The sequence below is a fragment of the Lathyrus oleraceus genome, chromosome 3 (assembly GCF_024323335.1).
Source record: "Lathyrus oleraceus cultivar Zhongwan6 chromosome 3, CAAS_Psat_ZW6_1.0, whole genome shotgun sequence".
Lineage (NCBI taxonomy): Eukaryota > Viridiplantae > Streptophyta > Magnoliopsida > Fabales > Fabaceae > Lathyrus > Lathyrus oleraceus.
Window position 1 is genome coordinate 525,854,272 of NC_066581.1, and position 72,089 is coordinate 525,926,360.

A 72,089-nucleotide genomic window follows, 5' to 3' on the forward strand; every position below is an offset into this window, starting at 1 on the left:
CTCTCTAATCATGACATGGATGAGCTCCTCTACTTCCAACCAGACATTTCCTATTGCAGGTAGCCATGAAACCCTAATTTCTGATTAAATCCAGATGAACACTCTGATAGCTTTGAATCCTTCACTGATGAACTGAGGACCATAATAAGATACTTGGACCCCCCTGAGACCCTTGAGACTTGTATACTTAGAAAATGAAGTTCAATTCTCAATCTTGCTTTGTGTGGGCTCCTTCTGTTAATGAGTGATCGATCAAAACCTGATCTCCATGTCACTAATGCAGTATGCAATGAGTATGACCTAATATGATGCTAATGAAGTGTAAAACATAATCCCATGCTTCCAGGAAAAATAAAGGGTAAATTTTGGGGTATTACAGCTGTCCCTATTCAATCAACTGGAAACCCGAAAGGAAGATAGCAATGGCTTTCGCACTTTCGAGGTATCAAGTGATTGAATACGATAAAAGCCCGAAAATTTACACTGAAGTGAAAAAATGAAGTAACAATGCCTGTCAGAATCGGCCAAGAGGTGGTCTTAAAAAAGAATTTGTCTGGTACGGTGAGAGTCGGTCTGAACACCGAAACGAGGAATGTTAGCCTGAATACCGAAATAAATGGTAACACATAAATAACCATGGCCTGAATGCCGCTCATCAATCTGAATACTGGAAATGACTTCGATCTGAGCATCGGACGATACTTAATTATCAAACATCGGTCTGAACACCGGGAAACTGGCCTGAATGCCACTTCGGTCTGAATACCGGAAAACTGGCCTGAATGCCACAAGTTGCATCGACCTGAATGTCGGAAACTTCTTCGATCTGAACATCGGAAGATATTAGATTATCAAACATCGGTCTGAACACCGGGAAACTGGCTTGAATGCCACTTCGGTCTGAATACCAGAAAACTGGCCTGAATGCCACAAGTTGCATCAACCTGAATGTCGGAAACTTCTTCGATCTGAACATCAGAAGATATTAGATTATCAAACATCGGTCTAAACACCGGGAAATTGGCCTGAGTGCCACTTTGGTCTGAATACCGGAAAACTGGCCTGAATGCCACAAGTTGCATCGACTTGAATGTCGGAAACTTCTTCAATCTGAACATCGGAAAACTGGCCTGATAGCCACTTCGGTCTGAATACCGGAAACTTGGCCTGAATGCCACAAGTTGCGTCGACCTGAACGTCGGAAACTTCTTCGATCTGAACATCAGAAAACTGGCCTGAATGCCACTTCGGTCTGAATACCGGAAACTTTCATGCCTGTCAGCATCGGTAGAAATAGGGAAAATGATAATTGAGGCGGCGCGTGGGCCAACGACCCCTGTTGGGAATAATAAAGATAAGTCATGAATAATCTTCAGTCTGAGTACTGGAAACAACTTCTGGCTTATCACTTGGGATAGCGAGAATGCTTTATGCTTTACATGCGTATGTTTGAATTTTTCAATGGCGTAATGCTCCATGAAAATGGAAATTCTACGCAATTTGGGAGGATGCAATGCAATATGATTCTACATGCAGGGATGCGAAATGCTTGATTAGAGAGAATGTCAAGCTGAGGCAAGGAATTCTGCTGGGGAAATGATCACCATCTTCTGGACCCTGGCAGGGCTGTTGGAGGTGCACAGCACAAAGAACCCTGTGGGGAAATGACCCGCCACACGGTGTTCTGGAAAATAACAAAATACCGAGGCTCTGACTGGGGAGAGAATAGCACTGAAAACTTGCTGCTGAGGAAAGCGACAATGGTTCTGACAACCATAATCTGCGAGAGAGACGACTCAGTAGGGGAAGCAAACACCGATACAGTACCGAGATTCTGCTTCAAGGAAAGAGACCATGGGTCTAACGTCGAGATCATCGATCTGGCATCGAACTCTGAGGAGCAGCCGCTTCTGCTGGGAAGATACAGTCTGGCACTATCAATTCTGTTAGGGATATACAGTCAGACACTGTCGACTCTATTGGTGAATGTATAATCTAAAACAAATGCTTGGGGAAGTACAGCAGTGAGAGCATGCTGGGGATTGAAGAATCCAACGCTCGGACCAGTTCTACAGGGATAAGATACCAAATTCCAACTGTTGAGGAAAAACATCCGCGATCATTTGATGGGGACCTTAAGGAAACGCCCCGAGCGTACCTGTTCTGAATAGACGATCCAAAGCACTTAAAATTTACAGCAATTTTCAATGTTTATTAAGCACGTACCTGTAAAGCTCTTATGTTTTATGATGCAATGTTTATCCAAAAATTGGACGTCATTTTTGCAAACAAAACAGTAAAATGAAAATGAACAAAGAGATGTACTGAATAACATGATTTTATTGATTGAGTGGCCTCTAAATAGGTATTTACATCAGGAAGCAATCCCTGGAAAGAGGTAATTGCACAACAGATAAAAACAGAAATTAATCTAATGGCAATGTGAAATGGATTTCTATCGGGTTTCAATTCTGCTATGATTCGCTCGTCTTCAAGATCCTCCAGATGATCAGCTTTCCGAAAAAGGTGATTGGATTGTTTCCTATCCTTCGGAAGTTTCCGGTTATCGAGACGAGATGATATTCAGAACTACTCAGAACGCAGCCATTCGCTTAATCCCTAACTTTTGCCTGGATCGCCCTTTCGGGTTTTCAATCCACCAGGATACCCATTTTTGCCTAAGTTGCCCATTCAGGTTTTCAACTTACCGGGTGTACAATCTTTTCATTTTTTAATCCCTAACTTTTGCCCAAACCTTTTTCATTTTCTTGGTTCGCCGGGATGCCCATTTTTTTTTGCTTGGACTATTCTTTTTATCGTCCAGCGGGTCTATTTTATGCGAAGTATTTTTTAACTACGTCTGAGTTCACAGGGGAAGTGAAGTCTTCACCATCCATAGTTGCAAGCATTAAGGCTCCACCATCAAAAACCTTGGTGATAATATACGGTCCATCATAGTTAGGAGTCCACTTGCCCCTGTGATCTGTCTGAGGAGGAAGGATCCTTTTCAACACCAAATCTCCGACTTGGAAGCATCGAGGACACACTTACTGATCAAAGGCTCTCTTCATCCGACTCTGATACAATTGCCCATGACAAATGGCTTCCATTCGCTTCTCTTTGATAAGACTCAACTCATTGAACCTTGTCTGAATCCATTCAGCTTCGTCTAACTTGACATCCAACATGACTCTTAGAGAAGGAATCTCCACTTCAACAGGTAGGACTGCTTCCATACCATACACAAGGGAATAAGGGGTTGCCCCGGTCGATGTACGTACTGAAGTACGGTACCCATGCAAGGGGAAGGGTAGCATCTCATGCCAATCTCTGTACATAACGACCATCTTCTGCACAATCTTCTTTATGTTCTTATTTGCCGCCTCAACAACACCGTTCATCTTAGGGCGGTAAGGGGAAGAATTGTGATGCTGAATGTTGAAGTTCTGGCACAACTCCTTCATCATTTTGTTGTTGAGATTAGAACCATTATCAGTAATGATTCTTTCGGGAATTCCATAACGACAAATGATTTCTTTCTTGATGAATCGGGCAACCACATGTCTGGTGACCTTCGCAAATGACGCTGCTTCGACCCACTTGGTGAAATAGTCAATGGTAACAAGGATGAAGCGATGCCTATTGGAAGCAGTCGGCTCAATCTTTCCAATCATATCAATGCCCCACATAGCAAACGGCCACGGCGAAGACATCACATTCAGAGGATTTGGCGGCACATGCACCTTATCAGCATAAATCTGGCATTTATGACACTTCCGAGCATATTTGAAACAATCAGATTCCATGGTCATCCAGTAATAACCCGCTCTCAACAATTTCTTAGCCATTGCACGTCCGCCGGCATGAGTACCGAAGGAGCCTTCATGAACTTCCTGCATTAACATGTCTGTTTCGTGTCTATCCACGCATCTGAGCAAAACCATGTTGAAGTTCCTCTTATACATCACATCATCTTTGTTCAAGAAGAAACTGCTTGCCAATCTTCTCAAAGTCTTTCTATCATTGTTGGATGCCCATGCAGGGTACTCTTGATTCTTCAGAAAGCACTTGATGTCGTGGTACCAAGGCTTGTCATCAACTACCAGTTCAGCAGCAAACACATACGCAGCCCTATTAAGGAGCATAACATCGATCCTGGGAGCATAGTTCCACCAAATCACCTTGATCATGGAGGACAGAGTAGCAAGAGCATCTGCCATCTGGTTTTCATCACGAGGTATATGATACAGCCTTACTATTGTGAAGAAAGTCAACAGTCTTCTCGTGTAATCTCTATAGGGGACCAGATTAGGCTGGAGAGTATTATAATCACCATTCACTTGATTGATCATTAGAGTTGAATCTCTGAAGATGTCCAGAGTCTTGATTCTCAAATCAATGGCTTGCTCGATACCCAAGATACAGGCTTCATACTCAACTTCATTATTGGTGCACTCAAAAGTCAGACGAGCGGTGAAAGGCATGTGGGCACCTTTCGGAGTGGTAATGACAGCACCAATTCCACTTCCTTTGGCATTGACGACCCCATCAAACATTAAAGTCCACTTTTCATCTGGATCAGGTCCCTCCTCAACAACTGGCTCTTCACAGTCTTTCATCTTGAGGAACATGATGTCTTCATCCGGAAAATCAAACTTCATCGGCTCACAATCATCAATCGGTTGCTGAGCAAGATAGTCTGACAGAATACTCCCTTTGATGGCTTTCTGGGATGTATACTGGATGTCGTACTCTGCCAGTACCATTTGCCAACGAGCTACCCTTCCGGTGAGAGCTGGCTTCTCAAATATATACTTGACTGGATCCATTTTGGATATCAGTAAGGTCGTGTGAGCTAGCATGTATTGTCTCAATCGCTTAGCAGCCCATGCAAGTGCACAACATGTCTTTTCAAGCATTGAGTATCTCGACTCGCAATATGTGAATTTTTTACTCAGGTAGTAGATGGCATGCTCTTTCCTACCTGTCTCGTCGTGTTGAGCGAGAACACAACCCATGGAATTATCAAGTACTGTCAAATACATAATCAGCGGTCTCCTTGGGACTGGAGGCATAAGGATTGGAGGATTCTGCAAATACTCTTTTATTTTCTCGAAAGCTCTTTGGCAATCATCATTCCACCTGATAGCCTGATCTTTTCTCAACAATTTGAATATTGGCTCACACGTGGCTGTTAGGTGAGAGATGAACCTTACAATGTAGTTCAACCTTCCTAAGAAACCACAGACTTATTTTTCTGTTCTTGGCTCAGGCATTTCTTGTATCGCTTTCACTTTGGCCGGATCCAACTCAATCCTTTTTTCACTAACAATAAAACCCATCAGTTTTCCAGATCTCACCCTGAAAGTACACTTGTTCGGATTAAGCCTCAACTTGAATTTCCTCAAACGCTCAAACAGTTTCTGCAAATTCACCAGATTTTCTTCTTCCGTCTGAGATTTGGCAATCATATCATCAACATAAACCCCGATTTCATGATGAATCATATCATGGAAAAGAGTTACCATAGCTCGTTGATATGTTGCCCCAGCATTTTTCAGACCAAACGGCATCACCTTGTAGCAGAAGGTGCCCCATGGGGTTATGAAAGTTGTCTTCTCCATGTCTTCTGGTGCCATCTTAATTTGATTATAGCCAGAAAAGCCATCCATAAAGGAGAATATCGAGAACTGAGCCGTGTTATCCACCAAAACATCGATGTGAGGTAATGGGAAATCATCTTTAGGGCTAGCTCTGTTCAGATCCCGGTAGTCGACACACATCCGTACCTTTCCATCCTTTTTAGGTACTGGAACGATATTTACAATCCATGGCGGATAATTTGTAATCGCTAGAAACCCTGCATCCAACTGTTTTTGCACTTCTTCCTTTATCTTGACAGCCATCTCTGGTCTTGTTCTTCTGAGCTTCTGCTTGACCGGAGGACAATCCTCTTTGAAAGGCAAACGGTGTACCACAATGTCGGTGTCAAGCTCTGGCATGTCCTGATAAGACCAAGCGAAGATGTCAACATACTCTTGCAGCAATTCAATCAGCCCCTTCTTCACATTATCTTCCAAAGCAGCCCCTATCTTGATTTCTCTCTTGGCGTCCTCGGTGCCGAGATTAATCACTTCAACAGACTCTTGATGCGGTTGAATGACCCTCTCCTCCTGTTTTAATAACCTGGCAAGTTCTTCAGGGAGTTCACAGTCTTCATCACCCTCTTCTTCAGCTTGAAAGATTGGATTTTCAAAGTCGAAGCTAGCCATAGCAGAACTGTTATCAATAGGATCCGGTGACGTGCATCTGCATGAGTGATGGTATGTGCTTATGAGTGTGAACAAGAAGTGGAAACTAAATAAAACATTGCCAAATGTATATATTTTTTTTTATATATTTTTGATTTTTGAAAACTGCAAAAATAGAAAGACAGTGAACAAAATATTTGAATGCAAAAAGACGTCCTTTATTTATGATAAAAAAAATGCAGGTATCCACATAGATGAGCCCTACAATGAGTCATCACGCCCTGGGCAGAACGTAAGACTTGGATATGCATGAATAAACAAAGAAAATTACTCTTTAAGAAGAGTGACTTGGATAATCTCTTCAGAAGACCAGTTGCGGAGAACTTCACCCGGGACCCTTGGATGCACCCAGTTATCAATGTCGCAATCACTATCCCCATCTTCTTTGTTGATTGCGGAGACCTGGCCGTACTGAATGATGCCAGCACTGGAGAAAGTAATCGGCCCCTGACGAGTCTGAGGCGTTGAAGTTGTAGAAGTCAATGTCGGTTGATACCCAATCCCAAACATGTCTTTCTTTACAAGTAAATCCACCAGAAGTCCCCAACCGGGAGCAACACCTGAATTTACCAAGGCCCGTGCCTGCTTGAAGGACGACAAAGATGCACCTGCTTCAACCTCTTCCACTGGAGCTGCATCCTTGACTTGAACTGCCTCAAAGGCTTGACACAGGGTCTCATGAATCTCAACTTCTACCTCTACATACTTGAATGTAGACAGGTTACTGACCAGAATATCCTCCTCACCACATACAGTGATAATTCTTCCGTTGACCGGGAACTTGATCTTCTGATGCAAGGTCGAGGAGATTGCCCCAGCATTGTGGATCCAAGGATGACCCAGCAAGCAGCTATACGAAGGACTGATATCCATCACATAGAATACGGTGTTAAAGGTTTGTGATCCAATCTGAATTGGCAATTCTACCTCTCCGAACACCGACCTCTTAGAACCATCGAAGGCTCTTACCACAAGATCGGAAGGCTTCAAGATCAAACCTTCTACATCTAACCTTGACAGGGCTCTCTTGGGTAGCACATTGAGATAGGAACTTGTATCCACCAGAACATGGGATAGCACAGTGTCTTTACACTCTATCGAGATGTGCAAAGCCTTGTTATGATCGCGTCCAGCTGGCGTCAAGTCAGAATCAGTAAAACCCAACCCGTTGCTTATATGAACATTTGCAACGATCCCTTCTAGTTGGTTCACTGAGATCTCCTGAGGCACATATGCAGCATTAAGGACCTTCAGGAGTGCCTCCATGTGTGCCTCCGAACACAGCAAGAGTGAGAGAATAGATATCTTGGATGGCGTCTGAATCAACTGATCGACTACCTTGTTATCTCTTTTCTTTATAATTCTCAAAAGTTCGTCCATATCCTTCGCAAAAGCAGGCTCAGAGCCAGCCTATGGTGCAGAGGTACCCTCATTCACAACTTGCTTGCCTTTGGCCTTCGCCATGGCGTCAACACTATCAGGTTGGGTAACCGGTGGTGAGAACAGTCTACCACTTCTGGTGAATCGCCCGATTCCACCAACATTGTCCACTGCGGGATCTTTTATCTCAATTCTAGGTTCAGACTTCTGATCCTGCACCTCTTCTACTTTCAGTGGTTGCTCCACTCCATGATCATGCGTGTACACACTCCCCCCGTAATGCCAAGGAATGGCCCTTTCGCTGGTGAAAGGTAAAGAACCAGGGGTCATGATGGTCATAGTGGATTGATGTGGTCGCACTGGTGGTACCGATTGCGCTACTGGCGCACTTATCTGAGCGGTCGGGTAGAAAATTATGATAGTGGCAACGTCACAGTCATACTCAGAAATCTTATTTATTGAAGTACAAACATCCGAAACATCGGAATCAAGTTCAGCAAGTACATCAGAATCAAACACCATGTTTGGAATATCAACAACAGCATCAAAAAATTTAATTACATCTTTGGGGATTACAAAATCAGCAGGAACAACATCTGTAAATTCTTCAGCATCTTCAGGAAAGAGAGGATCAACATCTGCATTCTCAACAACCCCTTCAACAGACCTTTGGGCAGATAAGTCTTCAGCTTGGAGGATACCACCGTCAAGCAAGGCCTGGATACCCTGCTGCAGCTTCACACAACCCCCACTCTATGCAACACAACCCAAACAATCGCTCCCACAGCAGGGAAAAACATCTGCCTTTAGCAAGTATTCTTTGATTTCTAACAACGGAGTCTTCAGCTTCAACACCTCCTTGACTAATTTGACTTCTCCTTCAACCATGTTGACATTTGCTCTACCATGCTGCGGCATAGGATTGTTGACGACATTAGGAGCCGGCGCAAAGTTAATGGCCTTTAAGTCAATAAGGTCCTGAACTACGTGCTTAAAAGCTTTGCAGTTCTCAATAGTGGGGCCAGGTGCCCCAGAGTGGAAATTACACCTAGCATTGGCGTCATAACCCACTGGAAGCCTGCCAATGGGAGGAGCCAAAGTACGTAACTGCACAAGTTGCAAATGTTGAAGGTTGGGAAGCAACTGGGCATACGACATCGGAAGAGTGTCGAAACGCCTATCCATCATCCTCTGTCTCTGTTGATAAGCAGGTCTGTTACCCTGTTGTTGTTGGTATTGATTTTGTTGACGTTGAGGTTGTTTTTGTTGCACTGGTGTTGCAGCCGAAATGGTCACTGCTGCAACATAAGGTTGTTGATGGTAATTCTGAAAGTTATTCCTCCGGTTACCCCTGTTCTGATAAGAAGATACGACATTTTCATCCCCTTCTCTCCTCTTCTGTCCTCCTAAGAACGGCTTCTTTGACCCCGAAGATGATCCAACCCCATTTTGGATCTTACATGTCTTCAAGTAGTTCTCCACCCTCTCACCGGTAGAGACCACATCAGCAAAATTCAAGGCATTGCAACCCACCAGACGCTCCAAATAAGATCCAGGCAGTGTGTTCATAAACATGTTGGCCATCTCTTTTTCCAACATCGGAGGCTGAACACGGGAAGCCAACTCTCTCCAGCGTTGAGCATACTCTTTGAAGCACTCGTTACTCTTGAGAGACAGATTCTGGAGTTGAGTTCTGTCAGGTGCCATATCCGCATTGTACTGATATTGCTTCACAAAGGCCTCAGCCAAGTCTCTCCAGCAGCGAATATGGGCTCTGTCCAGCCTCATATACCACTCCAAGGATGCCCCAGCTAGGCTGTCCTGGAAGAAGTACATGAGCAGTTTCTCATCATCAGAATACGTGATCATCTTGCGGAAGTAAGCTTGTACATGAGTCTTCGGGAAAGAGTTGCCATTGTACTTATCAAACACGGGGAGTTGAATTTTGGCGGAACTCTCACGCCTGGGACCAGCCCCAAGTCAACAACATCCACACCAAAGCATTCTGCCCTTCCACAGCTTTCAACCTCTCTTCCAGTCTCCGAAACATAGGGTCCATACCATGGCCCATGCCAAAGTCCTCCTGAAGCAGGGGGAATTGATCCTCCTGATCATCATGGATGGGTTGTTGACCAAGGTTTCCATGTGGGATTGGGATAGGCCCTGGTCCATTGGGTCCATTAGCCTCTCCAGCGGGAGGATCAGCCACAACCTCCGGTTGAGTAGTAGGGGGATTCCCCTGTACCAACAATTTAATCTCCGGTTGTCCCTGAGCCACTCCTTGGACCACTTCCATGAACTGATTCATGTGAATCCTCATCTCATCGAGCTCTGCTTGTAAACCTTCCATTGCTCTCTGTTGATTCCTTCGGGTACCGTATCGGTGAATGCCTGAGTCAGCTATCCTAATAATGGAATACCAAACAAGATGAGAACACTGCGGCAGTACCTGTTATGCAAGACATGCTAATGAATATGCAAATGCAATGACATGTTTATCAATTTCAAAGGGTATTCTACCCCTTGGTTCCAGTTTCACATTAGATACACAGTGTAAGAAAACCCCGACTAGAATCAAGAAGAAGATATAAACCCCTAGGAATAGATAAACATGTGCATGCAATGCTTATGATTTAATTTTTATATCAGAGGAACTTTAGAGTCTTATTTGCAAATTTTGGAAATATTAAACGTTTATCACATACGAAAATATCACGTCAATTAATATTTGGAAATGTTTTTACGCCAAAGAAGTACAGTCTTGGTAACCAAGTACAATACAAGAGAGAAGGAAAATGAACATCCTATGGATCCCTAGAAGCAATCGTCCAAAGCCCTTGAGACCGGAAGATAAGTTGCACGAAGCCTCTTCACCTCCCTCTCATAGGCTGCCTCCATATCTGCCTTCTCTTTGGCGAGTCGATCATACTTCCTCTTCCAAAACTTGGAAGACTGAGGAAGTAGAGAAGTCAATGCATCATCAGGATCATCAATAACCCGGTGCTCAAGGAACTCTATCAAAGCATCCTTCTCTCTGATCTGCTGAAGCAACTCCTCTCGTTCACGGATCCAAGCACGCGAACGGTCTTCGTCTCTCAACTCCTCTACTCCTTGGCTAGGGAGGGTTGAAGGCCCAGCCACAACCAAAGGTGTGGGTCTTGGATACTCATAAGGCATGAGGTACTCGGAAGCTCTCCTCCTAACCCAAGCGGTATATGGTTCCAAAGCGATACAGTTCTTTGGACCTAGCTCCTTCCTTCCTTTCTTATGGATCTTGCGCCAAGCGCGGACCATCCTGCCCTTCAAGCCTTGGGGATCTTTACCCTCCTGAAAGAACACACCCTCTAACAGAATGTTATTGGGTTTACCCTTTAGGGGGAACCCAAGCTGACGACGTGCCAAAATAGGGTTGTAGTTAATTCCACCGCATGTACCAAGAAGAGGTACATTAGAGAATTCACCACAAGAGTCAATAATCTGCACACCATCATATACACGGTTGTACCAAAAGATATCATCATTAGTGAGAGACATAAGTCTTGTGGACCACCGTAGACATCCTTTGTTCTCCTTGAAGGCGAGCATCTGAGGCAAGTGCGAAATAAACCACTTGTACAACAAAGGCAAACAACACACAATGATACCACCGCCCTTTGCATTCCTCATATGCAAAGAGAAATAAGTGTCACCCAACAGAGTAGGAACGGAACTAAGAGTAGAGAAAATCCTAATGGCGTTCACATCCACAAACTTGTCGATGTTGGGGAATAACACTAGCCCATAAATGAGAAGTACAAATATCGCATCAAAGGCGTCCTCACTCATGGCCTTCCCAAACATAGTAGCTTGATCAATGAGGAAATCAGACGGAAGACCTTGAATTCCATCTCTGGTAGTCATATGAGCACCAATAAGAGATTCATCTATACGCAACAGATCAGCAATCTCTTGAGAAGAAGGAACTCTCTCCAAGCCACTGAATGGCAACTGGTCTAGGATAGGTATGCCCACAAGATAGGCATACTCCTCAAGCGTGGGCAAAAGCTAGAAATCCGGAAAAGTGAAGCAACGGTACAAGAGATCATAGAACTGCACCAACACACTCATTAGACCTTCATCCACTTGAGTAGCCAGAATAGACAGAAGCTTCCCATGAGGAGCCTTGAATTTCAAGGGATCTAATACATAGGATGTCAAACTCCTTAACTCTTTCAAGTCGGGTTGTCTGAAACTGTACTTCTTCGTATTCCTTCTTTGCTTATCCATGTCTGAAAATTTGCAAACAGACCTCTTAAGTTCCTTGAAAGTTTTCTCATTGTTGATGATATGGATGTGTATGAATGCATGAATGCATGGATGCAACAATCACACTCAAGGATCAAGCAAGTCACACCACACAAAGGTCATGGGATGGATCAAGTCATCCTTAATATCAATCATCCATTTTGGTGGATTATGGTTTACACATTATCAACACCCAAGTTCCATTGATATTAAGGATACACAAGAACAGATCAACCACGAATCAAGGGTTTGTTGCGAGTCGCGAGCATGGACTCTTGGTTAAGAACCACCCAAAGGGAGTGTACTATGGTTAAACCTGACAATCATGTTCTACAAGAGGTTCCCATAGTCATCATCCCATCTTTCGGATATTATCAGATAAACGACTACTCGTATTCCAAAAATATTCTCAAGAGAGACTATTATGAGTGTAGTATCGCGTAACAATCGTATCAAATCTTACACTTGAACGATCTTCGCACTACGTCCTAAAAATAGGCCAAGATGGGCGTGGTAAACTAAGGTCCTTGGCTTCTAAGGTATATATTGGAAAGAGTAATGCCTAACCACGACTACTCGTGTGACATTATTGATCCCAACATAACCTCCACCAAGTGAATGGGCTTAGCAAGTCAACTTGCTAAGGAATAACTCCACACAAGTCAGCAAGACTATGCCATTCTCCTATCCTAAGTGCACTCGAGTTCGGGTATAGAACTCATCTCACGAAGATCACCAAGCATACAAGGAATTAATATTCAAACAATTCAATCATTACATACAATACAGTAATCCCCAATTGCACAAAAATATGTCACAAAGCAATATACCATACAATACAACAAATATGAAAAGTAGGCAAAACCCACTAGGCAAATGATAGTCCCCAGCAGAGTCGCCACTTTTCTGTAGCGGGGTATTCGTTACCATTAGAGATATTGACTAAATCCAAGGTAAACCATACAAGTCGAGTCTCCATCGCACTTCTATTTATCCAAAGGAATGGTTAGAAAGCGAACAAAAACCTAAAAGTTTTATCGAATCAAAAACTAGTAAAAATGTCAGAGATCTGGGTAAGGGGGTTGGTTATGCAATGGGAAGGTTTTAAGCATCCAAAACATCCTAGGTACTCCTAGGGAGCCCTTTTCATAAGTGTTGTTCTAGTCTAAAGAGTGTAGGTATATCTAAAGTACTATTTACTAAAAGGAAGGTTAAAAGAAAATGACTCGCAAGGATGTCGCATCCACTGCCTACGTATCTCATCTGAGTATGAGAATTAGAGTCTTCGTAGCTCGGCTACCTATGGGTTAAAGAGAAGTGTGCTCGGTAAGACGTCACGTCTTATGCCTACGTATCTCATGTGGAATGAGAATCAGAGCAAAACGTAGTTCGGCTAACTAGGTGTTAAGGATTGCCATTTGAACATGGACTTACAAAAGAGGACACCAGCTGTGTCAAAGGAGGGTGGGCAGTGTGTTCAACGTCCTAGCAGTAGGTGTCGCAGCTCGCTGAATCGAGTCTTAGGCAGTTATCTCTTTGCAATAGAACGGACTGACATGCCACAAGATCGGAGACGCGCGGAAGGTCTAAAGGTGGGGAAGCTCTGCTCTAGAGTTGTCATGCAATATGGACCTATGTGTTAGGATTTACAAAGGGGAACATCTACCTAATGTTAGCATGCAAAGAATAAGGGAATTCTACCTATGTTATCATACAAAGGGTTCTACCTAATGGGTGCTACCTAAACAGAACAAGAGTCGACGGGTGGAGCACGGAGAGGAGTTACAGATAAGGGTAGATGGAGATGCCGGAGGCAATCGACTTACAGGTAGATGGTGATGCCTGAGGCAATTGACTTACAAGAGGATGGATGAATGCGTGTTGGTTCTGTTAAGTTTTGAAAATGATTACTCGACGTTGGATCGAGCTTTTGATCTTATTTTGAAATGGTTATCGGATGTTCGTTTTAATTCTTGTATTAACAGGTGACTAAAGAAATAAAGAAATAAATATTATACACTTTATGGGAGAGGGTACATTTGTTATGAATGGGGATTGTTCATGGCAAACAAACAATAAGAATATATGCCTCATACATCATACAAGTAGGCAACAGTTATCAATCAGATCGGATAAAATATATAATCAAACCAAAGAATCAAATAATGGAGCATTTAAACAATGCATGGGAGTATGAACATGTTAAATAATCAAGCAATAGAAAGCATGAACAAGCAATAGAAAGTATGAACGTGAATTAATTAAAATAAAACAGAAGTCAAATTAAAAGTCAACCAACCAAACTAGGTCAAAAATAAATCCAAAATAAATTGAAAATGCGAAATAAAATTCCAAGGAAAGGTCATATTGACCATGAGACAGTGGTCAACCTTCATCCCAAAAATCAAATGCTAACAATAATTTTAAGTCATAAAAATAAAATCAATAAAAAAAGTGTGTTAAAAGGACCATTTAGAATAAATAATTAAAATAAAATATTAATATTAAAAAAATACAAAAATAAAAATTATATAAAATTAAATAAAACGTTAAGAAAAGTGAAAAATATTTTTGGATAATTTTATGGACGAAGAAAATATTTTAAATAAGAAAAAGAAATATGAAAATGGAAGGATTAATGGTGATGAACATGGTAAGCAAGCGTAGATATATCAAAACATGGTCATGGAAGAGATGATTACCTAATGGAAAATAGAAGTGGAATGGAATCTGATATGTGATGAAGCTTTTCCTCCTTGCCACGAAATTCGAATGCTCTTTTAGGGTTAGGGTTTCAGCTTCTTAAATAGGGTGGATTAGGTGTTCTCATGGGCTTTTTAATAAGTGATTTATCCATAAGAATAAAAGTGTGAAGTGAGGTGTACAATGTTGTTATTTTGGGCCAAACTTAAGTGAATGGATGTCCAATGCATGGCCAAAAGAGGTAAAAAAACGTGACTGATTTGTGCAACATGCTTAGAAAATCTGATTGGGCCAGCCAGGCCCAAAATCTGCCTAGAAAATCAAGTCATGGTGCCCACTTTAAATGAATGTATCTCTCAAACCATGGATCCAAATGAGATGATTCCAAAAGGATGTGAAAGAGGACATGCCAAGGTACAGTTGTTGTGAAGAAAGTATTTTCAAATAATGCCTTGAAGTGCAAGAAAACTGGCCAAGAAGTCTTGACAAATTTTGAAGATTTTGGACTTAGAAATTTTTCTAAGTGTCCTAAAAAAATGTCTCACTTTGACTAAGCATAACTTTCTCAATTCTAATCCAAATGGAGCAAACTTTATATCTATAGAAATCTTGGAACAATAGGAACAACTTTCATGTTGGAGAAATGTTCAAATGGAGCTTTTATCTTGATGCAAAATGGGCTTAAAGTGAGTGCAACGATCATGAAAACTTGCCCTAAATGAAAAGTCAACCATTTCCAAATTAAGTAACTTTTCCAATTCCTGATTAAATGATGAATCCATGATCTAACCTTGATCAAATTTCACATGTAGGATCCCCTAGGCATGGATTTTGAGATTCCACTCTCAAAATGTCAGGAGTTGACTTTTCTGGCCTCATAGTTGACTTTTCCCAAACTGTCTGATTCCCGATTCCATTGATCAATTGAAGCACTTCTAGCTCAAATAAAGAGATGATTTTTTATATGTAGACCCTTGTGGACATACGGAGGGCCATGGAAAATAGTTTCACCTAAAGAATCAGAAATAAACTGATTTTATACCAAACCCTAGTTTTAGGGCAAAATGATCAGGAACTGATTGCACTGATTGCCAATGGATCTTTCTGAGATAATTGTGAATCTTCCTAGGCCAAGATGCCTCTCTAATCATGACATGGATGAGCTCCTCTACTTCCAACCAAACATTTCCAGTTGCAGGTAGCCATGAAACCCTAATTTCTGATTAAATCCAGATGAACACTTTGATAACTTTGAATCCGTCATTGATGAACTGAGGACCATAATAAGATACTTGGACCCCCCTGAGACCCTTGAGACTTGTATACTTAGAAAACGAAATGCAATTCTCAATCTTGCTTTGTGTGGGCTCCTTCTGTTAAGGAGTGATCGATCAAAACCTGATCTCCATGTCACTAATGCAGTATGCAATGAGTATGACCTAATATGATGCTAATGAAGTGTAAAACATAATCCCATGCTTCCAGGAAAAATGAAGGGTGAATTTTGGGGTATTACACATGGATGCATGGGCAATGATTTGGGTCTTAGGAATAATGGAATACACTTCCAATTCGTGTGCAAAGTGTATTGAATCCATCACGTGGAAGCATGCAAAAGAATTTGATCACTTGAAATCCAATCTTGCCAAAACACTTCCCATAATGAAGCCATATGCAAGTACCTCAATTTTGATCCAAATGAGATGATCTTGGACTTTTTGGAAAATTGAGATCAAGGGAAACAACTTTCATGTTGAACATATTTTCATTTTAATCTTGGATCCTGATGCATTTTGAGGTGGAAGTTTGGGAAATCAAACATATTTAAAAAAATTCTAAGTCCCAAGTCAAATGTTCACTTCTTCCACCTTGAATAACTTTTTTTATGGACTTCAAATGAGAAATGTTACTTCACAAAAGTTGTAGATCTTTAAAATATATTAAATTTGGTCACAAATTTGACCTTATTTGGATTTGACATGAAGGATTTATGCATTTTAAAAGTTGAGGAAAATCATTTGTTCAATGGTATTGGCCCAAAATGACCTATAATGTTTCCTCTTGGCACATGCATTTTCAAGTTGAATTTGTACTTCCTCTAAACATAAAAGATGAAGTAGACATCTTTAATTTTATCATTAAATTTTAATGGATTTCATCTCATAAAAATTGAGCAAGTTGTGGTCTTAGGAAGTTGACCTCCAAACTAGGGTTCAGACAAAATGACCTATAATCGTTCACTATGAAAAATGACTTTCCAAGTAAAACTAGCTCTTTAATTCAACATTAAAGTTGTTTGGAATGTCATTTAGAGTAAATTTTCTCTTGGAATCATTTTCATATAACAAAACTTGTAGGAGATAGGGTCTAGGGAATCCCAGTTTTGATCAGTTGACTTTCTCTAGTCAACCACCATGAACCAACTTGCTAGCTTGACACTCTCTTGATTTTTAGGACTCATGGAGGATCATATATGCATAACATGATGTAATGTGGAGTATCCCTTTAAATATTTGATCAATTGTTGAAGAAACTTGTTGAAGAAGTCACACAAGATACCTAGATGAATTAAGGTCTCCAACGCAAACCAACTCCAAACTCTTAATGATTTCTTGATCAAAATAACATGTGAAGATAATGAGGATACATATATGATACTTAGAGCCAATATGGATCATTTCTGGATTGAGCTCATTGCATTGAGGGTCTTAAACCCTAGACATGAGCTTGATAGAGCATAGGTGAGCACACACACTACCTACAAAAGCAACAAACTATACATTGACATATTTTTGGTATTTTGGTTAGTAAATAATAGAAAATGAAGTATGATACAATCAAATGTGTTTGGTGATCTCTCCCAATTCAAACCCAATGAATGAGGGGTAAGGAGGATGCCAAGTTGTGACCCCCAATGCTAATGCCTATGATGAGATAACATGAGGGATCTTAGGGTCAAAATTGGGGTCTTACAACCTCGACAAATTTTCTTCATATATTTGCATTTTGTTCGACTTGAAAGTTTCTTTCATAAATGAAATGAGACTTGTATGTCTAATTGATTTATCGTTAATTTCCAACATTTATATTGAAACTTCCTTTTTTAAATTGTCAAGATAATACATGAAATATTCAGTTGTCGATGTTTATAACAGATTCTTAATAAAACTAAAAATGAATGTTAACAAATTGGCACTCCAAATTGAAGTTGTTTGAGAATCTTGTACATTTCAAACTTGTAAGATTCAAATACTACAAGAATCAATTACATGCAATTAACAAGTGGTATTTCAATTTAAGATAATGACACACTTAATAAAACACCATTAACGTTGTTCCAAGAAAATACTATGTTCAAGATGAGGTTATACTTGTAACTAGAACCATAAAAAGGGGACTATCCACCCCTATATTTCCATAAATAATAAAGGCATAACAAACAAAATAGGAATTTAAAACCAAAGATGAGAAGATTGACACTACATTAGTAGCCAATGCATCACGTAGAGTAAAAAAAGTCACATGTATAGTAGAAACGAATAAAACTAAATAACAAACTCTTATAAGTAATGTTATCACAGTTTTGTTCTAACGAAACAATAGAAAATATGAAAATACAAAAAAAAAATATAGTAAAAAACACTTGAGAAACTATTAACAATCTAGAGTCATATAAAGAAAGGCGTAAATCTATTATAAGCTTTATCAATTAGAAAATGACACAATCTACAATAATAAGAACACAATCAAAATATAGGGTTCCTCTAATATGTACAATATAAAAAACTCATTCGATTTAAGTTCAATATCTCCCATTAGAATCTCAATTTAAAAAATCCAAAATCATAAGACAGTCTTAGAAGTAACCGAGAAGGAAAACTCGCTAAAGAAAGGATCGGAAAGAGAAAGAAGAACATAACAATGATGAAGATGAAATTTTTAGAACTTCTTAGCCTGATCATTGGAGAAATATATATTTTATAGGCATAGGCCATATAACTATTGTATCATTGAATGACAAGGTTATGTCTCATTGCAATGTTTTGACTTATTGGATAAAAGTGTTTTCATTTTCACACTAAAAAAAGTGTTATGTATTTCTTATTTTCCCATTGATTATAATTATAGTGTTTTTTTGCATGTTTTCTAATTTAGAAAGTAAAAATTTTGTAAAGCAATACATCTTTAAGCTCTTTCCATATTTTAGTTTTCAAATACTCATATGAAAATTTCTTTTGGAAATTACTCTTCAAAATTTCACGATTCATACTTGTTTTTTATTTTTATACTTCTAAAAATTAAAAAATAAATAAATAAAGTTGTCAACTTGTTCAAACAAGCTCATAGAATTCAACATATGAAATTTGAAGCTGGAGTTTGTATTGTCAAGTAGCAATGAACTCTAAGTGCCAAACCACTTTTGTTGCTAATATACAAATGGTGGATGGCGTGTTGATTTTGAATGAGTTAGTGTATTTTGCTAAAATGGTTAAGAGGAAGTGTATGTTGGTCAAAGTGGATTTTGAAAAAGCGTACAATTTTGTTTCGAGGGATTTCCTTCAAAGCATGTTAAGAAGGATGGATTTTGGAGCTAGGTGGTGTGGTTGGTTAGAAGCATTGGTGTTTAGTAGTTTTATGCCTATTCTTATTAATGGGAGCCCTACGGTGTATTTTAAAGTTTCTAGAGATCATAGACAAGGGGATCTCATTTCCCTTTTTCTTTTTCTTTTGGTTGCGAAAGGTTTTGCCGGTTTATTACACCAAGCGGTCTCTTTACGGGACTTTGAAGATTTTCACATTAAGGATAATATGCATTTTGAATCGCTTCAATTTGTAGATGAATATTATCTTGATTGGAAAGAGTTCATGGAATAATCTTTGGACCATTAAAGCTTTACTTAAAGGCTTTGAGTTTTTTTAGGGCTTCAGGTGAATTTATCCAAAAGTTGTTTATTTTGTTTTAACCTTGATTCCAATTTTTTGCAGGCGACCGCTTCTTTCTTGTCTCGTGGTTTTGGTTTGATCTCTTTTGTATTTCTTGGAATTCCAATAGGGATTAATCCTAGAAGAAAAGAGGTTTGGGCACCGATTGTTGGCAAGTTGAAAAGAAGGTTAACGGTGTGGCATAAATAGATTTTTATCTATTGGCGGTAGAGTGGTCCTTATAAATTTTGTCTTATCCAATATCTCAATCTTCTTCTTCTCTTTCTATAAGGCTCTCAAGATAATAATATATGATATAATCAATATTCAAATATCTTTTTTGTGGGGAGGGGGTGATGAGGTGAAGAAGGTTTTTTGGGTGAGTTGGGACACCATTTGTTTGCCAAAGGCGGAAGGGAGTCTTGGGGTTAAACATTGTGGTATGTTCAATATGTAATTACTTACTAAGTGGAAATGGAGGATCTTAAATGATGAACCTTTCTCGTGGGGCGATTTGCTTGCGTCTCAGTATGGCGATATTAAGTGTGCGGTTCTAGGGGATTTGACATCTTTAGAGAAAGCTTTTGCAGTTGAGGGATTTATGTGCTTTAGAGGATCCAATTGATAATGTTTCCCATTCAAATTGGTTATCTTCTTCTATTTCTTGTAAGCTTGGTAGGGGTAAGACTTTGGACTTTTTGAGACATCATTCGTGTGGTTCATCCTTCTTTATAGGTTTATTTCCTTCTTTACATAGGATGTGTCATTTGACTTGGTCCAAAGTGGTCGAGGCTGGGTATTGGATTAATGACTCTAGGGTGTGGGACTTTGATTTCAATGGGATGATTTTGGGTGATGATGGGGTGTTGTTGTTAGACGAGTTGGTTTCGATTTTAAAAGGGGTGAAGACATAAAGATGGTTTTTTGGTTAAAGATTTCTACAAGAGGATTTGTGAGTCTTATTTGGTGGAGTATACTTTGGACCCGGTCAATTATGGAAGAACGAAATTCCTAGGAAAATTCTTATTTTTGGTTGGCGGTTAATTCTCAACAAGTTGTCTGCGAGAATGGAATTGACAAAGAGGGACATTATTGGAGGAGCTCATAATGTGGTTTGTGATTTGTGTTTTTTGGAATACGAAAATTTGGAGCATTTGTTTTGTCTTTGTTCCTTTTCCAACATCTTATGAAATACGTTTTGCTTATGGATCAGGGTTGACTCTTTGACTTTAGGTGGTACGCTTTTAGATAGACTTCTTAGTCTTAATTATTCTCCTTATTTTTGTTTTTTTGGTCTTGTATTTTATTGGTCCATAAAAATAGTGTTCTTGCAAAGTTAAAGGGGTTGAGTTTTATGAGGAATTATCTTGAGATTGAATTATTGCTTTTCATAGAAAAGGGAGAAATAGTTTTTGGTCTGATTGGTGTCCGGTATGTCTTGGGTGCAGTTGTTTTAGAGTTCGTTGTCGGTGTTTTTTTGGCTTACATTAATCCGGAGATTACCTCATAAAACTCAACACCTCTAAGAACCACTTCTTACATTAATCCGTTCTTGACCAAATGGATGCTATTCTACATACTTCACCATATTTTCAACATTTGCCACTCCATCCAGATATTGTCGGAGATTACCTCCTGCAGCTGACAAAACAAGTACACCCTTCATACACCAGACACGTGTCGGATAAACAATATAATTAAGTACGTATAGAATATACGTTCATATGCATGAGTCATCTTGAACAATTTATGAAAGTAAACGAAAAACAACTAACGAATATTCCATAGTAAATTGTTTAACTTGTTTTCATAAGCTCTTTCAAATAGTTTCACAAATGTTTCTACGTCAACAGATAATTTATCAAAACATTAAACATAAGTTAGTTGAAGATGAGAATGAAAATGTGAGACAACAAAAAAACGAAAAAAGTCGGTTTATTTACCGGATTAAGCAATGTGTTTGAGTCATTGTAATATCCCTTATCCCAAGGAAGATTAGGATCATATTTGTCCCAAATTTTCCGTAAATCCTTAAAAACAAGTGGTTTGTGTCTGTTTTCAAGTGTTCTGAAACATGTTTCAGTACAATGTGACAAATCCTGTCAAGAACAATAACATGTGGAGTAGAATGAGATGAATGTAAACCAATGTAAAAATCAATGCAGACATATCTCAAAGGTTTTTAATAACGGTCACGGTCGCAGTCGCATAAAGACTTTCACGATTTCAGTTAGTGGTCGCATTGTGGTTGCGTAAAGGCTTTCGCGATTTCGGTTGGTAATGATGATGTGTAACTAATTGCGGTCATCGTGGTGTGAATCATTCATAATGTTATTTCGTCTACAAATTTTTTCTCAGCATTAAAATGATGAATAACAGTAACGACGCCTTTTGATACCGTTTTCTCGCGGCTGTTTTAGTAGTAATATACCGCTATTTGAAACTCTTAAGCTTTAGTTAAACATATAAAATAGATGAAGAAGTGCTTAGTTCTTACCCAACAGAAAATCAACTTTTGTTTCATGTCTCCCATCAAATAATTGTAGCACCTCAAATTTGCACCTACATTTTGTACATACATTTTCATCATTAGTTCATTAACATAATATAGTCCACTGCATAACATTGCATTGTCCATTTGCCCAAGTGCAAGGTCATTCAGAAGATTTAGGTCAAACTAGTCAGGAGATCAGTCAGTCAAGCAAGCAAGTGTGTTTTTCATTGAGCCAAGGCCCTAGGGTTGGTCCAACATGTTCACATGACTTGGGGATCCATTTGAAGTGTTTAAGTCAAAGATTGGGTGCTCAGAAGTCATCAGGCAATGCACAATCAGTCAGAAACCCTAAAAAGTCAAACTTGGTCAACTGTGACTGATTTTATGGTTTTGATGGATGGATTTGGTTTGAGAGAGCTTATTCATGTCCAAATAGGCCTCATATATCATGGCAAACATCATCATTGAAGAATTTGAAGCCAAATCAGAAATTTCCAAAAATAGAAACTGGACCTGTAATTTTAACTGCCAAAAATGGAAACTTCTTGATCCCAAACTTACATCATTATACAAGCTTCAAATGAATTTTTGCCCAACATGAAAGTTGAAGATCTTGTTCTCCCATTTCCAAAAAGTCCAAGAACTCTCAATTCCCATGTATGGTTTGCAAGATATGATCAATTCATTTTCAAAAATTCTTGAACTTCAAAAGGCCATATCTCTCAAACCATTTGGCCAAATTTGGTGAGGTTTTTTCCAACAAGTCATATTTGATCCCCTCTTTCCAAAAATGTCATCATCATTCATCAAAACATCACCATTCAAAATGGCCTTTTTGGACTTGCTTGAATTAATTTCAAGTGTAGTGGAAATTTGAGTTTTTGAATTAAGCATTTCTAACATTTTTGGCCATTTGGAATAGTTCAGAAATGTTGTTTATGACTTGTTTGCAATCCCAATTCGTGCAGTACACACCCCATTTGCCAAGTTGGTGAAATTTAGCAAAATGACCAAAATGATTCATTTGAGATAATGGTGATTAACACTTACTTAGCCAATACTAAACAGCAAATAAATAGCACATTTTCTGTCAATTGCAACCCTAGCAGCCATAACACTCACTCAGAAAATCACTTGCTCTCAAAAACACACATTTCCTTCATCTTGAAATTCTGCAAGAACTTTCAAAGAAGCACGAATTTGCTTGCTTGCTTCATCATCCAACATCTTCTTGGAAGCCATTTGGAGCTTTGTTTCTCAATTGTAACACCATTTTCATCAGCTGCTACTTCAATACTCTTCCATGGCAATGTTCGATTTAAGCATTTTCAAGCATCACTGAGCTAAACTTCTTCAAGTATCCATCAATACCAACTACAAGCTTCATCTGTTTCGAGCTTACCACACCAAACAACAACTGTTTCTCAAATTTCTTCATAACCAAGTAAGAATTCGATTCTCTTTTTTCTCTAATCCATGCTATACACTTTATAGATCTCCTTTCCCTGGTCACACTGAGCTTTGAATGATTAAAAATGGTTGATTATTTCTGAAGATATGCTGTTTTTAAGTTTGATGTATGAACTTGTTCTTGCTCGATTCACTTTGTTTGAGATGATTTGGTGAAAATGATGCTTGGATCCTTGATGTGTGTGGTTTGCTGAGTTTAATAGTGTGCTTAATTTCATGTTTCTGTGCAATTTCATTTTCACGATTTGAACAACGTGATGAAGTTGCTACTGTAGCTCACAAACCCTAAAAATGCATTTCCCAGAAACACTGTTCACGTGGTTGCATGAGTCGGTCACTGTTCCATTGAAACCGACCAATCACAACATTTCATTGTCCTGGCCAATACGCTGCGTTTGGTTAAGTTAGCCCAATTATTACCAAAATGCCATCCCCGGTTTTATTAATTCAATTAAAATCATTTCATTTCAATTTTTATTTCACTTTGTTACACAATCTTACAAAAATCATAACATCTTCATTTTAAATCCAAATTTCATGGGAATTTTTGCATTGTGTTCATCTTGATGTCTAGTATTTTATCATGATTTTTCCAGAATTTTTGCATGAGTGAATTTTAAATGGTATTAGGGTTTTGCACATGTGACAATATTTTGTACCCTTTGCCAAATCTATTGTGAAATGATGATGCATTGTCCAATGGCCCTGAAATTTTTTGTGCTTAAACTAGACACATTCATGGTGATTTTGATGTAGAGTTTGTGAATTTATCTTCTCTGGTCATTGAGTTATGATTTTTTGAAGTAGGGTGTGACAATTTGTGTCACACCATTGATGTGCAACTTCATGATTTTCTTTACCATGCTTCTTGACCTCCAATTGATCTGAATTTTTGCATGCACCTACTTGTGTATGTCTAGTTTACATGTGATTTTTCTTGGAATTAATTGTGGCATTTCCTAATTGTTTGAGATTTTCTCCCCTGTTTGACCAAAATATTGATTTGTGTGATACATGTTGCCATTTCATTTGTGAAATTCTCATACCTAATTGGATGAACATGAAATTTTACATGTGATTAGTAGACATCTCAAGCTTTGCCATGGTGTTGATCCCATTCATTTCTCATATGTTATCACTGACTTATGGTTCTTTCAAGTTGACACATGTTTGGTTGACTTCTTTGAGCATGCTTAAACTTGCTTTGACTTTCTGATTTTCATTGACCATCTTCCCATGATCCAAATGAGCTTAAATTTTATATGCATGTCATGTTATGGATTATGTTTGATCATGATTTATTTGATGATTTTTGGAATTGATTATGATTGGTTTTGAGCTAAGTCTTGCTGTTGACTTCTATGAGCTTTCATTTGCCATGCTTTGACTTCTTTTGCTTATGAAATGATGATGATGCATGATATGAATGTGGGACCAATTGAGTTTGCTTCTTGATTGTTTAAACTTGATTTTGGTTGAATTTCATTTGCTGTTTTGACTTTCTCATCCCCTTTTGACCCTAGGCTTGTCCTAGTGGTCTTGTTGCTTATGTTTGAGTTCATGTTTTCAGGTTGACCAACAAATGGCCAATGAGACCAATTCTTTTTGATTGAACTTGCTTGTTTATCATGACTAACATGTTTTTTTTTTGTAGGTTGCTTGGCTCACATGCCTTGAGCCTTGTGTCTTGCACATTCACTTGCTTATGATTAACTGTTGATGTCTGTTTCCTTTTGCTTTGTTTTGAAGTTGTATACTAATGTCTGCTTGACTATTTCAGGTGCTTTTAGTTGCTCAGTTCCTTGTGAACTTTTGCTTTGCTTTGCTTGTATAAGCAATTTGCATTGAGGTATATTTCTAATCTTCATGTAGTCTGGAAGACCTGGCCTGTTACTTGGCCAGGCAACTGTCTGAAGTCCTCCTTAAGAGGCAATGTTTGTGACTGTTTACATTTGTCCTTGTATAGAGTCAAAGACCTCCTAAGCGAAGAGGCAATTGGCAGAACCCAAGGGATATGCAACCTATCCCCTGCTATTCTGTGTGTCATCTTTTTGCTCACACCACTGTGTTGATGCATTGCAGATACAAACCCAAGATCTTGTACAATTGTACAGTTGAGTCAGTTTTAAATGTGTAGAAGGGTTCCCACTTTCTGAACCCACACATTCTTGTCTTAAGCTCTCCCAGGCCAGGGATAAGAGCTGTGAAGTCCTATCTTCACTCACCTTTCATCTGCTTCACCTTAGCCCCTCAATGGCAAGGTTAAGAGCTAACATTACCCAGTTCCAGTGGTTTGTTTGTTGAGGTTGATATGACCCCTCGACTAAAACCTAACCTTGATTGAGCCCATTGTTTGCATATAGTGTGTGCTACTTGTGCTTGTGTGTTTGTTTGACTTGCTTCCTGTGCAAGTTAGGTTTAGTATAGCTTGCTTCCTGTGCAAGTTAGGTTTAGTTTGGCTTGCTTCCTGTGCAAGTCAGGGTTAGGATAGGCTTGCTTCCTGTGCAAGTTAGCTAGAAACCTTAACTTAGGGATGATTTGCATGATAACATCTAGGCTCGAGTCGTAGTCTCCCTAGTTGTGTCTCCCTCTGTTATCTGGTTAGGCTAGTCTTTCTCCCCTCTGTAGGGGAACTACTGATCGGAAAAATAGCAAGTGTACTATTTTCACCGATGTAGTAATAGGGAGTTTATTTCCCAGTATCGATCTCGAGGATTGCGTAGGAATTACTTATTTCAATTCGATTCTATTCAAACAAAAAGATAATGGTTGGTTTGTTTTGGAATTTAGAATAGTAAACACAAAATTGATAACAAGAATAGATTAAGATAAAGGATGCTAGGGTAAGTGGTTGAGTTACCCGGTTATGAATTCCGTTCCAATTTCCTTACTGCCTATGAAGCCTTCAATCACCTAACCTCAGAATGCTCTTACTTAAGTCCTTAAGGAAGAAACTATTAAACTACCAATTATTACTTAAATGTCCATTTAATTAATCGTTGGTTTTAATCATACAAAATATCAAGGTTTACGGTGATTTACGAAAGTTACTAGTCCTAGATGATGCATTCATAAACCTAATTGTGTGAAAACCCTACCAATCACAGTCCTGTTATTGGAAGTCATAGATTAATTTGTATTTGTCCGATACAAAAGCATAATAACATCACACAATTAAATTGAAATACTTAACATAGAAATCAGGAAATTATCGGTTCAGATTCATACATACGATAACATCAGGACCACCCCCCTAGCATCAGGGGGTTTAGCCTCTCATAGTACTTAAAGAACTCATAAAGTAAAGATTAGACATTACAAAGAATTAGGAGAGTTTGATCTTCAATGGTGGCTACCCTTGAATCTCGCCGTCTTCGAATCCGTTGTATTCGCTATCTTCTCCACTGTAATGCTTTCGTTCGTCTGTCAAAAGGTTCCTTTTTCTTTCTCTTCCAAGCCTTCTTATAGTTTCAGATGCCTCCTCCCCAAGCAAAAGGTCCATACTGCCCTTAATGAGAAGAATCGGTTCACAATGCAAAATTAGGTTTTCCAGGCTGCGTGCAATCAACACGGCCGTGTGTGTACACACGGGCGCCCGTGTTTTTTCTCCTGCATTAATTAATTTCAGCATTTGTTACAGTAGCAACAACACGGGCCGTGTCCCTACACACGGGTGCCCGTGTAGATGCACTGTTTTAATCAACACGGCCGTGTGTGTACACACGGGTGCCCGTGTTGATCCCTGTTTTCTGCTTCGTCTTTTTCTCTGCTTGACCAACAACACGGCCGTGTGGTGGCACACGGGTGGCCGTGTTGACCTGCTGTTCTGTCATATTTTCGTCCTTCAGAGTGTCCCGAACTTCACCATTCTTGCTTTTGAACCTGGAACAATGACACTACCCAAACGAAGCATAAACGAGGTCTTTTTGACTTAAACTCGTAATCGAATGTAATGTAATACCAAACCCACAAAACTTGATACTTGACTCAAATGCAACTAAAAACAAACATAAATCTTACCAGAGTGATGAAAATACGTCGGATTAACGGCGGGAATTCAATGGAAATGGTGACCGATCACAACCCCAAACTTGTCTCATTGCTTGTCCTCAAGTGATGTATTGAGTCCAAACAAAGGTCACCTCCGAATTCGTTTTCCACAATGCAACCTAGTCTTTCACCATTTGTGTTCTTCCTTTCCAATCGAGTTTCAGGTCTCTCCAATTCAGGCAGTTTACCATATTTCCACATCAGAAACATCTTCACCTGCAAGCTTTTCACTCACTCACAATATCTCTCGGGGTTAGGTGTGTACACTCACAGCACAGTATACAGTATCAGACTCTTAACTTTGAACACATTCTAATGTCATTACCACAGCAGATTTCACACACTTTTTGAGGTCTTTTTAGGTTGTAACGGGGCTTGGGTACGGTGGGATAAACAAAAAAATGGGTACAAAGGGTTTTGAACTCGGTAATCATATTGTGTACTTTTTCTTCTTTTCCTGTGCATCACATATATTTTTGGGGTAAAAACTCTTTTGACTCTTTTTCTACTCAACTTTCCGAGCATTTCATATCTCTCTAAGGTCTCGGCAAGTGCATTTTTTCTTTTCTTATTTTCTTTTTTTTTTCTCTTTCCGAGCCTTTCATATCTCTAAGGTCTCGGCAAGTGCATTTTTTTTCTTTTCTTATTTTTTTTTCTTATAAAGGACATACATACTGTTTTTCTTTTTGTATGATCTCATCTTATGCACTTGCCTTCCCTTTCAAAATTTTCACCCCAAACTTATTTTCATTGCACATCTTGCAATTCACACAATCATACCGAGTTATGACACAAAAGGGAATGGATAATTAAAAGTTAACATGGATTTATGAGGAATAATGCTTGACGTTAGCATGGGGTTTACAATGAACAAATGGCTAAGGCTCAACGGGGTTTTACGAAGGGAAACATACATATAGGGATGGCTAGAAAGGCCCTGGCTAAACAAACAACTTGCCTCAGTGTGTGTTGTCATGCTGTGACGTGTCAACAGAACATACGCAAAATCAGAGTGATAAAGTTATACCTGGCTGAACTCTCATGTTGATATTTCGTGTTTGGCCTTTTGTGATCTCACCATGTTGGTTAGCTTGCAAGCTCTGAAGTCTCTTCGTATTATGTGGTTCTTTCCTGACTTGGTCTTTCCATACCGCTCTCTTGGTCTAGTGTCACCAAATTGTGTCCGACTTTACCTTCTCATGGTTGCATCAACTTCCGGGGTGCCATATCAGAATAAGTATGAGGGGTGTCATTCATCCACTACCATTGATCCCGGATTCGTCCAACCATTTCTCATCACTCTGTACACACAAGTAAACAACGAAAACAAACAAAAACAAAAGCGATGGAAATAAAACATGAAAGGAAAACCCCCCCACACCTGAACTAAACATTGACCTCAATGTTTAAATCCAGATACTAAGGGGACTCACAGCGACTACTGTTGGTTTAATGCACTTGTGTAATTTCCTTCCACTTGGAGGTGTTTGTGACTTTGCCCTTTTAATTCTCCTCCTCCCCTACACAAAATTTTAGCACACACCAAAAATATAAAAACGAAATAAATTAGAAATCAAACGCGTGGGTTGCCTCCCACGAAGCGCTTCGTTTAACGTCGCATGGCTCGACGGTTCATTTCCCTTATCATGGGGGATATTTCCGGTTCAAAACCTTTTTGCACCTCTTGTCTACAACACGGAAATTGTCTCTTTTATCAGTGTGGACTCCTTTGTACCACGATTCCTTTTTAACTATCCTTTCAGTGTTAGGAATCTTTCCATTTCGGGTGGCTACTGGCAGTGGTGAGCCTTTGATAGTATTCAATGTCTTGATTAAGCCTACTTGATACTGAGATTTTGTATTTTCTTCCATCTCCTGATTTTCAATAGCATTCAATGTTATTTCCTTGTTGTGAACTTTCAAGGTTAGCGTGCACTCATCCATGTCGAGCTTGCATCGACTCGTCTTCATGAAAGGTCGACCCAGAATAATGGTTGCCTCATTGTCTTCAGGTATGTCTAGGATTACAAAATCAACTGGGAAAGTCAAGTCCGCTATTGTTACCAGCACATCTGCAGCTATACCATATGCATCTTTCCTTGAGTGATCCGCAAACTTCAGATTGGTCTTTATATCACTAATATTTTTAATACCCAACCTGTGATAGACCGATAATGGCATCAGGTTCACACTGGCTCCCGAATCTATTAGTACCTTTTTGAAGGTTCTTTCTTTGATTGTGCACGGTACTGTGACGGTTCCTGGATCCTTTTGTTTGTTAGGAATGTTATGCTCCAGGGAGTTTGCATTATATTGTTCCTTACCAGATACCTGTTCTTCAGTGGTTGGTTTCTTTTCAGCCATTACCTCTTCCACGAATTTCTTGTACATGGGCATCCTTTCAAGTGCTTCAAACAAAGTCATATGACCCTCAATCCTTTTAAACATTTTTATGAATTTCTCGAAGTCTGACTCACTAGGTTCCTTCTTTGTCACTCTCTGAGGGTAGGGCAACTTAATCACCGGTTTAGTTCCTTTTGTAGTTTCTTCTTTAGTCGGCTCGCTCGGTGATATAATTTTTTTCTTCTTAGCAACCTCTTTCTCTGTCGTCGTGACAATGTTAACATTCTCCTGACCTCTCGGATTTTGCACTGTTTCACTTGGTAGGGAACCTGGTGTTCTAGAACTTGACAGTTGTTGTGCTATCTGCCCCAGCTGAACTTCGAGATTCCTTAGGGAGGCTGTGGTGTTTTTCTGATTGTTTCTAGTCTCTTCTTCAAATTGCATATTTTGAGCTGCCATCTTTTCAATTGCAATCTCCCAATCTGCCTTCTGAGGTACCTGTTGCTGATCTTTCCAAGAGAAATTAGGATGATTTTTCCACCCCGGATTATATGTATTTGAATAGGGATTATTCTGCCTCAGGTAATTTATAGCTTGCACTTGTTCTGCGGTTGCAACACAATGCATGGCAAAGTGTGGTCCACTACAAATTTCACAAATCATGGTCGGAACCGGCTGAACTTGAGCAACAGTCTGGGTACCTAAATTCATAGCTTTCAATCTCCTTTCAACCTCAGCAGCAATCTGGTCTTCCATTTTCACTACCTGATTTGCTAATTTCAAGTCAATTTTTCCCTCCGGCTGATTTACAGTACGGTCATACAATTCCAAATGCTCATTTGCTGCAATAGCTTCGATGATTTTTTTGATACCGGTTGCTGTAGAAAAATTAGACGAGCCACCAGCAGCTGTATCAATGAGTTGCTTAGTTCTCATCTTCAGCCCATTCACAAAATTCTGCATTTGTTCAGTTTCATCCAGATTATGTGTAGGACATGCAACTAAACATCTTTTGAATCTTTTGTAGGCATCTCCAAGTGTCTCTCCTTCTTTCTGTTTAAAGTTCACAATGTCATACCTCTTACGGATATACACAGAAGCAGGAAAATACTCATCCAAGAATGCTGTTTCCATTTGTTGCCATGTAGTAATGCTTCCTGCAGGTAGGGAATAAAACCATTCCTCAGCGTCCTCAGATAACGTGAATGGAAACATGACCAATCTCTTTGCTTCCTCAGAATGCCCATCAATTTTCAATGATGTAGTCATAGTCAGAAACCTCTGCAGATGCTTGTTTGCATCCTCATTGATCTTTCCTGCAAAAGGTTTGCTTTCTAACTGGCGGATAGTAGACGGGTGCAACTGGAAGTGAGCAACATTAACAGGTTGATTCACAATGGTCAACCGCACTGCTGGATTATTCTGTCTGCCATAGTCACCTAAAAGTCTTTCCGGTGGAGGTGGGTCTGCAGCCATATTAACAGTGTCTGGATGGGAATCTGTGTTTGACTCAGATTTTTCGGAGTGAACAGAAGCTGGTGTTCTCGGTGTGGCCGGTTCTTCGCTGTCAGAGTTTGCCAGTTTCTTTCTTCTAGCTTCTCTGAGCTTTGCCCGCAATGTTCTCTCTGGTTCTGCGTCAAAATGAAAATCAGCTGAGGACTTACCTCGCATAAACAAGTTAGACAAAGATTAAAATTGAATAACAAAATTGTCACAGATAAAATTTTGGTTGGCGAGCAACAAAATTTCGATAGAATGAAAATTAAAATATGTAGTTTGGCAATCCCCGGCAACGGCGCCAAAAACTTGATCGGAAAAATAGCAAGTGTACTATTTTCACCGATGTAGTAATAGGGAGTTTATTTCCCAGTATCGATCTCGAGGATTGCGTAGGAATTACTTATTTCAATTCGATTCTATTCAAACAAAAAGATAATGGTTGGTTTGTTTTGGAATTTAGAATAGTAAACACAAAATTGATAACAAGAATAGATTAAGATAAAGGATGCTAGGGTAAGTGGTTGAGTTACCCGGTTATGAATTCCGTTCCAATTTCCTTACTGCCTATGAAGCCTTCAATCACCTAACCTCAGAATGCTCTTACTTAAGTCCTTAAGGAAGAAACTATTAAACTATCAATTATTACTTAAATGTCCATTTAATTAATCGTTGGTTTTAATCATACAAAATATCAAGGTTTACGGTGATTTACGAAAGTTACTAGTCCTAGATGATGCATTCATAAACCTAATTGTGTGAAAACCCTACCAATCACATTCCTGTTATTGGAAGTCATAGATTAATTTGTATTTGTCCGATACAAAAGCATAATAACATCACACAATTAAATTGAAATACTTAACATAGAAATCAGGAAATTATCGGTTCAGATTCATACATACGATAACATCAGGACCACCCCCCTAGCATCAGGGGGTTTAGCCTCTCATAGTACTTAAAGAACTCATAAAGTAAAGATTAGACATTACAAAGAATTAGGAGAGTTTGATCTTCAATGGTGGCTACCCTTGAATCTCGCCGTCTTCGAATCCGTTGTATTCGCTATCTTCTCCACTGTAATGCTTTCGTTCGTCTGTCAAAAGGTTCCTTTTTCTTTCTCTTCCAAGCCTTCTTATAGTTTCAGATGCCTCCTCCCCAAGCAAAAGGTCCATACTGCCCTTAATGAGAAGAATCGGTTCACAATGCAAAATTAGGTTTTCCAGGCTGCGTGCAATCAACACGGCCGTGTGTGTACACACGGGCGCCCGTGTTTTTTCTCCTGCATTAATTAATTTCAGCATTTGTTACAGTAGCAACAACACGGGCCGTGTCCCTACACACGGGTGCCCGTGTAGATGCACTGTTTTAATCAACACGGCCGTGTGTGTACACACGGGTGCCCGTGTTGATCCCTGTTTTCTGCTTCGTCTTTTTCTCTGCTTGACCAACAACACGGCCGTGTGGTGGCACACGGGTGGCCGTGTTGACCTGCTGTTCTGTCATATTTTCGTCCTTCAGAGTGTCCCGAACTTCACCATTCTTGCTTTTGAACCTGGAACAATGACACTACCCAAACGAAGCATAAACGAGGTCTTTTTGACTTAAACTCGTAATCGAATGTAATGTAATACCAAACCCACAAAACTTGATACTTGACTCAAATGCAACTAAAAACAAACATAAATCTTACCAGAGTGATGAAAATACGTCGGATTAACGGCGGGAATTCAATGGAAATGGTGACCGATCAACTACATCGCCCTGATCCTCGTTCCAGACGAGGTATGTAGGCAGGAGACCGTGCGAGGTCTCTCCGGGCACCTTTTTTTTTCTTTTTGTGTGTGTTGTTTGACGATTGCTAGGCTCGAGTTCCCGACTCCTTAGCAATTTGTTGTCTGTTTGTTCTTGTTGTGTGCTTGGAAGCCAGTATAAGTCCATCGAGTGGCATCTGGGTTCCAGTGTGCGTGTGTTGGTTTGGATGCTGATGTAAGTCCAGTGATTGGCATTCGGGCTCCACGTTTGCCTTTGCCTGTTTTTGTGTGCGTGTCAGCCGAGCTACGAATGCTCTGATTCTCCTTTGTCCAAGGAGATACGTATGCATAGGACGTGATATCCTAGCGAGCATGTGTCGTTTCCCCAGTTCGAACTACTTTGACTCTGATGTCTATGCCTGATAGACTAAGTAGGCCCAGGATGCGATATCCTGCCGAGTCAGTTTCAGTCTTGTTTGTTTTCTTGTGTCTCTTTCAGCCAGTGTGTGTGTGTGTGTGTGGTGTTTGTTTTAGCAACCTTTTCTTTCTTAGAGCGTGGATCCCGTCGAGTACGACGGACGTGAGGGGTGCTAATACCTTCCCCTTGCGTAACCGACTCCCTTACCCTTTCTCTTTGGTCGCGAGACCATGTCTTTTCCAGGTTTACTCTGAGCGTTTCCTTTCCCTCTTTTGGGATAAATAACGCACGGTGGCGGCTCTGTTGTCCTGTTTTCCCGCCGGTTTTTCGCGTAATGCGACAATAATCAACAACCCTGTCAACATATTTTCTGCAAAATAATCAAGATCAATAAGCGATAACTAATTAATTCAATGACATTTTATAGAACATAAAGATTAAGTTGAAGAATACTTCAATCTTGAAGACCACACAGCCACGTCAAATCTCTCAAAGCAGAAGTTCAGAAACTCAAGATAAAAAGGTCTCTTGAATACTGCAAAATCAATCCAATCATAAAAAAAAAAATAATTCATATACACCGTTGTCAACGAGCATAGAAATATTACATTGTCACTCAATTGTAATGTGTCTGCTCCGGGCACGACACAGACACGGATACATGTGATTATATCAATTGTACTTGTCACATCATTAGAAACATATTTAAAATCAACACTTCAAATTAAAGATGTGTTTGGTCTGGCACAACACAGATATATGTGATTACTTCTCACCTGCTTTTCTCGAAATGGTTGTATCTCGAGTAACATTCTTTGGAGGTGGAGAAACAATGTCAGCAAGAAGTCCATTAATATCAAGAACAAGAAGCTTCTTCCTCGAACTTCCAATTGAAGAAATGCACAAATTGATTACCTCCTCTTGTTTTTCATCATCAACTGATAATTTTGTTACAATTTCTTCACTACAAGTATTCTTCACCATTGCTACACCAAAAACCATTTTCTTCCTTTTATCTATCTATATTAAACTGAATTCTGTAAACAAAAACATCACAATCACAAATTAAACAAAAAATTATGAACACAATAACTCTAATAAGTGTGTGATAAGAATAAGAGCTAATAAAAAAGAGAATTGAAGAAATTAGAGAGTAACATACCGAAGAAGTGTGTGATTTGTGACTTGAGCGCAAAGAAAATAAACAGACAAGAGAAAAGTTAAATTAAATAAAGATATAGCATTGACCTTTTTATGGAATAATTTCTTTGGTAATCATATGACTTTATAGTTTTTTTTTAGTTTATATTTATTGAAATTGAAATAGTTTATAGCTTAAATTTTATTGTTTTTTTACTTTTTATATTTGTTTGCCTGATGAATAAATAAATATTGTTCAAATATATTTTTTTTAAATCATTTTATATTTATAAATTAATTCGACGGTTAATTTTATCAAATATTACAAATTCAATCAATTAAACTATATGTTATAAACAGTCAAATATTTAATGTAAAATCGTCTATTATGGTCTAACTTGTCATATAATTATTTATTTACACATACTTTTACTATTCATTGGTGTTACAATTGCTATTAGCCATCATACCACCTCTTAATCATTTTTTAATGGCGTCACGTGCTTGATAAAAACAATTGTGAATTAAAAGTGTTGAAAATCAAGTGTGGGATAAAAGTTTTATATTGATTAAAAAAATGAAGATTAGTGAGAGAATCTATACATAAATCACTTTAAATTTTTTGGTGAATATCAAAGAACAATAAAGGAAAAAGAAAATGAAAGAAGAAGTTGAAGGATGATATTGATGTTGGTAAGGTTTCAAGAAGTCAGGGTGAAACCAACAAGAATGGTGCAAATCAGAATCATAAAGTCAAGAAGAAGGTTGATATGAAGGAGGTCCAATGTTATTGTTGTCAGAAGTTTGATCACTATGCTCGAGATTGTTACTTAAACAAAGATAATGGTAAATATGTGGTGTTCTCTCACATGGTGTGTTGCTCATAAAGAAATGCTCTAATGTATGTAGATGTTCCCTCATGTTGGCCCTCAAAATTGATGGTCCAACATTGGCATCAGAAGTCGTTGGTTCGAGTGAGGAACAAGCTTTCTTGTATCGAAAGTCTTCCCTATATGGTGGTGGGGAGGAGGCATGTCCAGTTGAAAAAAAGTGTCAATGGCGGTACAAGTGTATGTGGATGAAATAACTTATGTTTGAGGGGAGGCGTTGTGGATAAACTCACACTTGAAGGAGAGTGTTGAGAAAAACAAGTATGAGTTGGAAGTGTTAAGAATCAAGTGTGAGATAGAAGTTCAATATTAATTAGAAAAGTGAAGATTGAGCATTTTATAAGTGAGAATCCATACACTTATCACCTTAAGGTTTTGAGTGAATATATGATGTGTGACTCACAATGTATGTTGCTCATAAAGAAATACCACAATATATGTATATGTTCCCATGTGTTGACCCCCAAAATTTATGACCCAACATCGTGTTGGTGGTCTCTATTTGTTTATGAAATTTGTGACATTATCATTTTCAAATATCGACATTGCTTGCTTGCTTTTTTGAAATCTATTTAGGTCATTCTCCAATATCATTGGTGGTTCTTAAAGTGGATCTTCTATGTTCTTGGTGTTCGCGTTCAGGTAGGTTGTGTTTTCTCTAGATCAGATTCTTTCTGGTATGTCAAATTAATTTCCGCATTCATGATGTCGTTGTGCTTCTATCACTATTAAAGATGAGAATAGGTTTGGTCGAGTTAGACTTTGACAAGTCTGAGTATGATTTGATAAAAAATTCAAAGCCTAAGTTTAGCATGTAACTTGTCATAGATTTTTTTAAAGCTTGAGTGTGGCATTTTTAAAAGTCCAATTAGTATGTTGGTCTACTTAAAAGTTTGTTACATTTGAACATATATAAATAAAAAGTTCAGTTAATACTTGAATAGACTAACTAACTGAAATGAAGAGTTTGACATTTTCATAAAATTTTACTAAGAAAAAATATTATATTTTAATTCGAATTTATAATAATACGCTTAAATGTTCAAAAAATTGACGTAGATTAATAAGTTTAAATTATTGAAAAGTTGATAAATTTATATTTTAATTTAAAATACATAATATAATATAATAATAATAATAATAACAATATTATTCATATTTATTTAAATAGCCTGACTGATAGATTTAAAAGACTTTTTTTATAGTTTGTTTCCTAGTCTTTTTAATTAAATAAGTTTATAAAAAGTTTGGGCATTTTCTATTTAAAAAAGCCTAATTTGATCTAGTGTGTATGCTAGGTCGTAGGCCCCTGTTATTTGATCTGGGATATTCTCATCTCAGACGTCGTGTCAGTTGGGGTGTTGATTCTGATTAGTAATTTGCTTTTTGTACTTTGGTTTATGGGTTCAATTCCTGATTTATTAAGTTCTGCAGATTTTAAAGTTTTCAGTTGTGTACTTCGCGTCGAAGCATTTGGAGATGTCCTTAAATCTCTCTCAATCCTTCATGGTTGAATTTGCGTTGATTAGCTAGAAATGGTTGAGTTTGTTGTTGGTATCACAAGGAATTGTTGGTGCGCAGACTCATTACTTTGTTGGTGATCGTGTTCATTTGTCGTTTTCAACATATGTGCTCATGCTCATTAGCTCACACACTTGCTTTTTTTTCAATTTAGTTTTGCGCCTCTAATGTGGATTCGAGATTGGGATTGTGCAAGTGTGAAGTTGTTTTCTATAGATTAAAATTTATAGTTACTTTGTCTTTTAAGATTTTTTTATAAGCAAATGCATTGTATTCAAATTGAGCACAAGGCATAATCAATCCAATACAACAGAAGATTAACTAATACATCAAATCGGATCCAAAACTCAACCTTTGCTATCGCAACTCAAACGACCTTTTTAGATTTGAACAAATCCCAGGAAAGCCAATAAAACAATTTCACTATCTCTTTTATGACCACCCTTAAAAAGAGTTGCATTCCTAATTAACCAAATTAACTTACAAACTAGAGCCCAAATCAAAAACCTAAGCTTCTTTTTACTCCTTCCTTTTAGAGAGACTACAAAAACCATTTTCCATACATGATTTCCCGTCTGCAAATCCTTGATGAAGATCAGAGACCTAAACATTTGAATGATTTACAAATAACATTGTTAGATAGAGGTAAAACTATGTCAGCATACATAGTTAAGTTAAAAACCTCCTAAGGAAGAGTTAGAAAACACACCATTCATTCATAACATTATGGATAATGGTGAAACAGTGAGAAAAACATTAATAAAAAATATGATGTAGACATAGATTTGCTGTTGTTAAACACAGTTGGAGATAATATTAGGTTGATTATTGAATTACAATATTGTTCAAATGGCTTTGTAAAAAGTTTAAAAAGGAAGGGCAATAAAGCAAACATGCTAGTTTGTTTCATGGTAGTTAGATAATTGATATACCATTTTCAATTTCTATTTTAAACTTTAATATATCTTTCTTACAAACGAACCACAGTTATATCATTATTATCTTTTATACTATTATCTTTACTACTATTTTACAAGTAATTTTAAAATAATAATACAATTTATATTTTTTGCGCATGAACATTTGAAAATGCTAGCAGATGAATATTAGTATAATATAAAATGTAAAATAGTATAAAATAGTATAACGATATTTTATGTTATCATCAATAAAAATAATATATCATTCTATAATGATATATAAATAATTTAAAAAAATTATGTCTAACTTAATAGGATAAATGGTTTCAAAAAAATTCCTAAAATTATTTAGTTTTCAAAATAATTCCCAAACTACTCCGGTTTAAAAAAAATATAGGGCATAGACGCCAGACCAATTGGCGTTTACCCTAAAACATTAAGTGGAGGCACCAATTGAATTGGTTACGGCACATGGTGCTGTCAATTCAATTGGCGCCTATGTGTTATTTGGAAGGGGAGGCGCTAATTGACATGACGTCTCAGTGTAATGTGCAATTTTTTGTGTTATAAATAGAGGTGTTGTGTGAATTATTTTTCCACATCTCATTTTGTCATATTGTAAACATGTTTGGTGTTCGTCGCCGCTATGGGAAAATGATTTATTCGAGAGACAAACCTCCGATGTTGATGCTCTTCTGAAACATCTATAGTTTCGATCAACTGAAGAGGGAGTTGGTTCGTTGGTTAGATGGAAAAATACCATTAGGGGGGAAAATTAGAAGTATTGAGAGACTTGATAGTATATTTGGTTGGGTGCGAGTCAAAACTGATAAGGATGTTAGGTAAATGATGTTTGGACGGGATGACATCAGTTTGATTGTTGTAATCAGTTAGAAATGTTATCTTTTAAGTTTGCTTATGATGTAGTGATGTTTGTTGTTAACCTTGTGAAGCTAGCAGAAATATACCCGAACGCATCGCACGCTCGAACATACAACAGAGTCGCCATCAAACTTTATTTATCCCCAAAGGGAAGGGAAAACATCGATAAAACCCGGGGGAAAGAGATATAATGGGTAAGGAAGTCGGTTATGCAAGGGGAAGGTATTAGCACCCTAAACATCCATGGTACTCCATGGGAACCATTTTGATTGTTCTCGCTTGAATGGGTGTTAACTAGAGATTAATCGCAAATGAATGAAGAAAAAGAAAAGAATAGATAAAGTGCTCGGTGAGGATTGGGGCCCTCATGCCTACGTATCCTCATAGTGCAATGAGGAATTCAGAGCTTCGTATTTCAAGGAACTAGAGGCAGGAGGTGGAAAGAAGTGTGATAGAAGGTATGATTTGAGCCAAAGAATAGTGTGATTTGAGCTCCAAACGAGGGTAAAAACATGAATCCAAGAGTAAACAGGTATGAACCGACAAGCGAGGGCGTATAGCACTTGTATCACTGTACTGGGACAATCGAAAAGAGAGGAATTAGGGGGTTGGGGTAAGGGTCAAACAACTCTTGGTTCACAAGGAGGTACAAGATGGAGCACAAAGGTATAATGTATTTGACTCAAAGATAAAGGTATATCACGTGGAGTGAAGGAAGGTAGATTATGAATGTATCATGGAGATGAATGGTATGAAGTGACCGAAGTCACAAAATTGGGTATCTGGTGATAAGTGACTAAAGAAATATTGTTTGAAATCGAAAGGTGAAAGTGTATTGAAATCCATAAGAGGAGTGAGATTTCTACCATAGAGAGAAACAACGTTAACCGATACGTGGACTAGTAGGCCGCCACTGTAGGGTTTTGGCTAAAAAAGGAAGGAATTAAATGTTTGGGATAAGAGCCAAACAACTCTAGGTATGAAATGCGGACTATTCGTTAGGCGTCCTAAAAGGGTGTATATGGAATTCCAAAGAAAGTGTATTTCGATGTCAAAAGAGACAGATATGTCATTGGATGAACGGTTTATGATTGAAGGTAGGTAATGGATTGTGAAAGATATGAGTGATGCCCTAAGGAGGAAGAAGGAATAATTAGAAGTATGCTCGCCAAGGATTCGCATCCTCGTGCCTACGTATTCTCATTATGCAATGAGAAAGTCAGAGCAATCGTAGTTCAGAACTACGAGAATAGAAAGAGAGATATTTGTCTAAGCAATAGGGACTCACAAGACAAACACTAAGCCAAGGAAGGATTGTAGTACTGGAGTGCAAGGAGTAGTGTATCACTTGCTGGGGAATTGACGATTCGAGATCAACTCGGGATAGTATCTTGGATCCAAGAGAAGGATAAACTCTTAATCGAAAAGCAAAGTGGCGTGTTAGCCGAAAAAGAATGAATTAAATGCTTGGGATGAGAGCCAAACAACTCTCGATTGAAGAGATGGATTGTCATCAGGACGCCCTAAAAGGATGGAAAAGGAGTCCAAGGAGAAGTATGATTGAACTCAAAAAGATGGTATTGGTTGAGTGAATGGAGAGTAATCCATGGGATAAAGAAGGTGGATTGATAGATAAGATAGATAAGATAGAGCTCGCGAAGAAACCGGGTTCTCTTGCCTACGTACCCTCATAGTGCAATGAGAAAATCAGAGCTTTCGTAGTTCAGCCCACTAGGGCTGAAAAGAAATTGATTGGAGGCAAGAAGAAATGGATGATTGAGATTGAATTGATTAGAATGGAATTGAGAGTGAAGTGATAAGAGACTTGACAATCGATCGATAGGAATCACACTAAAGTCTATGAATAAGGGCGAACACTTTGAATATTTGGGGCATACGCCCCATACACAAAGTCGCTCTAGACAAGGATAGGAGAGACTCCATCTCATCATTCCTTATTACTTAAGGCTCGTTTCGCATGATACTTCTCTTGACTGACAGGTTGTTGGTGAAGAACCTTTGTTATTGATCCTTGTGTTGATATTAAACTTGTATGAGGAAGACTTGGTAGTTTAATTGATTCGTATTGTACTAAAGTCTATGAATAAGGGCGAATGCTTTGAATATTTGGGGCATACGCCCCATACGCAAAGTCGCTCTAGACAAGGATATGAGAGACTCCCTCTCATCATTCCTCATTACTTAAGGCTCGTTTCGTACAATTTGAATCGTTTTTACCAAGTGTTAACCTTTGATTTGTCTTGTATAATTCGCTGCTTGGTGTGACTGAGGATGCCTTGATTGAAGATCTTGAGTTGAGGCCTTGAGCTCCACATCTTGGAAGAAAAGTCTTATTAAATGACCAAGGGTCTTTTGGCCACTCAATTTAGACTGTGGGATTATACAAGTTCAAAGGATTTAATTAATCAAAATTGCTTTTGATTAATTTAATCACGAGTTTATTTTGGATTAGGGAACTAGGTTAATTCTAATCTAAAGGTTAAAATTGAATTTTGATTGGTTAAATGGGCTTAACAACCAAAAGAAATAAAAAGGCTTAAGAACTTAGACACGCTAAATGGGTTATCATCGAAGTCAAACCAAAAGAAATATGATGTCAAAATCAATCTGGAACAATGATGCAATGATTGTTGATATTTATGCCAAATGCCATGGTCGAGTATGACGAGTTAACTTTGGTCAACTGGTCGACCAAAAGTCAACTGATGCAAAAAGATGATGAAATGGGCTTCTCTGATTAAGAATGCGTGTTTAAGAGGGATTCATGAACTAATAGAACCAATGTATTTTGTGAATGAAGGCCATGGACACTCAGAGATCATGCCATGACTTGGCCCGACTGAATCAATGAACTTTGGATCAATGAAGCTCAATGGAATTGAATGGATGAAGTGATTTAGGTCAAATGCGATCATAATGTAGTGGAATATGAATGCAAGCATGCTTGGAACCAACCAAACTAAGCCATGTGCTAGGGTTTAGTAGCCTAACTCCAAGTGATCAATCAAAGGCCTCAAATTGAGAAGTAACCGACATAAGCCATGCGCCAATGTCAAGAACCACAGTTAGGGTTTCCAGCCTTCCTCAATGTAGGTCATGTTGTTCACCAACCTCCAGGTCCATGATTAGGGCTTAAAGCCAAATGAGATGCACCGAAAGTCAGACACCAGATATTGCTTTTCATTAGCCACAAACCTCGAATTTGTGATGCTGGTTAGTGAATGATGCACATGAATGAGTCATGAGTGAGTCTCAGGTTATAGGTTAGATGAAAAAGAAAAATGGGGGGGGGGGGGGGCAAATTTTGGGGTACTACACCTTGTTGTAACAAAAAGATAATGATATATAAAAATCCAAGGTTACAAAAATTAAAAGGAGATACTATCTTATGATACAAATGTTGCTCCTAGATTGAGACAATTGTTCTTATTGTGTCCTGGTTGATGACATATACTACATAGTCTTATCATTTTATCAGTCGTATCCATTTCTGTTCTAATACACGTGCTGTTTGGCTATCCTTTTTTATTTCTTCGCATCTTATCGTTGTGCCAAATTATGTCACCTTCATATGGAGGCCAATATTCCTCCATTGACAGCACTGAGAAGCTTTTGTTATACACATTCATGATGATAATGGCCTTGTAAACATCAGATAGATGGTTGTAAGCGTCCTGACGAGTATGTCCACATGCCACAATAACATGGGAGCATGGAATACGGAAGGCCTGGAACTTTCCACAATCGCACCAACTTCTGTTTAGTTTGATAGCATATGATAACTTTGGTCTCCCCTCATTATTGTCCATTATTTCCTATACACTGAAATTTTACCTATGACAATCAAAGACTGTAACCGCGTGTGTGCTAGCTTTGATACTTTCCTCTTTCATTACTTTCATACAACATTCACTGAATATTTGACCCGACATTAACACTGTACTCCATCTTTCACCTCTGGTTGCAAAGGTAGAAGCCAACCTATAATAGGTTGTTCTGACCAAAGCGGTTATTGGTAGATTTCTAATGCCTTTGAATATGCCGTCCATGCATTCCACAAGATTTGTTGTCATGTGGCCCCACCGACAGCCTCCGTCAAATGCCTTTGTCCACTGCTCTACTGGTATGTTATCCACCCATCTTCCTGCATCTGCATTAGACAATCTAATTTCATCACGGTAATGTTGAAATGACGGTTGAGTTAAAGCATACCCAACATTCACCACTTTTTTTGCAAAGATTCTTATCTTTGATTGCAAGCATGAAGTTTTGTGCGATATGTCTAATGCAATAGACATGGGTAGAAGAAGGATCATGTCATTCGTTATCATGGTTATTGTAAGCACTCTCAATGGTAACATGTATATCTGAAATCAAACAGAGATTGACTTGTGGAGCGACATGTGTTCTGAGATGTCGAAGAAAGAAACCCCAACCACCAGCGGTTTCACCTTCAACCAGAGCAAAGGCAATGGGAAAGACATTGTTGCTGTCGTCTTGTGCAACAGCCATAAGCAAATTACCTTGTATTTGTCGTATAACCATGTTCCATCAATTTGAATAATAAGTTTGCAGAATACAAAACCTTTGATGCACAGTTCAAATGCCCAAAAGAGGCGGTGAAATATTCTATTTCCAGCAACACAGGTTCCGTATGGCCTAAATGTTGGCAATGTCTCCATAATTGCAACAGTTCCTGGTACGTATGTTTTTAGGACCCATAAAAACCGTGACAATTCTTTGTATGAATCCTCATAGTTGATGAATACATGTTCAATAGCCTTTGTCCTCGCAATCCACACTTTCTTGTAAGATGGAGTATAATTATATCTTATGACGATATGAGATATTATTATACCCACCTTCACTGATGGGTCTTTGTTAACAAGCGGTAAAATGTCTTGACATATCAATGCAACGCTTAATTTACGGTGATCTTGTTCAATATTAGTTGATCTGCAACTTTGAGGTGGGTATATAGAAGCTATCTCCCAAGAGTCGCTTCTCTTTTTGTGAGACGCAACCAACCGAAACTTGCAAAGGATGTTACGACATTCAAATCAGTTACCTTTACTAAGACATGTAGATAGAATAGGAAGTTACATTTGAGGGTCCGCTTGTGTTGGCTTATCTTTATAGCTCTTTGTGTAAAAATGCACATAAAGACACATCTATATTTTCTGGATGTGCTGTTTTACTCCAAGCATGAGGTTGGTCAAGACTACCGTCCCTAACACCCGTCAACAACAACCCATTCACATTCCCGTATGCACAAAAGTAAGTTCTTAAAAATGGACTATATTTACTTACTTTCCCGGTTCAGATTCCCGTATGCACATTCCCGTATGGTACAGATGGTCGGCACGTGGAATGAGTTATAACGGATGTCCCAGACACTGTATTACCCAGTATCGCAATCTCTTGGATCACCTTCGACTGACAGATGTATGACTATTAACCTAATTATTTCGTAATAATTTGTTAATGGCATCTATGCAAAGTTAACGATCAATGAAACTTTAACCCATGAGTTCGGGTAGCTCGAGGATGTGGGACCGGAGGCCGGTTAGGTGATCCCGGTCATCGACATTAGTCTTTTTTGTGTAAACGAGTATTAATATTAATATGAATTGGTCCAATTTCGACTTTATTTATCACGTACAATGATTTTTAAAAAATTTTTACAAAACACACACAGGTGCCAGATAAATTGACGTTTCCTTTAAAGCTTAACACATAAGGGCCAATTGGATTGACAACACAAGGAGCACTAACCAATTCAATTGGCACATCCTCTATAAATTTGAAAGGAGACGCCAATTCATCTGACAGTTCCTCATCAAAGTGGGGTAGATTGAATACAGAGTAATTTTAGGATTTTAAAAAAAACAGGGTATTTGGGTAAAAAAATAATTTATTTTTCTATAAAATAATATAATATAATTTATCAATAAAATAGAATAAAATAATATAAATGAGATGAAAAGAGAAGTGGGCAATTGAAACCCTAATGAACCAATACAACTACCGTCACCTCTCTAAACCACCGCCGCCGGCCCAACCACACCGTCTATTCCCTCCCACCGCCAGAATTCCAACCCATTCTCAACTGTAATTCTTCAGTTCAGCCTCAAATTGAAGCTGGTTCAGATTTAGTTGTTTAGAATATCTGCAAATTTTTGAGATACAAGTATGAATAACGAACCTCCTCCAAAGAGTACTAAATCACTGAAGAGAAAACGGAAGTCGATCAAGAAGAAGAAGAAGAAGGCAGAGGCGGCTAAAGAAAATGATAGTTTGAACAGTAACATTGTTTGTGAGTCTGAAAACTCTATCACAGGTGAGTGATTACACTTTCTAAAACCTATTTTATGATACATTTGGTTGATGGATTCGGAATTGAAACGAGTTAGGGTTTTATTGAAGAGAATTCATGATGCAGAACATGTGTTTGATGAAAACCGAACTCTGTAAACTGTGGGATTTGTGAAATGATGGATTTAATCATGAAATTGATTGTTATTGTATATTCAATTGGTCTGTTCATTTGATTGTGAATGATGTTTTTATGATTGATTTGAATATGTATGCTTGGGTGATTGTTGCTTTTGATGGAATGGTATGGATTAGTCCCTTTTACAAATGCGTTTTTTATGATGATAGTGAGAAAAAGGGTTTAGAAAGGATAATTTGTATGAAATGAAACTAAAATGGATTTTGATCAATGATTGTTGGGTGGCCGTTTGAGATGAGCTATGTGCTTTCTATTGATGGGTTTTGTATATCTCACGGTTATTTGCTTTATATGAGCCATGTGTATGAGATGAGCAATGTGTTCCAAGTTTATTTACCCACGAGGAGCTATATGTGGGAGATGAGCCATGTGTTCCTTAGTTATTTACCCAAAAGGAGCTATGTGCTCCCTATCGACGGGTCCTTTATCTCATGGTTATTTACCTAGGACGTGCCATATATATGAAATGAGCCATATTTTCAATAGTTATTTACCCAGGCTGAACTATGTGTTCCCTATCGAGTTTTTGGTCCTATAACTCACAGTTATATACCCATGATGACCAATATGCATGAGACAAGACGAGCCATGTGTTCCATAGTTATTTGCCCAGGATGAGCTATGTGCTCCCTGTCGATTGGTTGGTCCTATATCTCGTGTTTATATACCATGGATGAGACATATGTATGGGCCATATTTTCAATAGTTATTTACCCAGGACGAGCTATGTGCTCCCTATCGAGTGTTTGGTCCTATATCACACATCTATATACCCACGATGAGTAGTATGTATGAGACAAAACGAGCCATGTGTTTCATAGTTATTTACCCAAGATGAGCTATGTACTCCCTATCGATTGGTTGGTCTTATATCTCACGTTTATATACCCAGGATGAGCCATATGTATGAGACAAGCCATGTATCCCATAGTTATTTACCTAGGATGAGCTATGTGCTCCCTATCGAGTGTTCGGTCCTATATCTCATGGTTATATACCCATGATGAGCAATATGCATGAGACTAGACGAGCCATGTGTTTCATAGTTATTTACCCAAGGTGAGCTATGTGCTCCTGTCGATTGGTTGGTTTTATATCTCACGTTATATACCCAGGACGAGCCATATGTATGAGACAGACCATTCCATAGTTATTTACCCCAGATGAGCTATGTGCTCCTTGTCGATTAGTTGGTCCTATATCTCACGGTTATATTCCCAGGTTGAGCAATATATATGAGACAAGCCATGTGTCCCATAGTTATTTACCCAGGATGAGCTATGTGCTCCCTTTCGATGGGTCCTATGTCTCACGATCACTTGCCAAGAATGTGCCATATGTGGAAGATGAGCCATGTGTCTCCTTTGTTATTTACCCAAGATGAGCTATGTGCTCCATATTGATGGTTTTTGTATCTCATGGTTATTTACCCAAGATGAGCTATGTGCTCCATATTGATGGTTCTTGTATCTCATGGTTGTTTACCCAATATGAGCTATGTGCTCCATATTGATGGTTCTTGTATCTCATGGTTATTTACTCAATATAAGCTATGTGCTCCATATTGATGGTTCTTGTATCTCATGGTTATTTACCCAATATGAGCTACGTGCTCCATATTGGTGGTTCTTGTATCTCATGGTTATTTACCCAAGATGAACTATGTGCTCCATATTTATGGTTCTTGTATCTCATGGTTATTTATCCAAAATGAGCTATGTGCTCCATGTAGATGTGTTCAATACAATAATCCATGGTTATTTACCCAAAGATTGAGCTGTGTGCTCCACATGGATGGGTCTCGTAGTCTACAATACAAAAGTTTACGTAGATCTGAACTATATGCTCTATAAAGATGGGTCTCATACTTCACACGAATAAAGTTTTACCTCCACAAAAACAGGCTTGATTACCCACATGAGATGAGAATTGAATGACGGTATTGAATTAATTATAAGATGTCAGTATGTTAGTTATACTGTTCTGTTTTGATGTAAATGTTTTTTTGAGTTGTTATCTCTACTATTATTTTTGAAAGAATGCAATATTTTAGTCAATTTTTCCGGTTTCTGTGCTGGTTGGAAACAACACTTTTTCAAACTGATTTTAAAATTTTGGTGTACTTATTGAGTTTATAAATTTCACTATTGTCTTGAGCTATTGGAAAAAATATACTTTGAACACACTGAGGAGCTGTTTGTTCCTTGTATAATTATTGTTTCCTTGGTTAGTAATCGGAGATTATAGTCACTTTTAGCCTCTATAGCACCGACACCTCTGAAAAAAGGCGTGTCAGTGTCGGACACCAGCACGACACCGACACTTGTAATTTTGTTCAATTTACTCATTTCAAATTATTACCAGTGGTGTCGGTGTCATGTTTGGTGTCCATGTCCGTGCTTTTGTTTGAAAGTCATCAAGTTTTGGTGATTCTTGCATTACTATTGAACATTTTAGATGTTTGTTTTATTGTCTTTTTCTTTATGAGTCAGACTATTATTTATCTTCTGCTAAATGCTTACTTTATTTATTATAATTTTCCACTTTTTTCCAACTATTTAAACCCAATGTAACCAAGGCGTTACAATTCATGTACTAACGAAATGCAAAAATTATCAATTACTAATGAAGAAGATAGGTCAAAGGCTTTGCCAGTTCCTTCCATTGGAAAATCTGTTGGATGTTTGAAGAAGAAGCTTCTTATTCTTGATATTAATGGGATTCTTGTTGACGTAGTTTCACATCCTTTCCCAAAGAAAATAAAAAGAGATGCAATGATAGCGAAGAAAGCATGTGAGAAATTTTTGTTATATTTACTTTTTCCAATGACAAAGTCCTTTTCTTTTTTCAAGAAACCAATTTGGTTTTCTTTGTTAATTGGATTGTATTTCATTTCAGTATTCAAGAGGCCTTTTTGTAGTGAGTTTCTGAACTTTTGCTTCGAGAAATTTGACGTGGCTGTGTGGTCTTCAAGAATGGAGTACTTTTCAACTTCAACTTTTTTCTATATATTATCACTCAACAACTATCTTGTTCTCACTTTGTCTGCATTTACGTTTCCTTAGCTACCCTTTTTGCAAGGATTTATTGTACCGTAAGCAATTAATTATCCTTTGCTTATTAACTCCTGGATTTTATAATTTTGTAGGAAAAATGTCAACAGTATCATTAATCATTTGTTGGGAAACATGAGTCAGAGGTTGATTTTCTGTTGGGTGAGCACTGAACACTTTATCCATTTGCTTTGGTTTTTCAGAATAGTAACTATTGCCGTCCTTAGTTTTCACATAACTTGTCACCTAGCGAAACTGTTTTGGTGTATGTTTAAACTCGAGTTTTTGGGCATGATGATTCTTTACTGATTGATGGTTTCACTGTTTTTGTCTAATCTGTTTGTTTTCTTTTGTTGAAATTACTTCAAAACATTGTTCTACTTTCATCTTATTTACATATTCTTGACAGAACATTTCACAATGTACTAAGACAAATATCAAAGCTCTCGGAAACAATCACAAGCTTGTTGTTTTTAAGGATCTGAGGAGAATTTGGGATAAGTATTATCCTGATCTTCCTTGGGAGAAGGGATACTACAACGAATCAAATACACTGCTTTTAGACGACTCTCCCTACAAGGGTTTACTCAATCCTGTAAATTAACTAACTATTTCTTTTATAAATTTTCGTTTAAGATTTTCAACTACATGTCCTAACTTCTGTTTAATGTGTTGATTAATTATTGTAGCCGCACAATTCAATATATCCGCCAACATTCAGTTGTCGACAACTTAATGACAGCTCACTAGGTATGTTGCAGAATTACACATTTATTTTATCGTTGAAAGGGCTATTTTATAGCGATGATTATAGAATTTACTTTTTCATGATTCGTGACAGGTGTTGGAGGTCTCATACGAAATTATCTGGAGCGATTAGCGAATGCTGAAAATGTGTCGAAGTTTGTAGAGCAGAATCCATTTGGTCAAAAGCGAATCAGTGAGACGAGTGAATCTTGGAGCTTCTACTGCAATATACTTCATAGGCTTCGACCTAAAAATTGAAAATCAGGTGCCCTCTCAACTGGAATATCAATTTTGAAGAATTTGAGACAGAAGGCTCTTTCTCTCTGACTCTAACTCTAGTCAATAATACATAACTGTGTATTTTTGTGCATGATTGCACTTAAGGACCCTCTTTTCAATTTTATCACTGTTGTATTTTAACTATGATTTTCCTCCTTTTGGATAAATGTACTAGAGTTGAAGTATTTAAAAAAATAGTTCTTGTTAGTTAGAATTTTGCTGAAAAATGCAGAAGTGAGAATCTAGATTTGGTTGTGTGGTGCTGTTTTTTTGTTCAATACTTAGCGCGTGTTTGGTTGCCTGTGAAAAAAATTGATTTTGAATGAATTGATTTTTAGGTGTTTCACTTCAAAAAATCACCTCAAAATCAATTATACACCTCTATAATTGTTTTTCAATTCTATTTTTTAAAAATGAAAAAACACCTAGAAATCAATTCTACACTTTTAGAATTTTTTTGTCTCTTCTAAAAGTTAAAATCAAAACACTCAGGTGTAAATGGTGTTTAAATGATTTCATCTAAACCTCTATAATTGCTTTTCAATTCCATTTTTGAAGAATGAAACACCTAAAAATCACTTCAAAATTTGGAATTGTTTTTTTCTCTTCTAAAAGTTAAATCAAAACACTCGATGTTAAAACGGTGTTTAAAATCATTTTATCTAAAGTATAAGAATTTTATGTGAGGCAAAAGTACCCTTTCACTTGATTGGGAAAATTATATGTTTAAATGGTGTTCAAATCATTTCATCTAAAGTATAACAATTTTTTGTGAGACAAAAGTACCCTTTCACTTGATGGGAATTATGCGAGATAAAATATTTGACTATAATTTTTGAAACTAAAATTATTTATATAATAATAATTATATTTTTTTAATTTGTGTAAATGATATAAAGTGACATAATTTGTCATCCATAAATAAATTATTACATTTAAAAGATAAAATAACACTTATTTTTATACTTAGTTCTTCTTTATAAATATGATTACTATTTTTTTTATTAAATCAATGTTTATTATATTTATTTTACAATTACTCTAATGACAATTGTATATTCATATAAAAAATTTAGAAAAAAAAACGGTGCCTCGAGTTTGAATTTGAAACAGGGGTATTCTTAGTGGACTAAGAAAAATTATAGCATAGGCCTTTTAAATTAACTTTTTTGAATTGATTGATGATTTAAGTTTTTTTTTTAAAAAATAATTTGGTCCATTAAGTTTCCAAATATCTGCACAATTATTTTTTTTAGAATACAACAGTGACACATTTTTAAATATTGAAAATGTGAGAAAAAGATGTAGAAATCATCGTTAAGGATCAAATTGTTAATTTTTTTAAAGGACTAACTTATTAAAAAAATAACTTAAAAGATCTCTGATCTAATCTTGTCGATCTAATCTAATAAATCAAAAAACAAACAATCCAAATGGTTGGAACATAACAATCTTAAAAGACAAAGTAACCACAAATTTGAACATAGACTTTGCACAATTCATGAAGTGACATGTGGACTTGAAATTGAATTGAAAAAAAAACTGTGACCTATCGAACACAAACTCAAATATTTGAATACGACAAATGAACATGATAACCAACAAAGTAACGAGTCCACACACCAACAATTCATTGTGATAACAACATCAAACTCAAGGCCATTTATAATCAATTAGTGAAAATTCAATTCTGAAGGGTTTAAGCGGATTTAAGAACATCTCGAGATGCTCTAGTGCGACATACTTTACTGAAAACATTAAAACTTGCATAACTCAACAAATCTAAAACTGAACTAGGAAACCAAAGTTCATAAAAGCAAACCATCAATCAAAGTCAACACCCTTACCGACACGAAGACGGAAACACAACGACGACATAAAGGTGAAAGGTGGTTTGACGTACCAGAGAGATACATGGCTATATACTTCCCTAATTATTAGGTTTATCACAAATTTTTCTAATTAATTCAGTTACCTATTTTTTTAGCCTTAGTTAGTTTGAAAATCATAATATAAATATATGTAAAGACACACCTGTATTTTTTATTTCAGATTTTAAATGATATTCAATTTTATTTTAAGTTGTAATGATAATAATATACAAATTAACATGGTATCAAGAGAAAATCAAGTGCTCTAAATTCTTTTCTCAAGATTCTACTTCTTGCCTTTATGATCAAAGTCCCCCCACATGGGCTCAAAACTCATCTCACCGCTACATTTGTCAATTCATTGTTGCTTCTCATTAGCATGCGCTGTTCCTCAAAATTTCTTCAGATTATATTGTCCTTCCAATTTTCATTCCTTATCCCCTCTTTCTCTCCAAACAATTACGTGTCACCATCCCAGTGGATTCATCCAGATTACGCCATCTATCTCAATCAGAATTTGATCTAACCATTACGAAAGATATTACTCTCATTTCTCGTTTCCTTTCTCTCTTTAACCTTTGCATTTGCTCTCCAGCCCTCCGTAAACTAATTGTCGCCGTCACCATCAACCCTACAATCTTGCCTATAAAACTCTCCCCCTTCCTTCCGATGCCACCAATTTCGCCATTAATTCAACCTTTTTCTCACCATATCTCACTTTTTTTCACCGTTCTTGCTCAATATCATTCGATTTTCTTTCACCCACATTCAATGATTCAGACTGTTCTTCATACTTTTTCCATAAATATTTTCAAAGATTATTCTTATTTTTCCAGAAACATTCAAAGATTCAACCTGTTCCTCATACTTTTTCTAAAAATATTCAGCCACTCATCCCCTTTTCACAGAAACCCTAACCCTCTCCTATCTAACATCAAATCCTTCTCTCATCAATCTCATATTTTTATCACCTCTCTCCATATTTTTTCTAGAAAGCACTCGAATCCTTCCTTTACATCTCACCTCAGAACCCAATAATGACAGATCTTCATCAACTGTTGGAAATCCCCAAAAACCTATGAAGAATTTCAATCAATCTTGATAAACAAGATTCTTACTACCCACACAATGCAATGAAAAGAGAAGAACAATGGAGAACAAAAGAGTGTAAAGAACGATGAAGGAGAAGAAGAATTAAATTCTACAGAGTTTCTCTCTGCCCACAAACTGTGGAAAACTTTTTATTCACTTTGCAACGACAAAATACTGTGAATTAAAATGTTATGAATACTCTATTCACTTCAATATAAAAATAAGGGTTACTCCCTCTATTTATAGATTTAGGTTAACTTAAATCTCAAGTCAAAGTCCAAAACTATAAAAGCCCAAAATAACTAACACTACTAAAATAGGCATAAGTCGAAATCTTGTGTGAAACAATATGCTTCGACACTTCGACACACTAACACAACTCAACATACTAGGTGGTTCAACACTTCCTTGTTCTGTCGAGCAACCTGCTTCGATACAAGGAATTATAATTCAACACACCACCTAACTCATTGTTCCTTGTTCTGTCGAGCAACCTGCTTCATTATAACTCTTAGTCTTCTGAACACTTCGACCTGCACTCCCTTCGTCATGATGTCTGCAATCTGATTCTCAGTTCTACAGTGTTCCACATTCATCTTCTCATCTGCTACCTGCTCTCGAAGATAATGGAAACTCATCTCGATGTGCTTGCTTCGTTCATGTGCTATCGGATTCTTCACCAGAATGATAGCTGACATGCTGTCGATCCTCATGGTAATTCCTCCATGACTCTTTGCTGTTATATCTTCGATCAGATTCACCATCCATGTTGTTTAACATGCACAAATAGAATCAGCTATGTATTCTACTTCGCACGAAGATAATGCCACCACTGGCTCTTTTCTATAACTCCAAGCAACTAGTGCACCAACTAGCATAAACACATAGCTGGTTGTGGATTTTCAATCCTCAACATCACTACACCAACTTGAGTTGGTGTATCCCACTAATTTGCATTTCTTTCCTTCATCAGCTTCAGGAAACAAAATTCCATAGTCGAGAGTTCCTTTCAGATACCTTAGTATCTTCTTTGTCGCTGCTAGATGTGATATTTTTGGCTTCTGCATGAACCTACTCACCATACCTACATTGTATGCTAAGTTAAGCCTTGTATGACAAAGGTGTCGTAGTGACCCAATAAGTCTTATATATTGGGTTGATTCGATATCATTTTCATCTGAATCTTTCGACAAATGTAATCTGGGCTCAACTGGAGTTGAAGTTGGGTTGCAATCTTGCATCTCAAATCTCTTGAGTATTTCACCTGCATACCTCTTTGGTGCATCATCAGACCTCTACCACTCTTGTAGAATTCGATGCCAAGGAAATATGAAATGTCACCCATATCTGACATTTCAAATTCCTTGTTGAGATCACCTTTGAAGTCTTCGATCTCCTTCTTGCAGCTACCTGTTATCAACATGTCATCAACATAGAGGCATAATATAAGCAATTCACTCTTGCTTCTTCTTACATATACTACATGTTCAGATTTTCACTTCACGAATTCCTTCTCCCTTAGAAAGTCATCTATCTTCTTGTTCCAAGCTCTTGGAGCTTGTTTAAGTCTGTACAGTGCTTTATGCAGCGTGTACACCTTTCTTTCTTCGCCTTGTTTCATAAATCTAGCTGGTTGTGCAACATAAACTTCTTCTTCTAAGGGGCCATTAAGGAATTCACATTTCACATCCATCTGACACATCTTCTAGTTGTTCATGTTTTCTAGACCAACAATCAACCTGATTGTTTCGATCCTAGCAACAGGTGCAAAAACTTCATCGAAGTCGATTCCTTCTTTATGAAGAAATCCTTTCACCACAAGTCTCGCCTTGTGTCGAGTCACTTCTCCTATGGGATTCAACTTCACCTTGTATACCCACTTCACATCAATTACCTTCTTGTCTTGAGGCAAATCGGCAAGTGACAAAGTGTTGTTGACTTCGATTGACTTCAGCTCTTCGTCCATTGCTTTCATCCACTTCGAATCTTTCAATGCCTCAACTGCATTGACAGGTTCAACATCTGCGTAGAAAGAATAATGTACCAGCTCACCTTCTTCATTGACCATATCATCTGATGTAATCACACATTCTTGCGACCTTACAAGCACGTGTCTTGTTCTTTGAGGTCTGCTTGGGCCTGCTTCACCTCTGACTTCTTCCTGTCGGACTTCTTTTTCGACTTCACTAGCTGGTTCATCACAAAAGATTCTCACTAAATATTTCTTGACATTCTCAGTTCAATCCCACTCCTTAAGCTAATCTATGATCACGTCCCTGTTGACCGCCACTTGCTTATTCACTAGGTCGAACAACTTGTATCCTCTAGTCGAATGATATCCTATCAGGATCATCTGACTCGACTTGTCATCAAGTTTTCTTCTCAACTGATCTGACACATGTCTATGTGCTATAGATCCAAACACCCTCAGATGACTCAAGCTAGGCTTGACACCAAACCAACATTCTTCTGACGTGATTCCTTCTAGCTTCTTCGTCGGACATCTGTTCAGGATATATGTAGCAGTCGACACAACTTCTCCCCATAATTCTTTGGATAGATGCCTGCCTTTCAACATACTTCTAACCATATTCATAATGGTTATATTCTTCCTTTCTACGACTCCATTCTGCTGTGGAGTGTAGGGTGGCACCTGTAGCACCTCAAATTTGCACCTCCCATTGTACATACATTTTCATCATTAGGTCATTAATGTAACATAGTCCACTGCATAACATTGCATTGTCCATTTGCCCAAGTGCAAGCCATTCAGAAGAATTAGGTTAAACTGGTCAGGAGATCAGGTCAAACAAGCAAGCATGTGCCATTGCCATTGGGACAAAGCCCTAGGGTTGATTTATCAAGTTCATATGGTCTAAGGATCATTGTGAAGTGGTTTGGCCAAAGATTGGATGCTCAGAAGTCATCAGTCAAGCTGAATTTCTTCAGAAACCCTAGAAAATCAACTATGGTCAACTGTGCCTGATTTTATGGATTGGAAGGTGTGAGATAGTTTGAAAGGCTTCATTCATGTCCATATAAGTCTCATTTGACATATAAAATACCAGGGTTGAAGATGTGGAGGTCAGATCAAAAGTTTCCAAAAATAGCAGGTGACCTGTAATTTCAACTGCCCAAAATGGAAAGTTTTTCTCCTCAAAATTACTTCATCATACAAGCTTCAAATGGAATTTTGTCCAACATGAAAGTTGAAGATCTTGATCTCACCATTCCAAAAAGTCCAAGAACTTGAAATTCCCATGTGTGGTTGGCAAGATATGGTCCATTCATTTTCAGAAAATGCCCAAATTCAAAGTGCCATAACTTTCACATGGAAAGGCCAATTTGGTTGATTTTTCTTTGAGCAAACCACATTTCACATGAACTTTCATGGTGCATTATCACATTTCATCAAAAATCATCATAGCAAAGGTCCATTTTTCAAGTGTTCATTTTGCATTTTAGTGTGAAAAAAGGCGGTTTTCAAAATTACATGGAATTTGCACATGGGACCTTTTCATACACATCCAAAATGACATTTAGGACTTGCTTGAACCAAGTTTGGACTGTTACATTGACTGGTTTAGGAAAAGGGCATTTTGGCCACTTTGCTTAAAAATGCATTTTATGCTAATCACTTCCATTTGCTTAATCTTGATTAAATTTTGGATTAGTGTGAGGTATAAAGTCTTAATCATAACTGTTTCTCATGATCACAATCACAATTCTCAGATCCAATTCCAAAAATTCACCAAAATCTCAAATTCTCTCAAAAGTTCATCACACTTTTTTTCAACTTTTCTTTGAATTGCTTGATCCTTTTCGTTTTCTCTTGTGATAATCATCATCAAGTGGATTAGTGTGAGATCTGTTTTCATCAAAACACGGCCAAGGCATCGAGAAACTGCAGCTGTTGAAGCAACTTCACTTCCATGGCAGTTTGAAGAATCAACCACCTGGAGCATAATTGAGCTGCAACACGTGCTCCGATCCACTCCTACATCCTCATACTGCATCTGTTTTGGCATTAGGCACCTCGAATCCACCAAATTCAACAGTTGCTATCATCAAGAGGTTAGAACCTAATCTCAATGATTCTCGATAATTCTCAAAATCATGATGTGACTTTGGTAGAGTGAAGCTCATAGAACACAATGCAACTCGTAGAATTGATTTTCATTGAGATTTGAGAGAGAAATCTTGAATTGAAATTGTGAGGTGAAACCTATTCTTGCTCGATCCGTTCTGTACGTTAGGAATTAGGAAATTTCATGATGATATTATGCTTGTGCGTGCTTAGACGGTTCTAATGATGCATGATTTGTTGATTTTGGTTGAAAAGTGTTCATATGCATTTTCTGGAAATTTTCTGGATGAACATGAGGATGAACGCGTTTCCATATGCTGTTTGATCTTATTTGCTTCGTTTCCATTTGAAATTGCTGTTTCCCGCGGATCCCAGCGAATCATAGCGTGCCACTACATTAATGCCAACGCTGCGTTTTGATCTTGGCTTTCATTATTTACAAGTTTGCCACTCAGTTCAATTAAATCATTTTCAAACTTAAATAATTATTTCAATTTTTCAACCAAACTTCTAAAAATCATAACTAAATCATGGATTATCCAAATTGCGTGAGGATTTTTTTGTTGATCTCCAAATTTCATCTAGTTTTTTTTAGGTATGATAGTCAAAGTTGTGCCTGGTGGATTTTTTGACTTTGCCTAATGCCTTTGATATGTGTGTTTCAATTGTATGTTTCACCATTTTAATCATGAAATCTTGATGCCTTAGCCAAAATGCATGAAATTTTATAGGCATGTTCTTGACTCTTTTCTGGTGATTTTGATGTATAGTTTGCTATTTTTGAGCTTATGGTTTGAGAGATATGATGTGTTGAAGTTGAGTGTGACAATTTGTGTCACACTATGTTGTGCTGTGTTCTTGAATTTTGTTTCCATGCCTATGATTTTCCATATACTCCCAATTTTTGCATGGGATATCATATGTATGCCTAGTTTTGCCATGATTTTTTGTAGGAATTGTTGAGCCATTTCCTATTTGATTGGGATTTTTGTTTGCTGTTTAGACATTTTAGGGTTTTGCTTGAGTGATTGCCTTACATGCTATGTGAAATTTCCATACTTTATCATATGAAGCTGAAATTTTGTGGATTGGTTCTTAACATGTTTAACTTCACTTTGGCTTTGGTCTCATTCATTTCTCATGTTTTGGCACTGTTTTACATTTGCTTGAAGTTGATGCTTATTTTGCTACCATGTATGAGCTTGCTTGGACTTCTGTTGACTTTATGATTTTCATTGACCTACTTACCTTTGTCCAAATAGCATGAAATTTGATATGAAGCTCATTGATTGTGTTATGTTTAGACCTGAATTTTTGTGGAATTTATTGAGCTGTTTTGGTATTTGTTTGATTGTGATCATTCTGTTTGCTCATATGTGGTTCATACTTGCCTAGTTCGACTTAAATAGTGCATGAAATAAATTTGGTGTATATTTTTGATGTGAGGCCAATGGGATTCTCTTCTTAATTGATTTATCTTGGTTTTGATCATTTTTCACTTGCTGTTTTGGATTTTTCATTTCATTTTGGCCCTAGTCTTGGACTAGTGGTTTGTGATCTCACTTTCGAGTTGTGTTTCAGGTTAATAGCACAAATGGCCTATGCTTGATGATTTGCTTCCATTGGACTTGACTTGTGACTTGTATATAGCTAATTTTGACTTTGTTTTGCAGGGTTTGATATTTGAGTTTGAGCCTTAATGGCATGCACTTTGGTGCATTGGCTTGTGTTTGTCTGTGTATAGTTAATTGTGAACCATTTGCTGTTTAATTCTGTGATTGGTATACTGATTGTATTTGATTGAGTTCAGGTACATTAGTTGCTAATATTGCTTTGCTTTGCTTGATAAGCAATTTGCACTGAGGTATAACATTCTTGTCTCCATGTAGTCTGGAAGACCTGGCCTGTTACTTGGCCAGGCAACTGTCTGAAGTCCTCCTTAAGAGGCAATGTTTGTGATTGTTTATTTTTGTCCCCAAGCAGGTAAAGACCTTTTGATAAGGCAATTGGCAGAACCCAAGGGATGTGCAATCCATCCCCTGCTATTCTGTTGAGTCATCCCTCTGCTCACACCACTGTGTTGATGCATTGTGATACAAACCCAAGATCTTGTACAATGTACCGTGTCAGTGTCTTAAGTGTAGAAGGGTTCCCACTTTCTGGACCCACACTTCATTGTCTCTAGCTCTCCCTGACCAGGGATAAAAGCTATGAAGTCTAATCTTCACTCATCTTTCATCTGCTTCACCTTGGCTCTCAATGTCAAGGTTAAGAGCAAAATCCACCCCTGTACAGATGACTTGCTCTTGCAGTCTTACCCTTTGATTGAGCCCCACTTGTGTGTATATAGTGTGTGCTACTTGTGAATGCTTGATTTGATGTTTACCTGTGTCAAATAGGATAGGCTTGCTTCCTGTGCAAGTTAGCTAGAAACCTTGACTTAGGGATGATTTTGCATGATAACATCTAGGCTCGAGTTAGTCTCCCTAGTTGTGTCTCCCTCTGTTATCTGGTTAGGCTAGCCCTGTGTCCTTTCGGAGGGGAACTACGTCGCCCTGATCCTCATACCAGATGAGGTACGTAGGCAGGAGATGAGCAGATCTCTCCGGGCGCCCGTGTCTTTGTTTTGTGTTGTTGTGTGCTTGGAAGCTGATGTAAGTCCATCGAGTGGCATTCGGGTTCTAGTGTGGGTTTGTTGGTTCGGATGCTGATGTAAGTCCAGTGATTGGCAGTCGGGCTCCACGTTTGCCTTCTTGTGTGTGTTTCGGTTCGGATGCTGATGTAAGTTTAGTGATTGGCATTCGGGCTCCATGTTTGCCTTTGCCTGTGTTTGTTTGTGTGCGTGTTAGCCGAGCTACGAATGCTCTGATTCTCCTTCGTCCAAAGGAGATACGTATGCATAGGATGCGACATCCTAGCGAGCATGTGTCGTTTCCCCAGTCCGAACTACTTTGACTCTGATGTCTATGCCTGATAGACTAAGTAGGCCCAGGATGCGATATCCTGCCGAGTCAGTCTTGTTTGTTTTCTTGTGTCTCTTTCAGCCAGTGTGTGTGTGTTTGAGCAGTGTTTTAGCAACCATTTTCCTTCCTATTGTGCGTGGATCCCGTCGAGTACGACGGATGCATAGGGGTGCTAATACCTTCCCTTCGCATAACCGACTCCCGATCCCATTCTCTTTGGTCGCGAGGCAATGCTTTTCCCAGGTTTACTCTGAGCGTTTCCTTTCCCTCTTTTGGGATAAATAACGCACGGTGGCGGCTCTGTTGTTTTCGTTTCCCGCCGGTTTTTCGCGTAATGCGACAGCTGGCGACTCTGCTGGGGAAGGGTAAGTTGACCTGTGCTGGTCCTTCTTCCCTAAGCAGGTCTCTCCTAGCATTCTCTAGGATAGGGCTTTGGTTGCTTTTTGTTGTGTTATTTATTGCATTCATTGTTTATTGTTTGCATTTATTGTTTGCATTAATGTTTGCATTCATTCACATTCATCTGCTGTGCTGGCTGTGTTCTCTCTGATTGGGGGTGGGAGTTCTATGAGGTAAAAGGCCCAATACCCAGGCTATGAGTGAAATCTAGGAAACCTAAGAATAGAGTGATTCATGGGAAGCGGGTGGTATGCGCCACTTAGCGGAACATTGATATCACGAGCAGTTCAGACCCTGGTAGGATATCGTCGTTACATACTTCAGGTGTGTATATGATGGTATTCTACGAAAGGTTATTTATGCTGCGTTTCTTTCGACCTTACCCTAGCCTAGATGACACCCGTGAGTGGGGAGGGAATGATCATTTTAACAGGTACAGATGGTGACTGTTGGTGACTTGATGGTGACTCAGTGTGTTCCTGTTGGTGACTCAGTTTCTCAGAATGGGTTCAGATGACAGTTGACCAGTTGACTTTGGGTTTCAGATGTTTGTGATTAGAGTTCGAGCCGAAGCTTCGATCCTGTGTTCAGAGATGCATAGCTTGCCAGTCGTGTCTGCATCATGTGCATCATAACATGTTTATTTTTCAAAAGAAATGCAAAATAAATTTTTTTTTTGGAAAAAAGAGAAAAAAGAAAAAAACTAATCCCTGCATGCATATCATTTCTCAGGTACATTCCAGAGCTTGGTTCACTGATAGAGATGGCGACAGTCCCAGAGCCGAAGCGGAAGACCTGTTCTTATAGCTTTCATCGTGAGCCTCTGACGTCTCTAATTGAGTTGAGCAGTTTTGTGACCAGTGATCATCTGAAGGGGTTCATTGACCAGTATGGGGATCTGTTGACTTTATTGAAGATGGTGGTCGATCCGGTGCCGTTGTAGACTCTTCTTCAGTTCTACGACCCGGGGTTGAGATGTTTCACTTTCCAGGACTATCAGTTGGTGCCTACTCTAGAGGAGTACTCCATTCTGTTGGGTGTCCCTATTCAGCATCAGATTCCTTTCTTGGACGTACCAAAGGAAGTTGACTTCAGGGTTATTGCTAAGGCTTTGCATTTGAGCATCAGAGAGATCAGTGATGGTTGGAAGACCAGTGGGGATACAATTGGGCTGCCTTTGAAGTTCCTGCTGAGAGTTGCTAGAGGAGAAGTAGAGAAGGGGAATTGGGAAGCTTTTTATGCCCAGCTTGCTGTTATGATTTTTGGGATCGTCCTGTTTCCAAGTATGCCTAACTTTGTTGACTATGCTGCAGTCTGCATCTTCATTGGAGGGAATCCAGTCCCTACTCTGTTAGCTGACACTTACTATGCTATTCACAGTAGGCATGGTAAAGGTGGAGCTATCAGATGTTGTCTCCCACTTTTGCTCAGATGGTTTATGTCTCTCCTGCCAGTCAGCGGACCGTTTGTTGATGCTCAGAGTACTTACAGGTGGACTCAGAGGGTGATGTCTCTCACTTCATATGACATCAGATGGCAGTCTTACCGGATGGACGTGCGGGATGTTATTATAAGTTGCGGAGAATTCCGGAACGTGCCACTTGTAGGGACCAAGGGTTGCATCAATTACAACCCGGTTCTTTCTCTTCGCCAGTTAGGGTTTGTGATGAGTAGAAGACCACTTGAAGCTGAGACAGCTGAGAGTATGTGTTTTGAGAAGCGAAGCGACCCTGTTAGATTGGAACAGATTGGGAAGGCTTGGAAGTCTATTGGTGTCAGAGATGGATCTGTCTTAGGGAAGAAGTTCGCCATTGCTATGCCCGATTACACTGATTGGGTGAAGAAGAGAGTGGAAACTTTGCTGTTGCCCTATGATAGGATGAATCCGTTGCAAGTGCAACCACCCTTGATTCTTGCTGATACTGTGCCTGCTGAGCAGTATAAGCAAGCCCTGATGGAGAATCGTCGCCTGAAGGAGAAAGAGCAAGATGCCCAGATGGAGTTGTATCAAGCCAAAGCTGATAGGCTGAACCTGACTCATCAACTCAGAGATGCCCAGAGTGCAGGTGTTGGTGGTATGAGGAGCAAGAAGAGATCTTATTCAGAGATGGAGAACTTGTTGGATGCAGAGCACAGAGAGTGTTTGAGATTGCAGAGAGTTGAAGCCGGTTATCTGAAGAAGATCAGAGACTTGGAGAAGCAACTCAGAGACAAAGATATCCAACTGAAGAAGGAAGTCGACCAGAGACTTGCATCAGAAGACCGATTTGGGTCAGAGGTTGTCGAGCTTAGAAGACAGTTGAAGGAGAAGATCACTCCCTTACCAGAATGTTCAGAGTGTGAACTGTTGATAGACCAGTGTCACTACTTGAAGACGCTCATTCCTGGAAGTCATTTGTCTTAGCTTGTAATTTTCTGATGTTTATGTTGAGAATCACCCCCAGGCTTGTTGGGTGGGATTCTTTGTCGTACTTTGTTGGATATTTGGATCTTTGTCGTATGATCCTGTTGCTCATTTATAGATGAGATTTTTGTTTCACTCTGTACTCAGTGCTCTGTTGTATGCTGTTTCTGTATCTCCTGTGTTGTCTTGGTTACAGGTTGCCATCTTTTGAGGATGGATCAGGCTCTTTGAATGCCTGAGAGATGATCATTATCATGTGCATCATATACATTAGCATCATACTCATATCATTTGCATAACAGGTGTTCTAGTTCCGACTTCTCACTCCGGTTCCTGTGTCAGGCAGGATAGCTGATCAGCGACCGCACCGGTATTCTACCAGACTTAATCAACGCAGAAGCATGGATCAGGTTCAGAATGAATTGGCTGAGATGAGGGCGAACATGGCCCAGTTCATGACGATGATGCAAGGGGTTGCTCAGGGTCAGGAGGAGCTCCGTGCTTTGGTTCAGAGGCAAGAAACGGTTATTCAGGCGTCTAACCGTGGTTCACCTGCTGGTATTCCCGTGCCTGAGAATATCAATGTTGCTGCTGCTCCCATTCATGACTATGCTGTGGGGGATGAACTCCGAGGTATCAGGATCAATGGTCAGCCTCTTGCTGCAGAGGTCAATGCTAGAGCTACCCGGGCTCCGGTTCGTCATCCAGCTCTGATTGTCGTCAGACAAGAGGACATGTTCACATTGTTGAGTGAGGATGATGGGGATGTTGTCAGAGTGGAGGATAGGGATCGTAAGGTCGATGCTCTAGCTGAGAAGATTCGTGCAATGGAGTGTCAAAACTCTCTTGGGTTCGATGTCACAAATTTGGGGCTGGTTGAAGGTCTGAGAATTCCCCACAAATTCAAAGCGCCCACCTTTGACAAGTACAACGGTACTTCTTGCCCTCGCACTCACGTGCAGGCCTACTATCGAAAGATCTCGGCATATACTGACGACGAGAAGATGTGGATGTATTTTTTCCAAGATAGCCTATCTGGGGCATCGTTGGATTGGTACATGGAGCTCAAAAGGGATTCTATCCGATGTTGGAGGGATCTGGGAGAAGCTTTTCTCAGACAGTACAAACACAACATGGATATGGCACCTAGCCGGACTCAGCTGCAGAGTCTGTGCCAGAAAAACAATGAAAGCTTCAAAGAGTACGCCTTGAGGTGGCGCGAACTTGCTGCTAGAGTTCAACCCCCTATGCTGGAGAGGGAGTTGACGGATATGTTCATCGGCACGCTGCAAGGGGTATTCATGGACCGAATGGGGAGTTGCCCATTTGGAAGCTTTTCTGACGTGGTAATCTGTGGTGAAAGAACCGAGAGTTTAATCAAGGCTGGGAAGATTAATGATGTGGGTTCCTCTTCATCCAAGAAGCCTTTCTCTGGGGCACCTCGCCGTAGAGAAGGTGAAACCAATGCTGTTCAGCACCGCCGAGGTCAGAACAGAAATCAAAATCAGTACAGACAGGTTGCTGCAGTGACCATTCCTGCACCTCAACAACGTCAACCTCCGCAACAACCAAGACAACAACAACAACAACAACAACAGCGTCCGTATCAGCCTAGGCAACGGATGCCTGAGCGACGATTTGATCCACTGCCCATGACCTACGCTGAGCTACTACCTGAGTTGCTCAGATTAGGTTTTGTTGAGTTGAGAACGATGGCTCCGCCAACTGTTTTGCCCCCGGGGTATGATGCTAATGTCCGGTGCGATTTCCACTCTGGTGCACCGGGGCATAATATTGAGAAATGTCGGGCTTTTCAGCATAAAGTCCAGGATTTGATCGATGCCAAGACGATCAACTTCGCCCCTGTGCCAAATGTTGTTAATAACCCTATGCCTGCGCATGGTGCTCATAGGGTGAACTGTATTGAAGGGGTCGAATCTGAAGATCTGGTGGTTAGCGTTGAAGAAATTCATACTTCTTTGCTGGTTATCAAAGGTCGTCTGTTGAATGGTGGTGTTCATCCGGGCTGTAATGAAGACTGTTTGGGCTGTGCGGAGGCTGAGAACGGGTGTGAACTATTGAGGGATGGTGTCCAGAGTCTGATTGATGAGGGCTGTGTACAATTTGGCCGGGCTGACAACAGAGATTGTGGGGCAGTGTCTACTATCACAATATTTTTCAAACCGTCTGAGGGACGTGCGCCTACAACGAGCGGTAATCTAGTTACCATATCTGCACCAGTTGCTACCAACGCTCCGACAACAATCGTTGCTCCGGTAAGAAGGGCCGTGGACAGTAAAGTTGTGCCTTGGAGGTACGACAACGCCTACCGAAGCAACAGAAGGGCTGAGAACAGGGTCAAACCTTCGAATCAAGCGCCCGTGACAATTGGTGTGCCTGTCAGTAAAGTTCCTGCGGTTATGAGTCCAGCTGTGGACAATGTGGGTGGACCAGGAGGCTTTACTCGTAGTGGTCGGCTGTTTGCGCCTCAACCGTTGAGGGATGCCAATGCTGAGGCATCTGCCAGAGCTAAGGGCAAACAGGCCGCAGTTGACGAAGCGCCTGCTCAAACGAATGTGCCTGGTGGCTCATTTGAAAAGGACGTGGAGGAGTTCATGCGCATAATTAAGAAGAGTGACTACAAAATTGTGGATCAACTCAACCAAACTCCCTCCAAAATCTCTATTCTGTCCCTGCTGTTGTGCTCTGAGGCACATAGAGACGCCTTGTTGAAGATGTTAAATATGGCGTATGTACCTCAGGAGATTTCGGTCAATCAGCTTGAGGGTGTAATTGCTAATGTAAGCACCAGACACGGTGTGGGGTTTACAGATCTTGATTTGACACCCGAGGGTCGGAATCATAACAAGGCCTTGCACATCACCATGGAGTGCAAGGGGGTTGTGTTGTCACATGTGCTGGTGGACACCGGGTCTTCGTTGAATGTGCTGCCGAAGCAAATATTGAAGAAGATACCTATTGAAGGGGTTGTGCTGACGCCTAGCGACTTGATTGTTCGTGCTTTTGACGGATCCAAACGTTCTGTGTTTGGGGAAGTCACTTTGCCCATGAAGATAGGTCCTGAGGAGTTTGACATCGTCTTCTATGTCATGGACATCCAGCCTGCTTACAGTTGTCTTCTGGGACGTCCATGGATACATGCAGCAGGGGCGGTCTCGTCGACTCTCCATCAGAAGCTCAAGTACGTCTGGAACGGTCAGATTGTGACCGTATGCGGTGAAGAGGACATTCTGGTGAGTCATCTGTCCTCGTTCAAATATGTCGAGGTGGATGGCGAGATCCACGAAACTTTGTGCCAGGCGTTCGAGACGGTGGCTCTTGAGAAGGTGGCCTACGCTGAGCAGAGGAAGCCAGGTGCTTCGATTACTTCTTACAAGCAGGCTAAGGAGGTGGTTGATTCCGGTAGGGCTGAAGGCTGGGGCAAGATGGTGGACTTGCCTGTCAAGGAGGACAAATTTGGTATCGGTTATGAGCCTCTCCGAGCAGACCAGAGTGGATTGGGTCCTAGTACCTTCACCAGCGCTGGGCTGATGAATCATGGTGACGTCTTCGCAGCTGATGTTGAAGACAATGACAGTGACATTGATCTCGACTGCTGGGTTCGCCCGAGTGCACCAGGGGAAGTGATCAACAACTGGACTACGGAGGATATAGTCCAAGTTACTCTTCTGACAGAGTAATTTTCTTTTGTTTTTTTCATTCTGCACAAAACCCTACGTTCTGCCCAAGGCGTAGTGGTTCATTGTAGGGCCTCATCATGTTTTAATGATTATCATAAATAAAGGACGTTTTGCAATCAAATTTGTGCTCACTGTCTTTCTGTTTTTATTTTCATTTTCAAAAAAATAAAAATAAAAATAAAAATGGCAATGTTTTTGTTTTTTTATGACTTTCTTGAACTCTTTTTCTAAAATAAAGCATTAAACATGCAGAAGTGACCTTATGGCATCCACTATGAACAAATCTGTTATGGCTCAGTATGATTTCGACAATCCCATCTACCAAGCTGAAGAGGAGAGTGAGGAAGACAGTGAACTCCCGAAAGAATTGGCCAGATTGTTGAAGCAAGAGGAAAGGGTCATCCAACCTCATCAGGAGGAGTTGGGGATTGTGAATCTTGGTACTGAGGACGCCAGAAGAGATATTAAGATCGGGGCTGCTTTGAAACCTGAGGTCAAGAGCAGATTAATTGAAATGCTGAGAGAGTACATGGAGATATTCGCCTGGTCTTATCAAGATATGCCTGGGCTGAATACTGATATTGTGGTTCATAGACTACCTCTCAGAGATGATTGTCCTTCGGTCAAGCAAAAGCTTCGCAGAACGAGTCCTGATATGGCAGTGAAAATCAAGGAAGAGGTTCAGAAGCAGTTCGATGCTGGTTTCTTGTCAGTGACAACTTACCCGCCGTGGGTAGCCAACATCGTTCCTGTACCGAAGAAGGATGGCAAAGTCAGAATGTGTGTCGATTACCGGAATTTGAATAGGGCGAGTCCGAAAGATGATTTCCCATTACCTCACATTGATGTATTGGTGGATAATACGGCTCAATCCTCGGTATTCTCTTTCATGGACGGTTTCTCAGGCTATAATCAGATTAAGATGGCGCCAGAGGACATGGAAAAGACGACATTCATTACACCTTGGGGCACGTTCTGCTATAAGGTGATGCCATTTGGGCTGAAGAATGCCGGTGCTACCTATCAGAGGGCGATGACGACTCTCTTTCATGACATGATGCACAAAGAGATTGAAGTGTATGTGGATGACATGATTGCGAAGTCGCAGACAGAAGAGGAGCACCTGGTTAATTTGCAAAAGCTGTTTGACAGATTGGTCAAATTCAAACTAAGGCTGAACCCAAACAAGTGTACGTTTGGTGTGAGATCAGGGAAGCTGTTGGGCTTCATTGTCAGTGAGAAAGGGATTGAGGTTGATCCAGCAAAAGTCAAAGCTATTCAAGAGATGCCTGAACCGAAAACAGAAAAGCAGGTTCGTGGGTTTTTAGGGAGATTGAATTACATCGCAAGGTTTGTATCTCACCTAACTGCCACGTGTGAACCAATATTCAAATTGTTGAGAAAGAATCAGGCAATCAGGTGGAATGATGACTGTCAGAAAGCTTTTGACAAGATAAAAGAATATTTGCAGAACCCTCCAATCCTGATTCCTCCAGTTCCAGGGAGACCACTGATAATGTACCTGTCAGTCACCGAGACTTCGATGGGGTGTGTATTGGGACAGCATGACGAGTCTGGTCGAAAAGAGCATGCCATATACTACCTTAGCAAAAAGTTTACCGACTGTGAAATCAAATATTCACAGCTTGAGAAAACTTGCTGTGCTTTGGCCTGGGCTGCTCGCCGACTAAGGCAGTATATGTTGAACCATACTACCTTGTTGATTTCTAAGATGGATCCAGTAAAATACATCTTTGAGAAGTCGGCTCTCACCGGACGTGTTGCCCGTTGGCAGATGATTTTAACAGAGTATGATATCCAGTACACGTCGCAGAAGGCTATCAAGGGTAGTGTTTTGTCAGACTATCTCGCCGAGCAACCAATTGATGATTATCAGCCTATGATGTTTGAATTCCCAGATGAAGACATCATGTATCTTAAGATGAAAGATTGTGAAGAGCCTCTTGTCGAGGAAGGACCAGATCCAGATGACAAGTGGACATTGATGTTTGATGGGGCTGTGAATGTGAATGGTAACGGTGTTGGTGCAGTGCTGATCAATCCTAAAGGTGCTCATATACCTTTTTCTGCCATATTGACTTTTGATGTCACCAACAATGAAGCTGAGTACGAGGCTTGTATCATGGGAATAGAAGAAGCCATTGATTTGAGAATCAAAACTCTTGACATTTTTGGAGATTCCGCTCTAGTGATTAATCAGGTCAATGGAGATTGGAATACGAACCAGCCGCACTTGATTCCGTATAGAGATTACACCAGAAGGATACTGACGTTCTTCAAGAAGGTGAAGTTGTATCATGTCCCTCGGGATGAGAATCAGATGGCTGACGCTTTGGCTACTTTATCTTCCATGATAAAAGTTCATTGGTGGAATCATGTGCCACATGTTGCGGTGAATCGACTCGAGAGGCCTGCGTATGTGTTTGTAGCCGAGTCTGTTGCGATTGATGAGAAGCCGTGGTACTATGACATCAAGAACTTCCTCAAGACTCAGGAGTATCCTGAAGGTGCGTCGAAGAATGATAAGAAAACCCTGAGAAGGCTAGCTGGAAGCTTTTACTTGAATCAGGATGATGTGCTGTACAAGCGGAACTTTGACATGGTCTTGCTCAGATGCGTGGATAGACACGAAGCAGACATGTTGATGCAAGAAGGGCATGAGGGTTCATTTGGTACCCATGCTGGTGGTCATGCAATGTCGAAGAAACTGTTGAGAGCCGGTTATTACTGGATGACTATGGAATCCGATTGTTTCAAATATGCTCGGAAATGCCATAAGTGTCAAATCTATGCTGATAAGGTGCTGTCATACGGTGAACTGACTTTAATGTGTTTTTAATCGCAATGTCGCGGTTAGCAAGAGTCGCCACCGACTTTTCTTTTATCCAATAAGGAAAGGTGGAAAAGAACAGGAAAGACCTTAATTTAGATTTTTAGGTTCGGGAGGTACATTATACAAAGGGAAGGTGTTAGCACCCTTTGTATCCATGGTTATCCATGGGCTCTTAATTGCTCAATCATTTATGTTTTTCTCGTTTGAAAAAGTGTTTGAAAAATGTGTAGAAAATGTTTTGAAAAGGAGAACTTAACTTTGTAATGATTCTTGTATGAATGTATACAAAGTGGTTATCTCGTTTAGTTTTGAAAGTTGTTTAGAAAAATATAACTCGGCAATGATCCTAGTACGGATGTATGCCAAGTGGTGATTTTCTAAAAAGGATGTTTTGAAATGTGTGAGGTGCGAAGAGTATTTTAGGCTATGAATGAGCAATTAAGAGTTATACCTATCCGAGGTCTTTACGGGCATTTCCTATCCTTATGAGGGTAAAACTGTCCTTACTATTGAGAAGTAAGTAGTTTTATCCTTTGGATGTAGAAGGGCCATCGAAGGGTCATTGATTGGTCATCGAAGGCAATAGTTGTGAGGATACCTTAGCATTCGAAGGGACTATCATCATTTAACCGTAGGCTACACCGAAGGGTCATCGAGGGACAAAGGCAACATTCGAGGGACTATGATGATTTAACCGAAGGGTCTTTGCTAAGGGTATCCCCATATTCGCGGGACATGACCATAATACCGTAATCGCAGGGTAACAAAGAGAGGTCCAAGATCGCTTATTTAAAGGCAAAGTTTTATAATTAATTAAGTAACCGTAATCAAGTAGGTAATTAGGTCCACATTAAAATCGATGAAATCAATACATTAAAATCGGCTAGATAATTTAGGATGAATCTCCACATTAAAATTGACATTTCAAAATCAGTTAAGTGATGTAAGGTGAATCTCCATAAGGGTAGCCCACACATAAAGTGGGATACCTAGTCGGCTTTTTCCTCAGGAATATGTAAACCTTTACACAATTCAGCACACGGGTTAGAGCATCGAGGTAAAGTATAATTGAAAATTGCACCACAAAATAAACACAACAGTCATAAAGTCAGGCCAAATCATGCAGAATTATAATGAGTATTGATCAGATAAACATAAGGCAGAATAGAAAAGAAACAAAAGGGCCACTGCTTCGTTCGCTCCTGCTTCGCCTAGCGAAGGCTCAGCGAATGCTCGCTGCAGGCTCGCTTAGTGACGTGCTAGCGAGCGGCCACGGGTTTTGAATTTGATGGCAGCATGATCTCCGGAAACATGAACTTTTATGGCATTTGATTACAGGCATAGCATAGACAAACATTCATGATATTCAAGCATATTTAAATTCTCATGTGGAATCAAATTACATATTCGAAACTTCAATCATGATGCTTTATGTATATAGAGATTACCGATTAAAAGCATAAAACAATAGTGATGCGCAAACCTGTTTGCAACTAAGCTGCTATGTTGGAGAGACTGATCACTTTTGGTATCGGATGGAGTTGGGCGGCGGTAGCTTCGGAGCGGATGAGCGGCCTTCAGGGTTTCTTTATTCGAAACTCTCTAAGGTAGCCTCCAGGGTTTCTGTGCCAGGGTTTCCGTCTGTCCTTGTCCCCCTTCCTCGTGGCTGAAGTGCCAGTATTTATAGTGATCGTGGTGACCTAATGGGCTCAGAATGAAGCCCAAAAATTATGATGTTCGCAAGCTTCGCTAGGCGAGTGTGTAGCGAAGGTTCGCTAGGCGAGCGTGTAGCGAGCAGGCCAGTTTGGGCCATTTTCTGGATTGGGCCTGTTGTGAGCTGGGCTTTTGTTCCTTTAAGGTCAGTGTCTTGCAGAACAAGTTGGAGTGCTTCGAGAAATGTTTTGCAAGATTAATGGGCAAATTTTGGGGTATGACAGGTGCATGTACCACCAAGCCCTCTGAATGTTATGAACTCGCCTTGGCCGTTCGCCATGTGGGGGATTGATATGATTGGGAAGATTGAGCCTACTGCTTCGAATGGACATCGCTTCATCTTGGTTGCGATTGACTACTTCACCAAATGGGTGGAAGCAGCTTCCTATGCTAATGTCACCAAACAAGTGGTTGCCCGGTTCATCAAGAAAGAAATCATCTGTCGTTATGGAGTTCCTGAGAGAATCATCACTGACAATGGTTCAAATCTCAATAACAAGATGATGAAAGAGCTTTGAAGAGATTTCAAGATTGAACATCACAACTCTTCTCCTTACAGACCAAAGATGAATGGTGCTGTAGAGGCGGCAAACAAGAATATCAAGAAGATTGTGCAAAAGATGGTCGTGACGTACAAGGATTGGCATGAGATGCTGCCTTTCGCTTTGCATGGGTACCATACCTCTGTACGTACGTCGACCGGGGCAACCCCGTACTCCCTTGTGTATGGTATGGAAGCAGTCCTGCCTGTTGAAGTGGAGATCCCTTCTCTGAGGGTATTGTTGGATGTCAAGCTGGACGAAGCCGAGTGGATTCGAACGAGGTTCAATGAGTTAAGCCTTATCGAAGAGAGACGGTTAGCAGCTGTGTGCCATGGGCAGTTATATCAGAGAAGGATGAAGCGAGCCTTTGATCAGAAAGTGCGTCCTCGGACATTTCAGACTAGTGATCTAGTTTTGAAGAGGATCCTTCCTCCCGGTACAGATAACCTTTGAAATTCTGGTGTAGTCAGAGTTTAGATGTTCTACTCCAAGTAATGACATCTAATCTAACATTGTAACTAATACAGCAAGACAGTTATACAAATTACAACCTAGTACTGATATGCACACATTCACAGATGTCACGACATCTGCTACTATATCACCATAGAATGGAAGAACACCCAGTTCTGTCCATCTGGTACACAGGCACAGCAGAGATCAAACATAGCTGTCACACGGTGAACTGACTTGGGGTATTTTGCTTTTTATCGCAATGTCGCGGTTAGCAAGAGTCGCCACCGACTTTTCTTTTATCCAATAAGGAAAGGTGGAAAAGAACAGGAAAGACCTCAATTTAGATTCTTAGGTTCGGGAGGTACATTATACAAAGGGAAGGTGTTAGCACCCTTTGTATCCATGGTTATCCA

At 39.2% G+C, this 72,089-nt stretch overlaps 2 protein-coding genes across 3 annotated transcripts; one reads left to right on the top strand and one right to left on the bottom strand.

Annotated features, from left to right (window-relative positions):
- Positions 1-21,168: 21,168 nt before the first annotated feature.
- On the bottom strand, positions 21,169-34,686 carry LOC127131977 (uncharacterized). The gene is made up of 6 exons (XM_051060847.1): positions 34,404-34,686; positions 34,081-34,162; positions 28,283-28,297; positions 22,099-22,150; positions 21,545-21,700; positions 21,169-21,261 (listed from the first exon to the last, which is right to left on the bottom strand). The coding sequence occupies exons 1-6, from the start codon at positions 34,627-34,629 to the stop codon at positions 21,169-21,171; spliced, it is 624 nt and encodes a 207-aa protein (XP_050916804.1). The 5' UTR covers positions 34,630-34,686.
- Positions 34,687-44,976: 10,290 nt separating this feature from the next.
- Positions 44,977-49,857, top strand: LOC127128663 (uncharacterized). 2 transcript variants are annotated; one of them, XM_051058028.1, is made up of 7 exons: positions 44,977-45,341; positions 48,147-48,308; positions 48,414-48,495; positions 48,664-48,730; positions 48,978-49,163; positions 49,258-49,318; positions 49,410-49,857. In XM_051058028.1, exons 1-7 carry the CDS (start codon positions 45,194-45,196, stop codon positions 49,571-49,573), a joined length of 870 nt encoding a protein of 289 aa, XP_050913985.1. In that variant the 5' UTR covers positions 44,977-45,193; the 3' UTR covers positions 49,574-49,857. The 2 variants fall into 2 exon arrangements, with proteins under 2 accessions (XP_050913985.1, XP_050913986.1); XM_051058029.1 differs by having other exon boundaries at positions 48,150-48,308.
- The last annotated feature ends 22,232 nt before the right edge of the window (positions 49,858-72,089 follow it).

What these genes read in the sequence shown, in the direction of transcription:
- LOC127131977 (XM_051060847.1), bottom strand. Translation starts at nt 34,629, where the DNA reads ATGGTTTTTGGTGTAGCAATGGTGAAGAATACTTGTAGTGAAGAAATT. An exon ending in AAAAGTTGATTTTCTGTTGG is followed by an intron (nt 21,701 to 22,098) that starts GTAAGAACTAAG and finishes TGTTCTTGACAG; the next exon opens with GATTTGTCACATTGTACTGA. An exon ending in CAAACACATTGCTTAATCCG is followed by an intron (nt 21,262 to 21,544) that starts GTAAATAAACCG and finishes TGGTGTATGAAG; the next exon opens with GGTGTACTTGTTTTGTCAGC.
- LOC127128663 (XM_051058028.1), top strand. Translation starts at nt 45,194, where the DNA reads ATGAATAACGAACCTCCTCCAAAGAGTACTAAATCACTGAAGAGAAAA. An exon ending in GTGTGGTCTTCAAGAATGGA is followed by an intron (nt 48,496 to 48,663) that starts GTACTTTTCAAC and finishes ATAATTTTGTAG; the next exon opens with GAAAAATGTCAACAGTATCA. An exon ending in AGAGGTTGATTTTCTGTTGG is followed by an intron (nt 48,731 to 48,977) that starts GTGAGCACTGAA and finishes TATTCTTGACAG; the next exon opens with AACATTTCACAATGTACTAA.